We start from the raw sequence: 72,089 nt of genomic DNA on the forward strand, positions 1-72,089 counted from the left end.
AATATCCTTGAAGAAGTAATTAAGTTTATAGGGAAGAATAGGTGTGTGAAAAGGGCCTTGTTGTGGAAGATATTAGAAATTACCATCGATATTCACTATCAAAAGGAAAGGACACTAACTGAGTGAGCAGGACTGAGAACAAATAGTAATTACCGAGAAAGATGGAGAATATGTCATGGAATGTGTAAAGATAGATGGATGAAGGTAGCTGATCTCAGAAAGCACTACTTTCTAGAAGGGAAGAGATGGGTTTGTGTCTCTGATAATAGCAGCCAGTGATGAAACCATCACTCCCACCCACATTTCATTGGCCAAAACCAGTCATGTGGCCTTAGCTTCCAGGGGAAGTACAGATCCATCAAGGGCACAAATGATCACTGCTGTCTACCTCCGTGGTGATTAAATTCAGACCACTCTCCTTCCTACATGCAAAATACGCTCAGCTCTCTTTGACGGTAACATCCCCAAAGTCTACCCAGTCATGATATCATATTCAAACTCCATAATCCTGGTGTGAGGTTTCTTCATTAGGAGATGGCGAAATGGTTCACAGGGGTTTTTACAACAGGTATGAGTGTAGCTCCTCTTAATTTGGAAACCTATGAACCAAATGACAAGATATCTGTTTCCTACTCCAAACTATAATGGTGGCCTAAGGAGAAGGTAATGCAGAAGCACTCCAAGTGAGAAATGAGGGAGATACTCTGAACATAGTGGCCCAAAGCTATATATACAAGAGTTTGAGCAGAGTATGATTTCCTTCATAAGCTATTTATAAAAATTTATTAATAATGCATTCCTAATACATTGAAGTAAAAATCGATCAAGATTTCAGAGGTCAATATGACAAATGTAGCAAAGACTTTTAAAATTATTTATTCTCCAGGATTTAATCATTTTGCTTCTAATAGTTTATCTTGAGTAAATAAACAGAGGATGCAGAAATATTTACAGCCACAAGAATGTTCATTGCAGTCTTAATTATAACAAAAAAATTTTTAAAATGTGAAATTCCCATAGTATAAAAATAAAATTATTACAAATAAAATTATTTCAAATTTATAACTCTTAAGACTATTTAATGACATGCTCATGAAATAAGGTCAAGAAGAAAGGTGAGTTAAAATTATTCTTGTACCTTGAAGACATTATGTTAAATGAAATAAGTCAAACAAGAAGACAAATACTGGATGATCTCAGTTATATGTGGAATCTCAAAAAAACGAACAAAAGAACCAAGCTCACAGATATAGAGGACTGATTAGTGGTTGCCAGAGGGGGTCATTGAAATGGGTGAAGGTCAAATGGTGCCAACTTCTAGTTATAAAATAAATGTCATGGGGATGTAATATATAGCATGAAGACTATAGTTAATAAGACCACATCGCACATTTGAAAGCTGCTAAGAGATTAAATCTTAAAAGTTCTCAACACAAGAAAAAATTATAACTATGTATGGTGACAGATGCCAACTAAACTTATTTTGGTGATCATGTCATGATATATACAAATATCAAATCATTACATTATAATCTGAAACCAATATAATATTCTATATCAATTATACCTCAATTTAAAAAATTTTCCTTGTAGAATAAAATATACATTAGTATATATGTGAATGCTTGTGTACACACACACACACACACACACACACACACACAAAGATAAAAGATGTAAGGAAATATGCTACACAGTAACTAGTAGTCATTTCTTTATGGGTAATTTGTATATATTTTTTGTACATACTTCTGTATTTTTCAACTTTCCTCCAGTGAAAGTGTTATTTTTATGAAAAATCTATTAAATTATAAAAAAGTAAAGTTGTAACATCAGAAGAAAGCACATGTAGGATTAGAATTAACAGGATGGGGCAAATCCCCCCAAGTGTAGACTCAAATCCTGCACCAAGAGAAGGAGGGGTTTTGACTGAGCACAGAAAAAAATTCAAGCACAGGCCAGAGCTAGACATAAAAGGAAAATTTGTTAGGGAAGGAATAATGCTCCATAGACAGAGCATAGTCTCCTCTCAGAGTCAGAGAATGAGAGAGACAATGAGAGGGACTGAGAGGGATCATGAGTGTTCAGGGAATTTAGTTTATACATTGCTCTTGATTTCTATGAATTGCAGGGTGAAGACTTTGTTTACCTATTTCCCTTTGATAGTATGGGTATGCAGCATGAAAGGCATCGGTATGTGGTGCTAAAGGCATGTTAGCAATCCCAGCCTTTGTTCTACAGGTTCCCTGTAGTCTGGCCGCAGGGAATGAATGGTTGGTTTATTTTGTGTAGGATATGACTTAAAGACTCTTCATGGTGTGGGGAGATGATTCATTAGTAATCCCAGCAGGAATCTTCCTTTTTTTTTCTGTAGGTTTTCCCGCGTTGTAGGCTTTGAACAAAACTTGTTAATTTCTGTAGTTCTCATGCCACTTCTTTATATCAGAATGGGAAGAAATCTTATGACAATTTTAAAAAGACCCTACTTCATATAATACTTCACAGTACACAAACCCTTCACATACATTAACTCATTCAATCCTTACAATATGCCAGAGAAGGAATCTGGGGAGGTGTTTTTATTTCTATTTAATAGATGCCTAAAGTCATCTTCACAATGGTTGAATTATCCAAGTCTCCACATCGACAGGGCAGCAGAGCCAGAGTAGGACTTTTAGTCTAGAGATTTTTACACCATCTCCTTCTATCGCAGACATTTCTAAATCCACATTGTTATTTGCACTTTCTATTATATCCAAAGGATTGAATCCTAACTGAGAGCCTCTCACTGTGGGAGCCTCCTAGCACTCAGTCACGGGATCTCTTCTCTGTCTCTACTCACTCCATCCACAGTGTGTGTCTTCAACCCTTGAACTTTAGATTCATGTATCCAACTGCCTATTGACAGCTATACTTGGGCATATTTAATATACATATATGTTTTTAACTGCATAAAACGTATCTCTTAATATTCCCCTCCAAAGAAGTTCCTCCTTCGGTCTTCTCCATTGTACAAAATGAAGAGTCCAGTCTTTTAATTACTTAGACCTAAACTTTGGAGTCATTCCTGACTCCCCTCTTTCTTGTCCTTCCCACATCTGACCCCACGCCAAGTCCTATCTGGTCTCTCTTCAGCATCCAACCACTTGTTATCATCTTTACAGCCACAACCCTGCTTCAATCACCACCACCTCTCCCCTGAGTTAACATAATCTCTTACTTGCCTCCCTGCTTCCACCCTTTCCCCCTTCCATCTACTGTCATCACAGCAGTCACTGTTTTCTCATCAAAAATGTACATTAGGTCATATCACTCATGCTTAAAACCCTCCAGTGGTTTCCCATCTCCGCAAAGTAAAAGCCAAAGCCAGTACAGTGCCCTCTAAGCCCAGCATAACCTGGCCACCTGTACCCCTCCCCCGATCACTCCTCTCCCTAGTCCCCCAAACCCCTGACTTTGCTCACCTCTCTCCCTAGTTTTCTCAAGGGCAGCCATATTCCCCTAATATACCAACACTGGAACCCTCTGCCTCAGGGCTTTTGCACTTGCTCTTTACTGGGTCTTAAAAGCTGTTTTTCCAGATATCTGTAAGGAAAGAGCCTTTACGTTCTTCAGTTCTTCATATAAAAGTAACTTTAGTAGCAAGTACCTTCGTGTCACTCCTCTAAAATATCAATGCCCCCCACCGTCAGCTTTATATCTCCACCGTTTGCATCAGCGTACTCTTTAGAGCTTAATCTAAAACACTGTGTATTTCGTTCTTCATCTTCTCCTTTATTCTGTGTGTTCCTGGAGGGCAGGAATTTTTGTCAGTTTTTCCCCCTGCTGAAATCTCCATAAACCTTTGCTCATTGAATAGGGAGTGTCTCCAGGCAAAGACTCTTGGAGCAGTTACTGATTTGATGTCCAGTTTCCTAAATTCTTTTATCTTCTCTGATCCTTTCCTCATTTACAAATATTAAGCCAGTATTTCTGTGAGACAGTAGGAGTAATTCAATTGTCTTTTCAGTAGGAAGCTTTGTTTTGGGTCAGTGGCTGCGATTTTTTCTTCACTTAAAGACAGGAAATCATTCTCCTTAGTATCGACATTTCTGCTCAGCACAAGATAAAGTAGAGATTTGAATTAGTATATAATTAGAAACTTCTTGTTTGCAAGGAATCCCTAGATATTTATCATAGTGATCCCAAGAAAAAGTGTTCCTTTACTTTTTTAACTTATGTAATAATAAGAACACATGTGAACTTGAGCTGGCGATAAATGGGAAAGTCACCGAGAATCATGCGGTGCAGTTTCTCAGCATATTACCTCTGCGCATGTGCTCCATTTTCATCTTTTGGCTCACTTACAAACGTCCGTTGCTTACTCATAATTTCTGTTTCCTCTTCAGTTTGCAAGGGCCTTGGTCTACCTCTGGGCTTCCTTTCATGTCTGCTCCCATCCCCCACTTCTGACTGATTCAGCCTCTGTTTTTCAAAATTGGTCCTCTCTTGTTTCTAAGAGGAGACAGTCGTGGATTGTTCTGGTTAGTGCCCACCCCGTGACCAGTCTGGTGACTTAAGGGTTTGGAAACCAAACCATAAACCAAAATATGCTCCCAGGAGCTTCCAAGTAAGAGGGTAAAATGGAAGTCACCCCTCCCCCGACCCTGTGTCATAGCTGTACAAATGGGTTTTATTCAGATTATTGTTTAACTCTCACCTCTCTACTTTTGACCTTGAAAAATTATTCTGGGACACTAACATTGATTTATAATTCCAATCTTTGATCAAGCTATCTTCATACCAAATGTTAAACATGCAGCCTTAATGCTTGAGCTTAGCTTTGTTTCCGGAAACCCCTACCCAAAATTTTTAGTAGTCTGCCCTTCAGCTTCCTTCCAAGCTTGAGGGACAGACAGTCATCTCTGTTTTGAGGAATGTATTCAATGTACATTTATTTTTGTACTGTGAATTATTCAAGACCACAGTTTCTGAAATGACTTTCTTGGCATATTATTGTTTTCTGGAAAGGAAAGTTCTGTTAAAATTGTTTTAATTTGAATATAGAATAAATTTTTTAAGATTAGGCTTAGATTGAAAAAAATTCTGAGTATTGTTCAAATATATGCCAATACTTTTCAGAGTCAGGAAATATTGAAACTGTTCTCAATCAGATGGCATAGAAAAAATTCTGGTATATTCATATCCTCATCACACAGATGAAACAAATATGGAGAAATATGTAGGAGCAGAGCCCTACTAATTTGAATATCTGAGTATTAGTCACATGTCATTTTGATTCTGAACATCATCCGTGACTGGAAGATAAAATTAGTTCCTTTTTTTCTATGCTTTTATGATACTGTGTTTGATTCCTAATGTTCTGAAAAAATGCTAATGTGTGTTTTTCACAGTGCAAGCTAAAATATATTTCTTTTACGAAAACAACAGGCTAAACCCAACGGTAGAAATTATATTTACTTTGTAAATCAAATTTGTTGCTAACCTCTGCTTCTGTGGTCAGAGACCAAAACAATTTACTAACTGCAAGAGTTACTTCCTCATTCTTCAAGGGATGTTGATTTTTATGTCTGCTTATAACCACAATTTCCCTCAAATGCAAACACAGAGTTATATAACTTGACATTTATTATCAAATATTTTATGTCATAGTATAAAAACATAAATTGTTTTCTTAAAAAGCCCAAACTCTAAACTGCGTGATTTTCCAAGTCAGTAGTACCTTTATTTTATGGCGAAGATAAAACGAAGCCTCCTTGGAGAAGAGATTAGCTCTGGGCATTACCGACATGGCGACGCCAGAACAGCCTTCCCCCACACCTGTCGGTCCATGTCTCTTGCCCGGGAAATATTTCCTTTGCCCACAGGAGCCTAGGGCTCCTGTATAATCTTCACAACCTCTTCACTCACATGATTGTGGCCACTGCTCACCACTGCTTTCTCCGCCTTTTCCTTGTCAGAACGGCCACTGTAGATCTATGAAAAAGCCCTAGGTATTTGTCTGCTTGTTTGTCTTTATCTTCTTTAAACTACAGGCTACATGAGAGCAGGAGAGGTGTCTATCGTATTCCCTTTGGATACCCAACCTCAGTGCAATAAATATTTGTTGACTAATGAGGGGATAACTCAGCATCGACTAGTAAGCAAGCAGTATGCACTTCCAGTCTCTCTTTTGAAAAACTCACTTTATTAAAAATTGGTACTACATACACATTTAGTAATCTTGAATTCAGTCATGTAACAGTGAGATCCTAGGAGCTGTCCACCCACCATATCTGCATGTCTCTGCCCCACTGTTATCTTTGTTTGAATGATCTGGCAGTTTAAACAGGTGTTCATTTCTGTACCATGTTTCTGCCGCTCTTTCCCTTACTCTTCAAGGTGCAGCCACCCTGGTCTTTCAGTTCCTCAAATGAGCCATTCTCTTTCTTGCCTTGGGCCGTCTGTCCCATTTTTCCTCTGCTAGGAATGTTCTCCCTCTTGCCCTTCTTAATTTGGCTAACTGTTTTTTCAGATGCCGGCATCAATAACATTTCCTCGAAGCTGCTTTCTCCAATTCCCTGATATAATTCTCCCTCCTACCACTATGTGTTCTTGAATTCTGCATAGCACTTATCATTTTGTAATGATATATTTATCTGACATTTTTGTTTTGTTTGTTCAATATCTGTTTCCTCCATTTGGTTATAAGTTTAATAAGAACGGAGTTGAAAATTTAATGCCTATCCGCATAGTGAGTGTTCAATAAATATTTGTTGAAAGAATGAATAAATGACAGACTAGGTAGAGTATCTTCTTCCTTTCTCACAGCTCCATGTATGTTAAAAGGATTGAACTTCTCTGAGAGAGCAAAGGAATCTTTTTTCAGAAAGCAGTATATATACAATATATATAAAGCAATGAATAAGTTAGAGCAAAATTTAGAGTACCATTATATCAAGAGACATATAGTATTTCATTTTGCGTTACCTCATTTGCTATTAATCACTACTTAATCACTACTTTTGTGTTACCTCATCTGTTTTTTTGGAAAAAGCTTAAACCGATGCTTTATGGTTAGTGACCCTATATAGTACTTCTCATTTCCACAATGCTTTTGGCTTTAGTATCAAAATGTTCTTATACATAACATTTGTTAAACTTTAACTATCTGTAAATTAGGAAGGTAGTATGTATTTAAAATACGTTGTTTTATCCTTACTTCCAAATAAAATTGAGGCTACTTTCATGCTATTAAGACATTTCCCAGACATCAGACATCAGACAAAGCAATTAATATGAAGATAAAAAGAATGGTCGGGATTATTGTATTATTAATGTAATTTAATATATAAATATAATCTAACATAAATTTAGCAATATGTATTTTTCAGTTTCCTGATAGACATAACCAAAAATGAGTTCCAGAGAGCTCTTTACTTATTATAAAAGAAACATGTATTCAGTCAGGAAAAAAAAGAAACAGTATTCTTAACCTTTCATCCAGGCAGGAATTATATTCCAGGAGGAATTCTTTGCGTGGATCCATACAGAGGAGCAACTGATAACACAATGGGCGGTACCTTTAATTTTTTTTTTTTTTTTGTAGAAGATGTAAATATGTCCAGGAATTATCAGTTTTTTATATCAACTTTTGACAGTCGCTGAGAGGATAAGCCTCACTGAGAGGCTTTTCAGTAAGGAGTTAAGATATACATGTTGCTTTTTAATGAACTAATCTAAGAGAAAGGCAAAGTTTATTAAGAAAAGACACAAGTAGAGGTCCTTCTCAAATGTCACTTATAATAATAGATTCCTAACATGAAGCAGAAAAGGTTGTTCCCTTCTCTGCCTCCTACCCAACGTTCCACCCTGAGTTCCAGGGTTAGGTAGGGCATCATTCTAACCATTATTTTAGTTAGAATCACATTCTGAGAATTATTTGCAAAACATACCCTTACCTGCAAGATAAACTAACTTGTTATGTGGAGTTTTCTTTTTATTGTCCCTGTGAATTTAAAGAATGTCCCAAAGTATTTTAGTGTAGTTTATCCTAAGCCGAATCTTCTGACCATAGTTAGATAAGTTCAACTGCTTTCTAAATGTCCTCATTGAGTTTTATACAAATGCTTGAAAAATGAAAGAGAATTATTATCTTTTGTAAAAACTTTTCATAGAAGATAGTTGTCTTTTAGCTTTCTGTCATCTTTCACCATTCTGGTACCAAGAATTTGTGGAGCCAATCTGCATATGACATTCCCTGATTGGTTCAGATTGTCCAGCCACCCAATCAGAGTCAAGGAGGTGCAATGATATTCACTGATTTCTGGGAAATTTTACCACATAGATAAAAAACCTCACAGGATGGAAGTCCTATCTGCTGCCCCTATCTTGCTACCATAAAGAGCCAAGGCAAGAGGCTACACGGTGTAAAGATAGGTAAAGAGATGGCTTGATGGCAGTTTTTTTTTTTTTTAATAATAGGGCATAGATATATTTACACTGAGTATTCACCTCTCGTAGTTAGATTTATTGCTGTCACCATATATTTGACTACATTTACCCTGTCTACTTCTGCCATCTCTCCTACCCTCTGCCCTCTGTTAACCACTAGTCTATTGTCCATTTCCATGAGTGTCTGTGATGATGGTTTTTGAGTCATGAATTCAGCCAAGTTTGAAGAAATATTATTTTTGTTTAGATCAATTTGGATTCAATTTTCTGTTGTAGGCAACCAAGAACATCTAACTAGAACATCTTTCTATTCAGATGGTTAGAATACCTCTATTTACCTATAAACATATATACACATAAATTAAAAGGTCTAAAAGACACTCAAGTCTAAAAAAATTAAAATTAAAAACTCTGTCAGAATGTTACTTTTGCCTGTTCTCATTCCGCTAGAATGTTAAGATACTGGCTGGAAAAGAATTCAAAGGCTGGTTTCTATACCACAATCCTATACATGGAAAGAAAACCGGTTAAAATGATTTATGAATGCCAACATGATTCTGACATTAATTTGACCTCATGAGACTGGAAGGAAAATAAAACAGTAGTCTGTGGTCAGATGGTTATGCCTTTTCCTTTTGAAAAAGATTGAGAAACCTAGACTTGATGTCTGAAATCCATTCTACACCTTTGAAGGAAGAGAAATAACTTGTAACTTGGATTGGCAGCAGAATTATCTTTTGCATAGAATATTGATTCCATACAGAGTCCATTTTAAGGAAACTATATCCAAGATATTAATGAGAGTAAAGAATTGACAAGAATTGAGACGTCCTTCAGAATAGTCTCTAAAGGATTTTATAGCAAGAAAATCATCTGTTGAGTCTCCATGTCTCTTGAGGTTACTGAATAGAAATAACCATTCAGCTATAAATGTTTGTTCAAGTAAATTACTGAATGGGAAAAGTTCTTGGAGCTATGAATGAGGAGAAATTGTTATAAGTCTATAGAGCTGAGTAAAATAACTCAATTATAAGTTATATACATAGCTATTTATGCTTTGAAGTTGTTTTATTTTCTCTCAGGTTAATGAAAGTTACTTTTGAAAACGTCTCTAATAATGATTAAGATATAAAAGGAGCATGTTGTATCTTGAATAGTTGAGAAGCTCAAATGCCAATCAGGTTTTTTTTTTTTTATTGCAAATGTTTGAAGATTGAACTCTGACTAGCATTTGATGTTCCTTTTGATGAAGATGAGCTACTTTTAGATACTGCTTGATTCTATGCTCAAACAATGCCACTAGGGTCTGTTTCTAGGCCTTACTCTGTGGCTCACAGCAGATTCAGATTAATTTTGTTTTAAGTTCTTCTGAGGAAGAATCACTTCCTGTAACTTCTTCATAACTCTAGAGATTCACACACATCCTTCTCTGGCCTAGGTTGGGGGTGGGGGTGGGGAATGTGGCAGAATGAGCAACTGAGCCTTGGCCCAACATGTTTTCTCACATATCATCGAACAGCGGTAGTGTGCAAACTCATCTGTGTCTTGTGGACAGTCACAGAGCATCTTGATTTAGAAATATATACAACACATATTCATATTGACAACATTATCTAATCATTTAAAAAGTATTTTATGGGAAAACTAAAGATCTTACAGTTCAATTATTTTGTCAACAAAGTCTCTATCTCACACAATTCACTAATGGGGAGAGAGACTTATTTGTCAGTTTTAAGTTTATGATGTGAAACATTTGTTTCACAGCCAATTTTTACCTGTTTTTTTTTCTTTAATTTTTGATACCAAGGACAAAGTGAATAATATAGTTAAATTAGCTGATTCTGCCTGAGCCCAAAGAGAAGGGTTTTATTTTAGAAAAAATAATTTAATTCTGAATCTGTGTCTGAAGAAGTGTCACATTAAGGTTTTAGCTGCAAAACTGTTCTAAGAATGTAGAGGTATTCCCTATGGTTTTGATTGTGTTCATCTTGAAAAGTTTCAATTTAATCATAGAAAGGTTTGGGTCTTTTGAAAACATCAAAAAAAAATCAATTATCAGGGTTTCAATTTTCTCCGGGCAATTTTCACCACTTCAGCATGCCCAAGAGAGAAACGGCCGATAATTTTGTTATGCTGAAGAATTTGGCAAGCCAGCTAATGGTCTTACTGAAAGTAAAGAAATCCCTTTGGTGGCATATACAGGAAGTTATGTCTGAATCATTTGGAGCCATTGGAGAGAATCTTTTGTCCCTGAAGAGGTTTGTGGGGATTTTTGGGGGAAGAAAAGGTGTCTGAATATTCTTAAACCTTGGAAAGATTTGTCAAACTTGCTATTTCATTTAAACCTTTACCAAATGTGACTCATCTTCCATCAAATGGAACTTTCTTTAGGCAACTTCATCTTCAGAAAATCAGCACCAAAAGTCATCTTATGTTTCACTGCTGCAATGATGAAATCTGTCTCAAAAGAAAAATATTTGTATTTATTTTATAATCTTAGAGACTAAAACACTTAGAATGTTTTTTGGAAGAATTTTTTTTTGGGGGGTGTGCAATGGGGGTAAGCTTACTGGAGGATGGAGTAGTCTGAAAGCATGAGTCAAGGTAAAACACAAGAATAAATCAAAGCGAAATCATTGAATACTGGTAAATATAAAAAAAAAAATTGAGTCAGACTATGGAGAAAAATGAGTAAATTTAGTATCCAGAAATACTCTTAATGGAAAATTCTATTAGTTTGTCTCCCAACAGAAGTAGTTGAAGTAATAATCTCCAAAAGGTAGGGCCATTAGCTCTGCAGGCATTTAGAACTGGTCTGAACAAAGCACCTACAAGATTTATGTGGAGAATAATACTGTAGACAAGAGCTGAGAAGGCAAGTATAAATACTCTTGTGATGCTCTCTGACTTCCACCTAATCATGTATAGGCAGTTCAAAAATCCTGCTGCCTCTTTTCTGCCAATTTGAACGCAAATTTTCCTTGGCCAGAAAACTGATCATTAAGTATGAAAGCCTTTTTGTTGTTGTTGTTGGTTCCTCAGGTTCTCTATATATCATCTGACATTCTGCCAGATAAAGTTATAACTTTAAATAAAATGTAATAAACATTAATATTAGACATTTATAGGTACTATCTCATACTTTAAGATCACTATAATCAATATCCTGTTTTACGTAAGAGGCAGTGATGCTCAGATGCCAAGCTAGTGAATTTGATTTCAAATCTGTGCTACCTCTTTAGAAAGAGAGAGCATGGTTTAAATTCAAATAAACTTGCGTGTGAATCTGGCTTAGATTCCCATTTCTGCCCCAGAGCCTTCAACCAATTTGTCTCGTAACTTCCTTTATTCTTGCAATGAAATTATTTTAAATTCTAACTTGAGACCCTTGTCTAAGAGCTCCATCATTGTCTGAATGTGATGATATAGGTAGCCGGTTTCTCTCCTTAGCAGAAACTGATGCTGTTTAAGTGGATGAAATATATTAATCTTATACCTAAATGTGAATAAAATAGAACTTTAATTTTTTTCTATAATTTTTTTCATATTTAATTTCTATCATAAATGTAGTTTCTACCTCGTAATAAAAAATTTAATTTTGCCAATTCAGAATAACCCTAACCAAATCAGGATTAAAAAAAAAAACAAAAAACTTAGGAGTAAACTCATTCAATTTAGCCTTCTTCCCTTAAATTTCAGTTTGTTCAAGTGACATCTAATTTTAGGGAGGTGTCATGGATTAGGTAACCCCAGGTTATGTGCATTTCTCTCTTTTCTGAGAAAGGAAGTAGCAAGGTATAAAATGTTATAACAATGGCTAATCATTTTCAAAGGAGTAAGACTATCTATTAGGATGTAAGCCAGCTTTCTAGAAATGTGTATTTTTCAGTTAAGTTCCAAAATTGTATAACATTAGTTCCAAGGAAAACCTTGAATTAATGCCAGCAGAAGCCACCATGAATTTGCCAGTGGCTGCTATAGACTTGAGGCAAACTAGATCTTTTCTACTGGAGACTCTAACAAGCTATGGGCATTTGGTGCTTTCCTCATAATTAAAGCTGTTAGAGAATCAAAATTTTGTTTAGAAATGTCTCTGTACCAGTCAAAAAAAGATGTACATTAACATTAGAGATTTGACTGCTCATTTGCTCTAAGGTTGCTCTAAGATGAACAATTTTGGAAATATCTAAAGTTCATCCAAAGTGGCCATTGTGATTCTAAATTATTATTGGTGAAGTAGTTCTATTTTGTGAGATGTGTGCAAGAATTTAACAATGATGCTACGTAAAAGAAGCAGGTGTCTGTCTTGGCAGAAGTGCAAACTTGGACTGAGACTACCTCTGGAGAAATAATCATGGGCAGTATAATGTGTTGATCCTCATGTCTTGAGCCCTGAGCCAGTGATTTTCCATCTTTGACAACATACTTGATAATCTGTGGTCCTCAGCAGATAGAATTTGTGAGGACTTATCTCCCAAATTAACTCCCAGAGTTGTAAACACAGAAAAGAGGAAAAACAGACATCATAAAATTTTTGGATGGTAACTCAAAGTAAATTTCATCCAAGGGGGAACATTAGCTTACAAGATTTTTATTAATAGCTTTATTGAGGTATAATTGACCTACAGAAAATGCACATAATTAAAGTATAAAATGTGATAAGTTTTGATATGTGTATGTCCATAAACCAATTTATAATCAAGATAATAAAAATATCCATCAATTTCAGAAGTTTCCTCATGCACCGTGATAATACTTCTTCTTTGCTGCTTCCTTTTCTTCTCTACCCCTGAGTCTTCAAGCAACCTCTGATCTGTTTTCATCACTATAGATTAATGTGTCCTAAAATTTCGATAAAGAAAATATAGTATGTATTCTTTTTTCTCTGGATTCTTTCACTCAACATAATTATTTTGAGACTCATCCATGCTATTGTGTTTGTTAATAGTTCATTTGTTTTTATTGTTGATGTGTATCTTATCACATGGGTATACCACAAGCTGTTTATCCACTTACATGTACATGGATTTTGCTGTGCTTTCCAGGTTTTTGCTATTACAAATAAACTGCTATGCACATTCACATACAAATCTTCATGTTGATATATGCTTTGTTTTTCTTTGAGTAAATATCTAGGTGTAGTATAGCTACTTCGTATGGTAGGTATATCTTCAGCTTCTTAAGAAATTGCCAAACTTTTCCAAAGTGGTTGTACCATTTTATGTTTTCATCAGCACTGTATAGAGTTCTAATTCCTCCACATCCTCACCAGCGTTTGTATTGTCAATGCTTTTAATTTTAGTCATTTTCGTTAGATGCGTGGTGCTATCTCACTGGGATTTTAATTTGCATTTCTCTAATGACTAGTGATACTGAACAGCTTTTGCACTTATTTACCATCTGTATATTGTCTTAGATGAAGTGTCTGTTCAATTAAGTCTTTTGCTCATTTTTAAATTGGATTTTTGTGAAAATTCTTTATATAAGCTGAACACTAGTGTTTTTTCGATATTTGCAATTTTTTTTCTTTAGTCTATGATTTCTCTTTGCATTCTCTCAGTGTCTTTCAAAGAGCAGAATTTCTTTACTCTTTAAAAAATATTTTGTATTTTTGGAGAACTCTTTGCCCAACCTAAGGTCACAACAACATTGCCCTGTTTTCTTTTAGAAGTTGCATAGCTTTAAGATTTACATTTAAATTTATGTTCTCTTTCTAATTAATTTCTATATTTGGTGAGATGCATGGATTGAAGTTTATATTTTTGTGTATAATATACAATTATTTCAGTACATTTGTTGAAAAGATTGTCTTTTCTCCTTTGCACCTGTTTTAAAAATCAGTTTTCTCTATAGTTGTAGGTCTATTTTTGGACTCTCTGTTCTCTTCCATTAATGTATTTGTCTTTCTTTATGCAAACATGTATTATTTTGATTACTGTAGCTTTATAGTAGGTCTTAAAATGTGGTTATGTGAGTCCTACACCTTTGTGCTTTTTTCAAATTTGTTTGACTACTACAGATCCATTTACTTCTTTTAAACTTCGTATTTGTACCTTAAAATCAACTCATCAATTTTTACAACAACGCCTACTGGGATTTTGATAGGGATTGCATTAAATCTATAGATTAATTTGATAATTGGCATCTGAACAATATTGAGTCTTCCAATCTAAGGACATTATTTTTTCATGTATTTAGGAGTTCTATTACATACCTTATCAATGTTTTATGTATTTCATTATATAAGTCTTTCACATCTTTTGTTAGATTAGTCCTTATTTCACATATTTGATGCTATTGTAAATGGTATTACTTTTTTAAGTTTCTGATATTTTGTTGCTACTCTATAGAACTTCAACTGATTTTTGTATATTGATCTTATATCCTGAACCTTGCTAAACTCATTTATTAGTACTAGTAGCTTTTTAATTGATGCCACAGGATTTTCTATGTAGACAGTCATGTCATCTGTAAATGAACTTTTACTTTTTCCTCTCCAATTAGAATGTCATTTATTTATTTATTTATTTAGTCTTTTGTACTGGCTAGAACCTCCAGTAAAATGGTGGATAAAATTGGTGAGGATGGATCTCCTTGTCTTATTTCTAATCTCTGGGGGAAGGCATTCATTTTTCATGATTAAGAATGATGTTAGGTTTACCATAGATGTCTTTTTCCCCTTTATCAGTTCCCTTGCTTAGGATTTTTATCAGGAGTGGGAGGTGGTTTTGTTAAATGCTTTTTCTGCATTTATTTAGATTATCATGTGTCTTTTTCTTTTTACTATATTGATATGGTGAATTACATTAATTGGTTTTTGTATGTTAAACTATTGTTGCATTTATAGGATAACCTCTCCTTGGTCATGATGGACTTTTAATATATTTTTAGATTTAATTTGCTAAAATTTTTGTTTAATAATTTTGCATCTGTGTCATGACAGGTATTGTTCTGTAGTGTTCTTTTCTTATACTCTTTGTCTTATATTGGTATAGGATAATGCTTGCCTTGTTGAGTGAGCTGGAAAGTACTCCTTTAATTTTCTGCAATATTTTGTATATAATTGGTATTCTTCCTGTCTTAGATGTTTGGTAAATTTTACCAGTAAAAAGTCTGGGCCTGAAGTTTTTCTGTGGGAAAGTTTTTAGCTCAAAATTCAATTTCTTTCAGAGATATTAGGCTATTCATGTTCTCATTTCTTCTTGAACTTTGTATGTTTCAAGGAATTTTTCCATTTCATCTAAGCTGTCAAATTTATTGGCATAAATTTTTAAATAATATTTCTTTATTATCTTTTCAATATCTGTAAAATCTGGACTGTTATCATCTCTCATTGTAAATATTGGTAATTTGTGATTGCTTCCCTACCCCCCTCCCTAATCCCCCAACCAGTTTGGCTAGATATTTATCAATTTATTGGTTTTCTCAAAGAACTAGCTTTTCGTTTTAAAGGTTTTCTCTTTGAGTTTTGTGTTTTTATTTCATTGCTTTCTTATCTGATCTTTATTACTTCTTCCTCTGTTACTTGGATTTTTCTTTCTAATGCTATAAATTTTTCCTGTGTAATGCTTTAGATACATCTCATAAATTTGGAGATTTTTTTTTATTTTTACACAGTTTTAAATGTTTTGTAATTCTTCTTTGGATTTATTATTTGATTCATGGGTTATTTAGAAGTGTGTCACTTAGTTTCCAAACATTCAAAGATTTTCTAGAGATTTTTCCAGTAATTAATTTCTAATAATCCTATTTTGGTCAGCGATCATCATTTGCGTGACTTGAATTCTTTTAAATTTATTAAGACTTTTTTTCATAGCTCATAATGTGGTCTATCTTGGTAAATATTTCATGTACACTTAAAAAATGCATATCCTACTTTTGTTAGGTTGGATGTTCTATAAATATCAAGTCAAGTTGGTTGATTCTATTGTTGGTTATTTTTGTTTTTACAGATTTTCTATTTGTTCTATCACCTACTGAGAAAGGAATATTTAAATTTCCTACTATAGTGGATTTGTCTACTTCTGTAGTTCTATTAGTTTTTGCTTTATGTATTTTGTTATGAGGTACACTAATATTTAGATTTTTAATGACTTCTTGATGAACTAATCCCTTTAGCATTATGAAATAACTTTTAAAATTTTTCTGATAATACTCTTTGCTTTAAAATCTACTGTATCTAATACTAATATAGTTACTTCAACTTTTAATTAGAGTTAGCATGGTATGTCTTTTTCTATCCTTTTATTTCATATATATAATACAATTATTACATGCAGCGTGTAGTTGGGTTTTGCACTTTTAAAACTAATTTGACACTTTCTGCTTTTTAACTGGAATTTTTGACAGTAAACATTTAATACGATTATTGATATAATTAAGCTTAAGTCTTTCATATTGCCATTTGTTTTCTCTTTGTTCCAGCTCTTCTTTTTTTCTATTTTTTTTTCTTATGTGTTTGCTCGAAGAACTTCTTTTAACATTTCTTGTAGAGCAGGTCTGTTGGTGATGAGTTTTTTTTCAGCTTTATACATTTGAAAGAGTCTTTATCTCACCTTAGTTCTTAAAAGCTATTTTTGCTTGGTATAGAATTCTAGGCTGACAGATCTTTTGGTTCTTGTTTCTGTCAGTACATTAAAGATGTTGCTTCATTGTCTTCTCACTTGTGTTGTTTCCTTCAAGAAATCTACTGTCGTCCTTATCTTTGTTTCTCTGTACTTAGTATGATGTTTTCCACTAGTTCTTCTGATGATTTCCTATGCTTTTATAATATTTTCTCTATCATTGGTTAGAAAAATTTGATTATGATGTATTTTTCTTCATCGTTCTTATGACTGGGGTTCATTGAGCTTCTTGGATATGCAAATACATAGTTTTCATTAAATTTGGAAAATTATTAGCTATTATTTCTTCAAATGTTTTTCTGTCACTTCCTCTTCCAGAAACTTCTAGTACGTACATATTGGCATCTTCAACTTGCCCACAGCTCAGATCCTCTGTTATATTACTATTTTTACCTCTCTCTGTTTTCTTTTCAATAGTTTCAATTGCTATGTCTTCAAGTACACCAATGTTTTCTTCTGTAATTTCTAATTAATTTTTTAAAATAATTTTTATTGTGGCAAAAACACATAGCATAAAATTGTTTCCTACCTTAACCATTTAAACTGTACAGTTCAGTAGTATTAAGTATATTTACATTGTTGTGAAACGACTAATCTATTTTTTCCTTTTCCCCCAATCTACCTTTAATTCCATCCAATGTATTTTTAGCCCATCAAAAATTTTTCTTCACTAGAAGTTTGATTTAGGTCTTCTCTATATCATCTATATCTCTACTTAACTTTTGATCATATGAAAAATATTTATAATAACATTTTTAATATTTTTGTCTGCTGATTATAACACCTAGGTTGTTTTCAAATGATTGGCTTTGGTCCATATTATGCATTGTATATTGCTTCTTCGTATGCCTTGTAATCTTTGATTAGATACTGGACATTGTAGAGTTTTGTCCTTGTTTGGTGTTGGATATTTTTATAATCCTAAAAATATTCCTGAGCATTGTTCTGAAATGCAGTTAAGTTACTTAGAAAAAATTTTATTCTTTCATATCTTGTTTTTGAGATTTATTCAGTAGTCCTACTGCACCGTTTATTCTAAGATTAATTATTGCCCACTGCTGAGGCAAGACACTTTATCAAATAGTTTGTGAATTATGAGGTTTTTCAATCTGGCTAGTGAGAACAGGCACTATTCCCAGCCTTGGGTGAACACCAACTATTGCTACCTCTAATCCTGTCGGGTAGTTGTTTCCTAGTAGCAGTCTCCATTTCTCTGTTCTGTGAACACTAGCCTCCTTATTTTCCTCAGACTCTTAGCTCCATCTACTCAACCCAAGGAGTTTGCCAAACTCCTGCAGGGTTCCTTTTCTGTGCTATGGCATAGAAACTCTAAGGCCGTAAGCTGAGGCAGTTATAGGCTTCTCCTTATTTGTCCCATTTCTCAGAGATCAGTGTTCTTCACTGCCTGATGCCCTGTATCTTGAAATCTGTTGTTTTATACATTTTGTCTATTTACTTTGGTTGTCCCAGGATAGATAATACATCTTGTCCCTGTTACTCCATCTTGGTCATAAGCAGAAGTCATTGGACCTAGTTTTTGCCATTAACTTAGACTTATTGGAACTTTATTTGTTGATTATTCTATGTCGTCCTTCTTCTTGACAAATAATGTTTAAGAGAAGACAGAGTAAAATAAAGTTGAGCTTACATAGAAAATAAAATATTGCCAAGAATTTTAAGTAAAACAATTCTGATCAGAAAGTTTAAGACGTTAAAAAAGTAACATAAAATTTTCTTAGTAAAAAAATCAAATTTAGTGTTGGAAGCTTCAAAGAAATCATGTCTTAGACCTAGCATATGATTAATCTTTTCCTCATAAGCCAAGAACTTCCAGCAGAAGAGACACACACGGCCTTGAGGAAGCTCACAGAAGTTGTCTGGCTCAAGGATGCAGGTCCATGGCAGGAAGGTCAGAGCTGAATCTTAGTGGGTCCTCCAAACTGTGAAAAAGCTTCTTTTCAAATAAACCTGTTATGCTATAAACAAATGAACCTTATAAACTTCAAAAACAGGGGAGAATATTTCAATTCTGAAATAGCATCTCATTAAGAAAAATGGCTACAGTTTTTATTGTTCATTATCTGTTGTTAAGATATCATAAGTAGAAAGAATCTTTGGATTGGTTAATTTCTTAAGTAAGGGTTGATGGAGATGATATGAAGTTCTGAATTAAGAAGGAAATGTTAGGTGAATCCTAAGACATTGTAAGGATAAAATTGGAGGTAGTTTTTCTATTTCTCAATTTTGCGTGGTTGTTGGAGGTTTTGTTCTGGTTCTAACCTGAACATATGATAAGCAGTACATAATGTTAGCTACTATTACATAGTCAGACAATGAAAACTAGCTCAGAAGACAATAATCTGCACCCATGGTAATGCACGTTTGTGTGGCATGCCCCAAATGCTCTCTACTGTACTATTTTGAGTCAAGTTGACTATAAATTACAGTACCAGTAGTTTTCTGTGGCATTTCTTTATGTCGTATATTTTGTATTTGGCAAATAGATTTGATGACAGAAGTTGAGAAAAGTGAAATGAAGAAACCTCATGCAAGTTTTACATCAGCTAGAGGAGTATTCAAAGAAAGGGTTGTGGAAACAGGCATTTAGGTTTTGGTGGCAATCTATTGTGAAGTATTTTCTAAACTTAACTGCAACTGGGGAAAACTAACCAGAAATTAAACAAATGATGCTGGGAAAAACATATTTTAGAGGCATCTCATGGGGGAGATTTGAGAACAGGAGCTTGAGTACCGACTTATTACCAACTTATAATGCTGAGGAATGCATCTGCATGGGGACCGTGTTCTAATGATGTCAGCCATTGATGATGTGATTAGCACTCCCATTTCTAGATGCACATCCCTTCTGCTAAACAAGATATATTTACTTGATTCAATCATACTGTTTTGACCTTTAAACTCTTTACTTAAGATAGGATTGGATTATACTGGAAACAGGTAACCCCAGGTACTTTGCTGCTGAACACAAGAGAGACTTATTTGTCAATACAAAGTCAGCTGTGGTCCCAGGTGACTCTCCAGGGCCATTATTAACCGTATAGTGACTTAGCAATCAAGGCATAATCCTGTAACCTGTACCCTTTGGAGCATATGACCTTCTCAGTTACAGGTATGGGGAGGAGAGAGACTGCCTTAGCCTGGAAGTGCTGCATCTCACGCTTGCTTACATTTTAGTGGACAGAATTAGTCATATTGCTCTTCCCAATCTCAAGACAACTCAGAAGTAGAGTCCTCTTTGAGAAGGGGTGAGAAGAACTGGAAGCTGAACATTAACTACTCATCTTCTTGCCTCAAGTGTTGTTACATATACTGCGTGTGTCTGACGTAGCCCTCGCCTTGGCTTCACTACCATCCAATAATCTTTCTGGCTTCAGGATGAATTATTATTTACTTCATTTAGCTTTCTCATTAGACTGCAAACTCTGGATTACTTATTCTGTCTTGTTTCCCAAGCCCCTAACATACATAGTACCTAATATATAGTTAGTTAGACATTTGTAAGTTAAGAACTACTTTGGATAAAAACAGAGGCTCTGGAAATATCCTTGTTTTTGTCCATAATTTCTGTTTTACTGGCTTTAGAAACACTCAAAAGTTATAGACAGTCTGATTTCTTAGGGGGTAGACCAGAAGCTGCGAGACATTTACACACATGTAGGGCACAGGTTGCACGAACTGTCAATGGCTGTTCCAGTTTCCGATATTGGGATAGTGTCTCATTTATTCAAGGCACATCATTCCTTCAGATAATATTTCTAATTTTTAAAAAGATAGATTATTTAAAATTTTTAATTTTTTCCCCTGACTGTAAATGTCATACAAACATTATAGAAAAACTAGAAAGTACATCAAGTATAAAGTAGTCTTAATTCCAGTGTTCAAAAACCATTGTATTATCATTTTGACATATTTATTTTCAGAATTTTGTAAACATATATCTTTACAGAGTTGAATGGAATAGTAAAGTGAGTTCTTGTTTTCAATTGCTTAACATTTTGGCACAGCATTTCTACATTTCATTAGTCTGTTAAAGCATCATTTAAAATGACTGCATCATTTTCCTTAAACCATAATTTACTGAATCAACTCCTAAAAGTGGACATTTAGGTAGTTTCTAAAATCTTTTCATTACTTACAATGCTGCAATAAATATTTTAATGCATAAACATTCTTCAATACTTTGGAATACTTTCTTAGATGAGGTTCATAGAAGGAAAACAGATAAATTAAAAGGTAGGAGCATTTATGTAGTCATCTAAGCATAATTAGTCAGTAGTTTTAAACAGATACTTAGAGATCATGTAAACCATTTACTAGTTTCCCAGTCAGAAGTATGGAGTATGAGCTTTAGAGGGTTTTAAATACTTAGTCTTTTCATGTAGCAGTCAAAAAAAATATTTAAAAGTCATGTTTATATGGTCAGCACTATCTCATTGGGCGGGACAATAACATGCCCAGCATTTATTTCCACACTGCCTTATGTTGCAGGCTCTTAACATGTAGGAGAGGTACCTCTGAACTCATTTGGAATCCTTTAAGTGTCACAACTATTTTAACATATAGTTTTCTTCCACAAATATCCATATTTGCATTGGCTAAAGCACTAGCCGAAATAGTTTCTTTAATTGCTTTTACTTCCTTCCATATTGAATAAACATGGCAGATCATTCACAGAACAGAATCTCTAGTCACTGCCAAATCCAATATTCCACTATTTAATATATTCAAACTTTAATTTTTCTAACTAACAATTATCACTTTTTAAGCCCTCTACTTTCTCTTCAGTTTCCCCAACATTTGAAGATGGCTTGCTTTGAGGGTGGGGGGCATGGTTGGATCCATGTTTAAAAAATGTTTTTCTTCCTCAGGGCAGACTTTTGCTGATGAGGAAGAAACTACAAATCGTGAACAAGATACAGTATTGGACAGTCCAGACTCAAGCACCTCTCAGTGATTACCTCAGGTGCCATCCTTAAATACTCACTAATTCAAAATGACAATCTACTGTAGATGTCAAGACTTTCAGGGATTATGTGTGAATGCATAACTATGAACATTAAATCTATACATTTCAAGGATCCCCTGTGATTTTTGAAGACACATTAATAAATGGGACAGTTAAAATTATTCCTTTGTCTAGAGGAGGAAGATAAAGCCAGTGAGAACATAATTGTCTTGGCCAAGGTCATATAGTCCATAAGTAAGGCTGCTGGGATGAGATTCAGATTCAAGAAGAGAACACTTTAGAAACTGAATCTTCATTATACACATAAGCAGATGGGATGGAGCTGAGTAAGACATTATTTCTAAGAATCAATGAGATGTTATTATAGGTGGAAACAAGAGTAGACAAGAGAATAGGAAATTAAATTATCCTACAGAGTAATCCTTACAGAATAATGACCTGAATTCACTTATGAAGGGAAGAGAAAATGAACTGATATTTTTGCCATATGCTTGCTGAAGACATGCAGAGGAAATAGCAAGCTGATTTGAGTTGAAGGTGCATTGCAGGAGCTGGCAGCACAATTTCTTTTTCCATTAATTTTCACCCCTGCCCCCACCTGCACCCCACAAAGGATCTGCCAAAGTAGACATCAAAATAAGTGTATCTCAGTTAAGAATAGAATGTTATGTTTTACAACTGAGTAGAAAAGGAAAGAGGTTTCTAATACAATCTAATTTTTAATCTCCTGGGGAACTGTGTAATTATAAATAGTATACTAGATAGGAATTAAAGCTATTTATTATCTAGAATGTAATACACATATTTATCTGTTCCAAATGTGGGTATAATTAATTGGACAAACTTCTTTCTGTTTTTCTAATTCAAGGCTTATATTCAAATGCATTGTTACTGTGTAAAACATGCAAGAATACAAATTCTGTTTGGTTAAGCTTAACTACCTTTTGGAATCCAAAATTAACTCTGTTACTAGAACTAAAAATATTAATTTTATTATTACTAACATAAACCACAAATCTCAACTGGCAGCCTTCAGAGATTAGAGCCCCATGAATAGTCTATGAAAAATTTAAGAGTGTGTAGGGATGCAATGGGAGTAAGATTTTAATTCCATCTCTAACATGTGCAGCCTCTGGAGCTCAGTTTCTCCATCTGTGAAAAAGGGGGATACAATAACATTTATCCTTCCTACCTCCCAGGATAATGTAAGGATCAAATAAGGTAAGTTTCAGGTCCCTGAAACACTGTAGTGATGTAAGGTATTATCAATGTCAGTATGATCCTTACTGACTATAGGATAACTCTCTTTCTCTGTAAATTACTTGTGAGTTGGGAATGTGATCTGTTTACTTGAGCCAGTCAGGGTATGTGAGAGTTTAGATTCTGGCACATGGGAAAAAGACAAACCCTTTTCCCAAGAACTGCCCCAAATCCCAAACCGAAGCAGAGTTCCTAGTAGGATCTTTTATTTTTGTTTTGCTTGATCATTCTATATTTCGATGTGAAGATTAGGAGATAGTAAAGCGGGTTAATGACTTTTTAAAAGGTGGCACTGGCCATGTGGTTTGGCCTCAAATAAATATTATGATCTATTTCAGCTCACATATATCTCTTCCTATTCATTCATTCATTCATTCATTCATTCATGAATATTTATGAATTGTATCCCATGTGCCACATTTGACTTCCTTTTAGTTTTCTTCATTTGAGCACACTGCTGAGCTGTATGAAGATCACTGCATATGTTTTTTGTCTCCCATAAGAATGTGAGTTCCTTAAGGGCAGGAATTATGCCTTGCACTTTCATTCTGTTCTCTATTATAATGCTTAGCAACATGCTAGAAAAATCTGAAGAGCCATGAAATAGCTACTGAGTTGGTCTTAAAGGGCCACATAATATTTTATGGATTGATAGATTTTGACAAGTGTTTCAGGTTGGGTTCCTTCGCGGGTGGCCTCTGAGGTGAGATTGGCATGCTGAGAGTTGATCGAAGAGTGCTGTTGGAAGTAATGCCCATGGAAGGAAGGGGAAGGAAATAGCTGGGGCAGAAGAAGAAGGTGGGCCGCAATGCAGCCCGGATGAAGTCCTCAGCCCACCCCATGGAAAACTCTGAAGCTAGATGGCCTTACAGAGTTTTCCTGAGTTCAGGCAAGGAAGTCAAGCCTTTGTCACAGATATTGGCCACTTGGTCATTGGCGGCAGATTGCTTGGGGAAAGAAACGTGACCTTGGACAAGGTGACAAGGCAATTCTGAAAGAATTGGGCCGTCTTCTGGCAGTATTCCCAGCAACTGAGTGACTACGCGCTTCGGTCCTGAAGCAAAATCTGATCAGCACATCCCAGAGTCCGTTGCGTATTGTCATTATTTGAGGAGGAAAGAAGTGACTTTTAATACTGACACATATATACCTCATATTGTTCATGGAAAAGATAATTTTTAAGTCACTTACTAGTTTAAGATAAAATAAGAGTTCTCCTTAAACATATATTTTAATGAAACATTAGGAAAAAATAATTTAAATGAAATTTGTGTTAGTATGTATTAGTCAGTAGGTTTTGTTTCACGCGATTTAATCTAAGTCAAATTAGTTCAGGAACAAGAAATTTTATTGTCTCATGTAACCAAACTTCAGGAGAGACAAAGTTGCAACTAGACCTCAGGGATTCAGATGGTGGTAAATGGCTTTTTTGTCTCTGCTTCTCTCTCCATAATGTCTTTCTTCTCCCAGACTAGCTTTTTTCACATAGTTGGAACTATAGCTAACAGCAGTATCTAGGCTCATAGTTTCATCACTAGAAAGAGAATAAAGCTCAATTGTCAAGTTAAAAATTCCCTGGAAAAGATTGTTATTAGGTCAGGTGAATATATGAATACATGGACCAATCAGCTGTAGCCAGGAGGATAAAGTATGATGATTAGTTCAAACGAGTCTTTCTAGGGCAACCCTAACCAATAACTGTTGTCAAGTAAGAAATTGGAGTTCTTATGTGAATACATGACTGAAATGGAGAAGGGCATTGTGGGGCAGGTAGAGGAAGCAGTTAGAGGATAGAACAAAAGATGTCATATATGAGATTTCACTTTTTCTCTTAGTTTCAGTCTCAACAGATGAATTTTACGTTCCTTTTGACTTTGGCATATGGACCAGCATATTTTATCATGGAAATGGGTAATATAGCTATCAGTAATTTGTTCATAAATATTAGATTCTGTTCATTTTCCACTGAGATTAATCACCTGCCGACGTGTATGATTTTCTTGGTTCAGAGAAATTGTTTATTAATCATATTAACAAGAAAATTTTCGAAGGGTTTTAAATGAAGACATAGCAATTACTTACTTTTAATGGGGATATTTATTTGTATTAGCAAATATCACTTTATAGAAAACATTTTAACCTTTATCAAATAAACCTGCTCTGAGTGATTTATAATATAATTTTGTCGGCTATACATCTTTATTATATGAAGACCTATTCAAAAATATAAAAACTGTAAAAATAGTCCTTTTCAGTTCTAACAAAACATCTATGTCTTGAAAGAAAAATTCCAAAAAGGATCAGCTAAGGTTTTAACTCTTCCAGTGATGAGGTTACTGGTTCTATATCTACCTGTATTTATCTCCACCCCTAGAGCATTATTAGTTCAAGTCCATAGTGTTAATTCTATCCCAGGGTAGAACCAATCCCAGTGGTTGGTTCAGAAAGGAGTATGTGACATGATACATGAGGGAAAGAGTACTTCTGTGAAAAGTGTTCTCTTCCCCTTAAAAAAGGCTACAGAAGGTGACTTTTCTTTTGGACATTGTTGCATCTATATGCCATGTAAGCTCTGTTAATAACACCTGTCACTGGTCCAAGATGAAGCCAACACTGAGAAGTCTAGTAGAGAGATAAGAACCTAAGTTCCTATTGACATCATTGAGTCAGTAAATTAATCAACCTTGGAGCCTTCACTTCCATTGACTTAGGATAAATAATCCATCTTCTTATGGTTTAAACATTTGTGGCTGCAAATTTCTTAATAGATATAATTGCCAAGTGTAAGAGAGGAGCTTATTATTAAATCATCATAGGACTGTGTAATAAATTCAAATAAACCGAGGTGTCTATAATGTATAGGGGTGCCACATAGTAGGGGGTCATATGAGAAGATATCTCAGAGAAAAAGATACTTGACAGATTTTGAAGGACACTTCAACAAGGATGTGAAGAGAAGGAGGGCATTCCAGGAGGAGGGAACAACATATACAAAACAATAGAGGAATGAAATGGGTGTTCCTCTTAAAGTCGCTGAAGTTAGAGCAAATAAAGAAAAGGCTGGGGACGTACTATGTACTATGCACAGTGGGTGTAATGGATACTAAATTGGAATTAAATAGCTTTCAAGGACAGATGAATCTTCTCTCTGCATCTGGATTTAGGGTCACATGATTTCTTGGTGTTGTTTTGTTCTGACTAGGTGTTCCACTCTCTGGTTGACTTTTGCAAGCTAGTTTCTCTGGGCTCGTCTCAAGATAATTTCTTTAAAGCACCATTGTGATCTTACTATAGTTTCTCTGTTTCTTGGTTGGAATTTTCCTGGCCAGCCAATGTGCTAGCCTTCAGAGAGCTGCTTGCCCATGGTCCAATTCTTTGTGTCATTGGGAGGTCATTATGGTATAAACATGCCTACTTAGATTCACTATATCAGTTGGCTTGAGCAGTGGGATCAAATCTATAGTTTAGAATCATTTCCTGAAGCATGAAGCATGGATGGCAGGGGGTAAAATGGGAGGAAGTGAGATCAGATGGGAAGTTGCTTCAGTCTACGTAAAAAATAGTGCCTCGACTAAGACAGTGGGAGGTGGACAGGGAGGAAAATGGTACAGTAAATGTGGAATTAATTTATTCACTCACTGACTCATTCATTTATTCAACAAATATCTGCCAAGCCCTACCATGTATCTGTATTCTAGGTACAATGAACAAAGTAGACAAAAAAATTCCTATTCTCATGGAGCTTACAGTTAAAAGTAGAGATAGAAATTGATAAATAATTTGAATAAGATGGTGAAAGTGCTATTCGGTTATAATAGTTATCTATTAAATCACTTCAAAATTTACCTTTTATGATGCTCATGGATTCTGTGGGACAAGAAATCAGAAAGGATACCAGGAGCTTGGTTTTTCTTTGCTCCATATATCTAACGTCTGGAGCCTCAGCTGGAAAGATTCAACAGCTAAGGGCAGTTCAATAACTGGAGACCAAAAGCATGTGGATGCATCTTTACTCCCACTGGAGGTCATTACTGGCTGTCAACTGGCGATCTGAGCGGGTGCTGTTGGTGGAAGCATCTGCTCATGGCAGCCTCAGGATAGTTTGACTTCTTATGTGCAGCTCAGGGCTCCAAATGGTAGTGTTCCAAGAAAACCAGGAGGGAGCTGCCTGGTCTTTTCTAACTCAGCCTTGAAGTTATGTAGCAGATTCAGGGAAGAGACCTAGATGCCGCCTTTTGACAGGATGAGTGTCTAAGACTTTATAGACACATTTTGAAACCACCACAAGGGCTCTGTAGAAAATATGGGGATATAGAGGGCTAAAGGAGGAGGTGACTTTCTATTTTAAGTATTGAGGTCATCGAAGACACAAGTTCTGACAAAGACCTAAGGGAGGTTCAAGAAAGAAAACACATTGCAGGCAGAGGGAAAGCAAGGGCAAAGAAATTATTGGATGTATTGACTAACTAGATTGGTGGGGGTTGGTGGTGAATAAGAAGGAAGAAATCTAGGAAATTTCTAGGTTTCTAGCTTGAGTATCTAGATGAATAGTAGTTCCATTAACCAAGAATGAGAACACAGGGAGTAGAAGGGCAAAGACTGAATGCAGGCTTGGACATGCTTGCTTGAATGCTTATCAGACTTCATCCTGGTGTGTGTGTGTGCATGTGCATGCGTGCGTGCATGTGTGTGTGTGTGTGTGTGTGTGTGTGTGTGTTCATTCAGTAGCAGGCAGAACTTGGGAAGGAGATTGGAGCTAGAGATCTATCTGGGTTTTGGAATCGGAACCCTCAGGAAATGGCTAGTGAGGTGAAGTATGAAGCAAACATCTGTATTTAAGGTAAGAGCAAAGAGCTGGGCCTAAAACATCGAACAGTACTGGCTTGAGAAATAGGAGGAGAAACAAGAGAGAAACAATTTAAAGGTCAGAGAAAGTTTGAAGAAGACCTAGCAACCTTCAAATCTCTTCCTGACTGGTGCATAAAATTCTGTCATTCGAAACTTATTTCTTTAGTTTAAATGTTGTACTTTTTTAGAGTTTCTCTCTTAAGATATAAATATTTCCCAGTAGGACAGAAAATTTAGATACTGATACTTGAGTGATTGGAAAGCAAGATGAGAGCACTTCAGAAAGGGAAGAAGATAAAAGGTAAAAATAATGGAGAATTGCTCAAAGATACCTTTTGTCAATTTCCAATTGTTATTAATGTAATGAGCAATGGTGCCTAGACAGAATGTGTTGAGGTGTCCTCGACTTATCTTTAATTTTGAGGGTTATAATAGATAACATAGAATATTTTATGTTTCAATAAAGCAAATGATAGTGTGTGTGTTGGGGTGAGGACCAAGTTCTTTAAGCTTTGTGACAGCCTAGTCTTCCAGGTAATTAAGCGCAAATATGAGCTTATGGACCTGTAGCTACACCTAGTGGCCAAGTAGTGAAAAGAAAAATATTTTACTGTAATATTTTATCATGGTTCTTTAACTACATTACTTTTACATGTTAGTCAATATTATTTCTTGGATAGCTATGTATTATGATATACAGTTCCCTCTGTATAACTATTTTCAACTAATCTCTTAGTTTATCATCTATGTAAGTCATCGACACTCCAAACTGGAAGAATGCGATGGTATGAAAAAAAAAAGAGACTGTTGGAAAGTTGGAGAAAGTGAAATAAATGGGCAGGGACTCGTGCCTTTTACCTGCTTGACAACTCTTAAGTACCAACTTACAGTGTTTAAAACTTTCCAGCTTCTTCTACTTCAGCATTATGTATAGAATTGTCTCTTTGAGAAAATAAAGAACAAGAACAGTGACGATGATGATAATCATGGCCCAGGAAGAGATGTTTGAAGGAAAGAGATTCGAATATTTATCGAGTATCTGATATTCAAATATTTATTGAGTGGTTGGAAAATTAATTCACAAGAAAATAGAGCAGAGCCTGAAATAAGGAACTGATTAAATTATTTTTAACAAGTAACATATATACTTAAGCCACTACAACAGCAAAGAATGTCACTAGGTTTTCTGCATCTTTGTAAGTGGCATGTACTAGAAAGATTTTGTACATTTTCCCACATTAATATTCTGAAATCAGCTTAGATCTTATAATCGATGTTAAATCATAATTGCTTTCAGGCAGTGTGTCATCTTTATATGGGAGAATTTAGTTGCTGACATTATCATTTACTAGATTATAGAATTGACAAAGCCCAGGCATTGGCTTAATTTCTGAAAGGAAATTGAGGAAATTTAGTTAAAGGAAAAATAAAAAAACAAACTGATCATTTAAATCACTGGCATTCTCTCATTCGACTTGAAGTGTTAACGGGGTGAAAGTGTTCAGAAGGGGTTAGTTAGGCAGACTCACCACTGATGCAACTCTTGCACTGTTAGTTTGGAAGAAATTGAAAGGTGTTCGAAAGAGTGCAGACTCAAGTCTGAGAATCTCAAAAGGAAGTGGTATGAAATTGTATAGTATAATTGATACATGTCATATTTGTGTTAGCATACCTTATGATTTGTGTACATATAGTGTAGTAAGGTTTTCTTCCTGAAACATTGTTATTAAATTGACTGATCATCTTACAATCAGTGGCATCTAAGAATAGAATATGATTTAGAACAATAGTGTTATGTATTAGAACACCGTCTAATAAGCTAGGTCTCAGAAACCACTCAGCTTCCTACTATCTGTATTGTGAGACTTTTTCTTCCTCTCTAAGTAGCAGTTTCTTTACCTAAAATCGGAATATTGATAGAGAACTGACAAGAATATTGTGAAGATTGAATTAGATTATGCATGGAAAGTGCCTACCACAATGCCTGGTCACGTAGTAGGTGCTCAGCAAAATCAGTCTGGCCACAGGAAATGAATCAATGAAATGATTTGTTATATAATGCTGGCCACAGAGTAGATTCCTCTGGTTTGGTTCCATGTAGTCTAAACAGTGTTTCCCACCATTTAAAAATCTATGCCCCAAATTGGTAGTTACCAAATAGTCACAGGGGTGTAAAGTATAGCATAGGGAATATAGTCAATAATATTGTAGTAACTGTGCATAGTGCCAGGTGGGTACTAGACTTATCAGGGGAATCACTTCATAAGTTATATAAATGTCTAACCACTACACTGTACACCCAAAACTAATATAAAATAATATCGAATGTTAAGCATAATTGAAAAATGAATAGACAAATAAAAATAAAAATCTGTGCCCAATTCAGTCAAACAACTTTTTAAAAGTCCCTATATTATATTTTACTGAAATAATATGTATTTAAACATTTTTCCAAATATATAATAGTAATATAGTTCTTCAAGATACTGCCCTCTTCTATCCTCTCCCCATTCTGATCTGCCATCCTAGAGGGGTGGCCCCACCCAGCTGAGAATCATTGATCTAAAACATGATGTCAGACAAAGATCCAAGAAACATTTAGATGTTTATTTCAGGTTCATATTAGAAATATAGTAGTTCAATCACTTTTCGCCCACTGGCTCCATTGTTCATATGTTCGCCAAACACATTGGGTAAAAGAACTATGGAACTAGACATCATCCTACTTACCCTCCCTCAAAGAGTTAATCAAAATAAATGCAATAGGGCAATATTTATAAGGTGACTTAAGAATTTTCATGCACAATTTGAGTTCTATGTATTTGTCAGAAGGAGATATCAACTATCATGAAGCCAAAGAGTGGTGAAGAGATGGGTTACCAGGAAAAGCTGTGTGGCCAGGTTACATAATAAAATCACAAGGCCAAATTTTATATCAGTTCCTAGGGAGACACAATAAGAAAAGGATTCCATAGCCCCAGTGAATTTCCTTCATTCTAGCATATTGCCTCCTACAAATGTTCATAAAATGATATCATGACCTGGAGTCGACTGTCCTCTGATGACTTTTTCTGATTTTATGCTAGTAAGACTTTCACTCAAGCTTAAATCTTGCTGCCCACACAGATTTCAAGAATGGACCTGTAGGATTCTTTTAGCATCATCAACTTTTCAAAAGCCCGGGATCCCCCACAATGCACACCACACTAATGTTGTTGCCTTATTGCAGGCTCCGTGGAAACCAGAATCCCTTGTCTGCTTTGTTCAGCAACCTAAAATGTAATCCAGGAACCACTCTGCTGTAGAGGGAAGAAAGGGAAGGATTGCACTGCCGAGCGCAATGGTGAGGTGCTGGTCTCACTCAGCATTGTGCTCTGCCTCATGAATCTTTCAGCCTAGCGATAACCTGCAATATCTAAAGCAAGTAATAATACTAGTCAATGTCATTCATCTTTCATCTGCTTTAGTTCACTTTGCATGTCCTGGTTTAGCCAAGCTTAGTTCCCGCAAAGCACCACCAACTGTTTCCTGGGATGGGCTTTGAAAACTTCAGTGCTCATCTTGGGGAAAGAAGCAAATGATAAGGATCCAGCCACTAAAAAGCCAGGATTTTTTCATAGAAAGTGTGAAAGGGGGTTGTTGATATGTTCTCTTTCCCGAGCATCATGGAGTCAGTTCATCAACACAGTAGACTCTTATTTCTTTTAGCTTTACTTTTGTTGTGTTTATAAATAGCAAAATACTGTAGAAATGTATACCAGCAGCTTAGAATATTTTCAGCTTATTATTTAACATTAGTTATGAGTTAAGATCGTCCGGTACTAGAAAATCTTTTTTTTTTTTTTTAAATATAAGGTGTCTTAAATGTTTTCAAAAATATGGATGGGTCTTATTTACTATAAGGCAAACTAAAACTAGTTATGAACAATACATTATTTGATAGAAATGTCCTTATATTTCTCTTTCCAATTTAAACTATAAGTATGGCTGCCAGGAAAAAAAGAATCATTTCTCTCCTTGCTGGATAAAAATAGGTCAAGTAATTTAAGCCAGTCCATTGCAATTAAAATTCTGACATTGCCACGTTCCTTCTATTCTGGGGGGAAAAGACAAACAGAACACACGATCATAGGGGTTCATTGGCTGAGTCACTTGATGTGCTATCTATTGTTCTCTCGCTTCGACCTGCCTCGGAGCTCTGATTTTGATGATAGTGGTGCAGTACCAAAAGGATAAATATCATCTCTGAATTGGTGTGTAACGTCTCTTTTATGCTAGCGAAACAATACCATTGGAGAAGAGAACATCGCCAATGGCTTGGGTCCTAAATTCCTTGAATTCTAAATTTATTTATTTTTTTGGAGACAGTGTTATCTGCCAAGTTTGTCTTAAAGTAAATTTTACTGAATCAATTAGACAGCAATGTTCATTTTTGTTAAACATCCCGTGGTCCTTTTCACAAGAATAGAGCCTGTGGCTTGGTCACATTCCAACATAGATAATTGCCTTCTGCATTCCTGTATATCCCCCTCCACCTTTCCAACCCTGGTATCATCAAATACATTATTATTTGCACTTATCCCAAACCAACAGTTTTGTTGTGAAGATGTGGAGTGTCAGCTTTAACTGACAGGCTAAAGCATTGCCCATTATACTTTTAAAAAGAAAATCCCTTAGCCAATGCATATTTTAAAATATGACATACGTCTCAATTATGCACATTTAATCATAAGTTAAAGTCTTTGTTAAGAAAAATACTCGTATTTTCATAAAGGATGTTTATTTTGAATTTCCTTTGATAAACTATTTGTGGTTGAACTATATCTGTCCGTGTCAACAAAGAAAATGAAGTCTTCAGAAATGATAAAAACAAACAATGAAACGAAAAAATCCTCTTGAGCAAACAGCTTTCCTTTGACTTTCTAAGTAAATTCCACAAGGGGGCGAAAACACCTAATAGTCTGGGATTGCAAAGTTTGTATTTCAAAGCCGGCCACCCATAATAGATTAATGGATTAATATTTTGCTCTAAAGGATCTGGCCTTAATGTTGACATCAATTTATAGCTATCCCAGGCGTTTACAGTAGTAAAAGTCATGGAGATCATAAACTTCACAATAGATGTCAGCCTTCTGGTACTCATGCTCTAGCCTAGCACCCCATAAACAGAGGTGATTAGGTAACTGTTCTTCAAAGAGCCATCCATAGCTAGCTGTAACATCTTTATCAGCTCTAGCAAAGATACTGCCACCAGTCTCTTTTTTAGCAGCCACAAGGCAGAGGTACAAGGTTTTTTTTTTTTTTTTTTTTTTTTATTAATGTGTACTTATTTTTCTCGACATTTTTCTGATGTTGTACTATTGCTTATCATTGATCTCTTCTTGAAAATCAAGCATAAGGTATCTATTTGTGGGCACAGCTTAAAGAACAGAAGCTGTCTTGTACCATATTAGAACTTTTTGAAAAACAGCCAAGGCACAGAGGTCAAATTTCCCCATGTGCTATAAGCAACTTAGGAAGCAAGACCACAAAAGGTTTTGCAAATGTCTGCCAGTAGCCTGGTGATCTAGGTCACTGTACAGGTTTCATTAATCAGGTTGTTCAAACAAGGAGTTATTTTTCTCTGCTTAAGAAACCTGCAGACATATCACGTAGAATCTGCTCAATTGTTGGTCAAGAAAGAGTTTTAATGAAATAGAGATCATTCAAATGAATGGGAGAGGTTTGTATTTGTACTAAAGAGAAATGGTGCTTTTAACCCAGCTCCTCTGTTTGAGTTCTCTGCTCTGGCGGCGATGGGCTCAGGATCTAATAATAGTATGTGGCTCTGCATCGCCACATACGTGTTCCGGTGATAGAGCAGCAGGAGGAATTTAGTGACAGAGCAGGTGTTGTGGCTTATTCCCTGGCAGAATAAATGGCGAAGGGTGGTGGCAAGACAATTCTTTTGCTTCTTTCTTTATGCAAAAGAACAATGCCTCCAATAGCTTTCCTTTTTTTTCCTGGCACAAGTGAAAAAGAACTAGAATTGCGGTATTAATATGTATGCAAACATATTTTTTCACTTGAGCCTCTAGGAAAAAAAAAAAAGAAAAACTTACTGTGAAAATGCTTAGCCAGGAAGATTTACTGCTGATTGCAGATTTAGTATTGACATATTCTAGCTGAAGAAAACTTCAGCTTTAACTATTAATGTGGGAAATCTGGATCAGCTTTGAAAATGGGGTAAAAAGAGTTTTCAAAGACTGTGTTTTCGGAGAAATTATTTATCTATAATATTTAATAAGGCAGTGGTATAAAAAAATCCAGTGGCGTGTGTATCTTAATTTTAATGGCCTGCACTGGACATAGAATTATAGAATGTAGGTGATCTGAATTATACTGAAATCAGCCTCTACTCCAGACTCACTCTAATTTAATGCTTTTATATACCCTTCTCTCCTAATTGTTTAATTATAAAATATGAACTTGAAGATTAGACTCTTAAGTGAAATGCTCTTTTAGCATATTATTCTTGAGATTTTATTCAATCTCCATTTCTTTACTCATAGTAGGTGAAATACAAATGACTATTTTTTTTTTTGAATGTAGGTATGTTGCTCTTATAAGCTAGGAAAACATTAAAGAGAAAACAAAAAATTCCTTCTTCCAAATGGAATAATTTGAGACTTTAACAATATTACATTCTCCTTTGATTATATAAGGAAAAGCTTGACACCTCCTTAGCTGTAGTTATGTCTTTTTGATAACCCATTTAAGTAAAATTAAAATGATCTTATCCTCAAGTCCTTTGTACCCAATGCCTGTAATAGAAAATGCTCAGAATTCTGGAAAACAGGGCATGCTTGGGAGGGAACATCTTGTAAAGACTGCAATTTGACCTTTGGCTCAACCTGAGTAAATTTTAAATAGTATAGAACAAAATAAAAATCTTCAAGGTGAAATCCTGCCCCCTCTTCTTTAGAACTATAAACCAGTCAGAAGCTATTTCAGAGATTAAGCTAGAAGTGTGTGCTTCTCTTTAGTACTTTTGCTGAGAAGTAATGATACATCACCTGAGATAGATGTAATGATACATCACCTGAGATAGATTAAATATAAGGACATCTTCATCAATCTTACAGACTATTATTCCAAACTATCTTCATTGAAGTAGTTGAATCAGGTATATCCAGAAACAATTTTCCCCTCCCACCCTATGAAAAAAATATAATATTTAGTATTTACAAACCTTTCTAACTCTGGACTACACTTGAATATGATGGCAATTAAGGGGGGGAAATGCTCTTTGACAACTTTACAGGTTTTGATTAAACCACACCAAGAGGCATGTTACAATGATAACAATGAAGCATTATGCCAATTATGTTAAATCCTGCTCTCCGCTTAAGCTCATCATGACCTGTTTTAGTGTCCTGTAATTTACCCTTTGGAATGCTTACTCTCAATAAAGTGTTCGGCTCACAGAGAAAAAAAAGCCACCAAAGGGAACAGCCACCCCCAAATGACTTCTAGAAAACAAGTATTTCTTAACTTTTTATTGACATTGGCAAATTAAAATAGAATAAATTAACAAGTATTTTTTCAAAAAAATGTTTTGTACAAAAATACTGTCAAAATTTCCTAAAAAGCTTTCAACACAGTAGTATCTTTTCATGTACTGAATATAACTATTAGCACAGTGTCAAAAATGTTGAAGACAGAAACAAAATAAAAATCTGTGAAATGTTTGCCACTGACGACATTCCACACCCTATTATTGTCTGTACATACGGGGGAGGGGGACAGCCAACTTGAAAGTGAACAGTATGACTTTTCCTGATCCAGAACGGTTTGGCCCACATCTGTTTAATCTTCCAGTTTAGCATATTTAAAAAAATTAGTCTGTACTCAAATGCATAGTTACAAAAATGAAGCGAGATGGCAGAGTTTGTGCAGTAATATCTGCCCTTCAAAGTTCATGCAACCAACTAATGCAATTTTTCCTTTCACTGGTAAATTTGAATGCAATTCAGTCATTTGAAACCATCTACAAAATCCACAAGATTAAGCAGTTTGCCAAGATTAATATCTAACAGTTGAGCACTGGAGAAAGTGAGGAAATAAGGAGTAAAAACAAACAACAAAAAAGACCAAGTTAGCTAGATATTTCAACTACATAAGGGAGGTGAATGTCAAGGCTACAAAAACGAAACAAAAACAGAAAAAAAAGTGGCAGCAATTTTTTAAACCAATTTGTACAAGTTTATAGTTTACTTTGTTTCCAAGTTCTCAAACCTTTCAAGATCTGAAAAGTGAGATACTGTGTCTAAGGGAATGTTTTTTTAAATTCACACTGAAGAAGTTGGGGGGTTTGATTTCTTTCGTCAGGGTTTTGATCGAGTCAACAGCTCACTCTGCTGGGCTGCTGTTTGCACACGAAGTCCGTCATAAAATCAAACTCGTTTTGCCCCAGCCAGAGTTCAGGCAGCTCCTTGATGCGGTCCAAACCCATTTCTATCACTAAGGACATAAGCACCTCCTCGTCGATGAAATCAGTGTCTATGACATTGGGCGGCAGCATTGCAGCAGGGACGTGGGCCACGGAGGCGGGCATGTTGCTGCTGCCGCCGCCGCCGCTGCCACCGCCGCTGTTGCTGCTCGCGCCGCCTCCTGAGGTGCCGCCCGAGCCGCCGGGGGTGCTGCTACCGCCCGAGCCGCCGGGGGTGCTGCTGCCGCCGCTGTGCTTAGGGTTGCAATCTCGGAAGTGCTGGTTTGTCCCGTTCATCTGGTGGCCTGCAGCAGGGTGCAAATCCGGCATGTAGTGGTTGTGGGGGTAGGGGTGATGGTTGAAATACTGGTTGTTGAGCTTCTGCAGCTGCATGCTGGCCGGCAGGGAGCCTCCCTGGCTGGCCACCGGGGGGCCCATGAACTGGGAGTTGTTAAACCTAGCCGCGGGGGCCAGCGCGCTCGGGGGGTGCCCGCCGTTCACAGTTCCCGGCCCCATTGCGTGCCTGATGCCGCTGGTGGTATTCATGTTGCCCGCGCCGTAGTGTATGTGCTCGCCCATCAGGGCGTTGAAGGCGTGTTGGGGCTGCTGCTGCTGGTGGTGATGGGGGCTCGGGAACTGCCCCATGCCCATGCGGTGGGCAGGGTGGTGGTGCAGCCCGTTGGTGCCGTCGGGGAAGCGCCCGTGGTTCATGGCCATCATATGGTCTGCCATTTCCAGTCCTGAAAGTGAAAAGGGCAGACGATAAGACTCGTGCCACACGTGTCGCCCACCACAGTGCACCCCACTCTTTCTCGCCTCTGCCCCCCTGGTTCCCTGGACGCACGTCGGCTGAGAATCACCACCCCCTAGGATCCCGCTAGTAGCCCGTGCACCCAGACTCGCCACCACGGCGGACCTACCACCCACATCAGAGCCGGGTGCTGCACAAACAGCCCCTTCCCCTGCGACTGGGCGCGGGGAACCCGAGCCCACACCCCCCTCCGCTCCCTGAAGTCGCCTAATAAAGGAAGTGCCCCGTAGCCCTGCCGCTAACTTCAGGCATTAAATCAGCCCTCCTCATCCTGTTGTTGCACATCCTGTTGTTATTCCCCAGCTCCGCCTCACGCTCTTCCTCCGGGCAAACCCAGCCCTCGGAGGACAGGGCTGGCAGGAGCCCCAGCCAGCTTCGCCCGGCGCGCTTACCTTCCGTCTTTGCGATTTCTGCTCCGAAGACCGAGGGCGGGATCGTCGGGTCCAGGACCGACTCAGCAGTACATAGAGGGTCCTTCCTGGCGTGCAGGGCGCTCGCTGTCGCGATGTCGGCGCCGAGGACTTGCAGCGGCCGCAGGGGCAGAATCGGAGCCGTTCCCTTTTTTCCCCCCTGTCCGCTGCCCTCACAGCTCAGCAAGACCGCCCGGCAACTGCCAACAATGAGCTGTGTTTCTTAGGGCTTCGGCCACAGTTAATATAAGGGGTTCAGGAAGGGCGGAGCTAAAGCCTCCCGGGAGGGCGGTGAGAAAAAGCGGATTCCGGATCTTCGAGCACACCGGACTGGGTCGGCGAGCTGCGCGCCTGCCGCCAGCCGCACGTGCGCAGAGGCTGCGGCGGGCCCAGGCGCCGCCCCACTGCCCCCGACTCCGGTTTCCTCCCGGCCCACAAATGTGGGGCCACCCGGCCCCACCCCGGGGCAAGAAGAAAATCCTCCCTGGAATCCCAGCCCGCAGGTAGCGCCTTCCCTTAGAGGAGCGAGAAAAACTCACCGCCCTGCTCCAGCAGGATCCACGGCTCCCAGCTCTCCCACCCGGCTCACCTAGCGACCTGGGCTGCCTTCTACAGGAAAAGGGGCTTCACTCAGCGCCCGTAGCATCTATAGTGCCCTTGTGCCTCCCTGGCTTTGCAAAAACCTCCCTGGGCTGCGATGAACGGCTATATTTCTCCGAGTGGGGTTTTAAAGCTCTGGACAAATAATGCCCCCTCCCCCGAGCGCGCTTTCCTAGACTATACCTTTGTGTTTTTACGGGGGCAGTAGGTAAACTGATCTAGATATTAAGTGTGTAGACGCATCCTCCCCCCACCCCCCACTCCCTTCAAAGACAGAAGCTGGGGGGCGGGGAGCGGCAGCGGCTGCAGGTGGACCCAACGCGCTGGAGCGCCCTGCCACCTCCGCTCCGGTGTTCGCGGATCCAATCCGCACTTTCGGGCCTGCCCACCGCTCCCGGGGTACGTGTGCTAGGGCTAAGTTTGCTTTGCAGCTCTTGGTAGCTTTGGCATCCGAGCTGAGGCGTCTCTGCTCTGTAAACAAACTCAGCGATCCTCGTCCCCAGATCCACCTTTTTGCACATACACAGTTTCTTGCTTCTGTGTTGCCCTTGATCCGGGAGGTGGGGGTGTGTGCAAACTTGCACAGTCTCCCTCCGGGCTCTGCCTGACGGTTTGGGGTTGATTTAGAAGCGAACGGGTTTGTAATTAAGAAATTCGAGGGCAGAGTAAGGCTGCTGTTGCTGGAAAAGGAAAACAAATAGATAACACGGTAATCGCTTCGTAAATAAAGTCATTTTAGAGGTGGGCACGTAGCTGCACGTTCCGTATGGCAGGCACCGCGCGCACACACACACTGCTGGGACTCTTCTTTTTCAGTGAAATTCTTCGGTGGGGCAATAGGCGATCATAATAACCGTGCTTCCCAGAACGCGGCACAACTAGCCTGGTCATCCATTTGGCTCAATGACTTGCAAATAAAAGCCCTAATGTGGGTCTGGGCAACTACCCGGTCGGAGCTCTCTTGCTTTCTCACGTGGGGAATCTGAGTTGTTTCCCCAACACCATGATGAGGCCGCTCTGAGTTTTTATATTGCTCTTTATGTGGTAAAAGGGAGTTTAGCGCTCCGAATAAGGACTTCTGTTCAGAGTTGTTTCTTCATAACTCGATAGCCATTGAAGACTTCCCGCTGCGAAGAGCGAGTTCCCGCTTCCCCCTCCCCCTTTCCTCCCTTCTTGTTCACAGACCTTTAGGCCCTGTGTCTTGAGGACTGAAAATTCTGATACATTTTCCCTTTCAGAAATTTGCAAATGAGATTCAATCCTGTTTATTTTCATCTATTATCCCTCGTCTATATCTATCTGTACACACATATATATATGTACACACAGAGACACAGACACACACACGCACACACATATAAATGTGTGTGTGTGTGTGTGTGTGTGTATAGAGAGAGAGAGAGAGAGAGAGAGAGAGAGAGAGAGAGAGAGAGAGACTGTTACTGTCTTCTTTTTTCCTCTCTTTTTTTCCCCCAGGCTCTCCAGTATTTATAACAGTGTATGAAATAATTTTTAAACCTCAAAGATATTTACTTTTGGAGGCTTGTGCACAGAACTCATTGCATTGTTAGTTGCAACAATCTTATATTTTCTTGTCCACCCACCACCTTTACCTGTAGGTCATGGACTTTAAGTTACAGAATCAGAGCCTTAGAAGAGACCTGAAGGTGCCACTTCCTATAAAAAAATAGGCTCCAAATATTAGTTACTCCTGGACTCAAAAATTGCCAGATAGATTGTTTGCTACCCTTCCTTTTATGGTAGTGTCTTAAAACACAAGGACCAGTTCTTAAATGTCTAATCTAAATTCCTCTTGCGACCATTAAAGAAAGTTGCAGCTCCATCCAGCTCCATCCACATACTATTGGGAAATGCCTTGAAAGGTCACCTCCCCATCCCTCCCCCTCTGAAAGGGGGGGGGGGGAATTAGTTCTGGGACCAGCTGGTTAGACCATGGCATGCTTTGTTCATTTATGCATCCATCCAATGAATGTTTTCAAAGTGCCAGGCATTTTTCTTATGCCTGGAGAAACAACCAAGACAGGATCTCATGGTTGAAAAGAGGAGATGAACAAACAGGCCTTGAACACACTATAATAAATGCTACAACAGCATTAAACAAAAAGACTGCTGAGAGCATATAAGCAGGACACTTAACTTGCTTGGTCTTTGGGGCCTTGGGAAGGCTTTCCAGTGGAGGCGGTAAATAAGTTGAGGCCTGAAGATAAGTAAAAGTTAGGCCACCCACACCTCCCCGAGGGTGGGTGGGGGGTGGGGGACAGAGATGAGAGAAACAAGATTGGAGAGGTAAACTGGGGCTGGATCCTACTGGCTTTGGTTTCCAAGCTGAGAAATCTGGATTATATCCAGAAGACAATGAGAAGCAGCTGAAGGCCTGTGAACCAGTGAGATGATCAAATTTTTGTTTTAGGGAGATCAGGCCAATACTATAGAAAACTGAGGATTTAGCACAGAGGAAACAGGAAAAACCTATTGAGAAAGCAAGACTGGGAACAGGGAGTCCAGTTAGGGGGCAGCTATAGTCATCCGAGGGTTATCTTGTGAGCCTGGGTAAGGCAGTGGTCTATGTATGACCTTCGCACTGCTCGTTGGATGTATTAGTTTCCTAGGGCTTCCATAACAAAGTAACCCTAAACTCTGTTTACGCCACTCGGAAATTTATTTTCTCACACTTCTGACGGCTAGAAGTCCGAGATCAGGTATCAGCAGGGTTGGTTTCTTCAGAGGTCTTTCTCCTTGGCTTGCGAATGGCTGCTTCTTGCTGTGTCTTCACATGGTTTTTCCTGTTTCCTCTGTGCTGAATCCCTGGGTGTCTGTTTGTGACCCGCCCACATGGCCTTATTTTAATTTAATTACCTCTTAAGGCCTTATATCCAAATGCGGTTCCATTCTGAGATACTGAGGGGTCGGGATTTCGACATATGAATTTTGGGGAACAACCGTTCAGCTTGTAACACACCTTGTGTGTAGATTCTTTTTAGGTACAGTAATTCCTCCTTATCCGCGGTTCCACTTTCTATAGTTTCAGTTACCTGTGGTCAACCGTGGTCCAAAAATATTAAATGGAAATTCTAGAAGTAAACAATTTATTAGTTTTAAATTGTGTGTTGTTTTGAGTAGTGCAATGAAATCTAATGATACCTTGCTTGTGACGTGGCTCACCCCTTTGTCCAACATCTCCACACTGTCTAAGCTACTTGCCTGTTAGTCATTTAGTAGCTGAGTGGGTATTGTACTGCTTGTGTTCAAATAAACTTTATTTTACTTAATAATTGCCCCAAAGTGCAAGAGTAGTGATGCTAGCAATTTGAATATGCCAAAGAGAAGCCGTACAGCACTTCTTTTAAGGGAAAAGATGAAAATTCTTGACTTAATAAGGAAAGAAAAAATGTCATATGCTGAGGTTGCTAAGATATACAGTAAGAATACATCTTCTATCTGTGAAATTGTGATGAAGGAAAAATAAGTTTGTGTTACTTTTGCTTTCTTACCTTAAACTACAAAAATTACAGCCACAGTGCACAACAAGTGCTTAGTTAAGATGGAAAAAGCATTAAATTTGCAGGTGGAGACATGAACAGAAAACACGTTCCCATTGATAGCAACGTGTTGTGCCAGAAAGCACTGAGCCTATACAAGGACTTCAGCAAATGGTCTCCTGAAGTGGGTGACTCTAAACCATTTACTGCAAGCAAGGGATGGTCACACAGATCTAGGAATAGTTTTGGACTGAAAAATACAAAAATTATTGGAGAGGCTGCATCTGCTGATGAAGGAGCTGCTGTCACGTTTCCAACAGAGTTAAAGAAATTGATTAAGGAGAAAGGATACCATCCAAAGCAAGTCTTCAATTCCACTGAAACTGGACTTTTCTGGAGGAAGATGTCTAATAGAACTTGCATTCATAAAAGTGCAAAGGAGGCATCAGGGGATAAAACATGGATGGACAGGTTAAGCATGGTACTATGTGGTAAGACTGCAGGGCACATGATAAAGTCAGGCAAGTGTATAGAACAAAGAAGCCATGTACTAACAAAAACAAAACCCCAAATCATCTGTCTGTGTGCTGGCAACAAAGTCAGAAAGTGCCAGTAATGTCCATCTTACTTATGAAATAGTTGCACAAATACATCACAAGAAGAAGAAAGGTGAGTACAGTAGAATAAGATATTTCAAGAGACCACATTCACATAAATTTATTACAATATATTGTTCTATTTTATTATTGTTGTTGTTAAACTCTTACTGTGCCTAATTTATTAATTAAACTTTATCATAGATCTGTACATGTAGGAAAAAAGCATAGTATATGTAAGGTTCGGTGCTATCATGGTTTTGGGCATCTACTGGGGGTCCTGAGGATGCATCCCTCATGGATAGGAGGGACTACAGTAATTGACATTTTATTAGTCTACAACTTTAACAATAAACAAGACAACATTCACATTGGTTATGAAGTTGGATGAGGTATGTTGGAAGTCAGAAGAAAAATTCAGTGACCTTAACTAATCAGAGAAATGCTCCATCAAAAACAGGATTATATTCAATAAGAAAAACTTCAAAGGCCCCATGAGGACAATTACAAATTACATGGGTATTGGATGGGAAATTATTGGCTAGATATAACAAGTTTGGCCAAAAAAAAAAAATTGTGGGTCAAACTGAGCTATTGGTGGAAGGGGAGGCAGCAATGGAATGCTGTCATTAAAAAGGAAACAACTTGGAATTTACTAAGAGTGAGACTATCGCATGAATAGAGCAGAAGTAATCCTTTTGCTACACTTGGCTCTTCTCAGAGATTGTGGTTGGTGTGTAACTTTACATTTTAATAAAGAGTTACAGAAACTAAAGAAGGTTCATTTATAAAAAGGAAATATATTTTAAAGAGATGGGAAATGGGAATTATAATGGCTATTTAATCTGGAGAAGAAAAGGCTGACAGGTGACTTAATACATATGTCCTGGTGTACACATAGGGAAACTAATATGGTGGATCCTTTCCAGATGTTTTCCTTTTCCACTGAGACAAAGAAAAAAGGAAAGCATGTTTTAAAAGAGAGCTTTAGATCACTGGTTTTCAAATTGTGTACTGCAGAATTTGAGTGTTCTCAGCTTCAGTTTTACGTGCTTTACATATTAAGGATTTCTTGTTTGAATTGGTTTTAAAACATTGTTCTGATGTTAAACACTTATGAAAACTAAAGCTTTGGATAAAACAAAAATCATAAAATTCTAACTCTGCATGGGATTTTTAAAAGAATCTTATCCAAACCTCCTCAATTTTCTAGAAGAGAAATCTGAGGTCCTGAGAGGTTAAGTGACTTGCTCGTAAAGGACTTCCTAAACATCGGGATTTTAAAACACCAGAGCAGATTATCAGAGGTAACTAAGTCTTTATGAAGACTTTAGTGAAATAGGATAGAGATGTGGTAAATGGCTTAGAATAGTGTTTGCCAACTGGCGTTCTGTGTTACAGGTGGGCAGGTTGTAAAAGGCAGTAACAATATCTGTATCAATTTCTACTTTTTAAAGGTGAGAAATAAAATCATTTAAATGTATTTTTGCAGTTCAAAATGGAAGTTTGGGAGACTCTGAGTGCATACTGCGAGAGCCTGCTGAGCTGGTCATAGACATTTTGGCAGTATTCAATGAGCAGACACTTCAGTTACTCTCTTGCTAAATACCTTTGTTAGAAGGGTGGCTTTTACTGTTTTACAGCTTTAAGTTGTTTGAAATCTCATCCAGATATCGATTTTTTTCTTTTAAGATTGAGGACAAATGGCCCTGAATAGATCAATGAGAAATGTAATCATGATTATTATTTTGCGAATGACTTATGGTGATGTTCACCCCATCCAGTGATTGTATTCATACAATGAAAAATTTTTATATAGCACAAATATATAAACTCTATAAAATTATTATAATAATGTATATATAATTTATGTAATAATTTATAGCTACATATAATAATTGTGGATGTATGTTTGCAAATAATTGCCTGAAGCTATTTCTCTTATCTCATTAGTTACAAACAAAACACAAAAATTATTTGTAAAACTCCCAGTTGGCTTTTAAGTACAAAATGCAAGAACTATAAGCATCAAGAAATGAAAATATTCTGTGTCAATTCTGATATTGTAGTATCTAGTTATATTTCAATCTGTTTAAATATGCTTTTAGTACAAAATCTGAAAAAATATATTGTTAATTTTTAATTTGTCAACAAGTGATGCTTTCCTTTTGTAATTGATCCTAGAGAAATCATATAATAAAAGTTCACTACAAAAGAAAAAAAAGAATTTATTTTTATTTTTTGTGTAATAAATGTTATTAAAGTTTAGATTAAAATGAACTCTACAAAATAAACTTTAATAATATTTATCAAAATATTTTATGTGATCTCTTTTTTTAGGTATCATACAAATATTTTTTAAATGACCTAAAAATGCCTGAGTATTTCATGAAGGTAATAATTATGGGGACTCCTAGGACAAAAGTATTGAAAAATGCTTGTTTAAATCAGTGTTTCTCAAAAGTACCATAGGGACCCCTTTCAACAGAAAAGAATCACTAAGGTCTCAAATGCTTACCTAAATTATCGTTATTATATTTCTTAACTATGTAAAAATAGAACACAATATCTGACTTTTTTGTTTATAACACCTATACGACTGTAACACTAGAACATATTTATAAGCTGAATAAAAGTAAAGCTACAGAACTAGTAAAAAATTGAAATTAACAACATTTACATAACAGGTTTTGGCAAAATTAAGTCATCTCTTGCAGTGTGAATCTAGCAATGAGAATCACAGCATACTTTTTTTTTTTTTTAACTAAGTTTAGTCTGTTGGTGCTATTGCTTGCCATGTAAAGAAACTCTCTGAATCACTACAAAAACTTGTGTACGGTGCACTATGACTTCATTTGTTTTTCACATGGCGTGGATGTATTGGGTATATATCAAAGCCATCTTTTTTTTTTTCTTCTTACTACTGTTTAGTATTTAAAATAATGTGGCCCGGCATCACCATGGTTGTAAAAACAAATTCAAATATTGAAAGATAGTCATTTAGATAAGTCGCGATATGCCTGTAACAATACGTTAACAATTACCAACAGAGTGAACACATTCAAATCAGTTTCTTATAGAGAAAAAGAGAAACCCAAAGAATTATTTAAGGACTATGAAGGGTCTATGAACTCCAGTTGAATAAAAACTGGTTTTGGTGATATCCAGTCTTCATTATAAATACTTCGACCATATAATTATTTATTATAATAAATAATTTGGATCAATGGCTGAGGCAGGAGAAAGAATAGAGAGTTTAAACCACAGGGAAGTCTGAATGTTAGCCAATTCCTTTTAAAAATACAGGTTTCTCTCCTATATCAAATAAATATATAATTCCAAAGTTGTCTGCAAATTCAATCTTTTACTTGTTGGTTCTTTAGTTTCTTCTTCCATTCATTTAAATGCCTGTGCAATAACTGGATAAGAATGATTTGTATTAGTGTGCCAATTATTTGTATTTTGGATGTTTTCTGAAGTGCTCGTAGGTGCTTCAGTTCTTTTAAGTATTTTAAGCAATCTTATTCACACCACTAATTTGTAGTGAGCAAAGGATTTCTAAGCTAATTCGATGTGCAGCCCAGCTTCGGGAATCAGTATGTAGAGGCAACAGATGCATCCTCAGAACTCTGAGATAAGATTATATTCTGGGAATGAAAAGAAATGAAGGAGTATAAACATGTATATGTTTAGCATCTTTAGCAGGAAAACTCCAGCTTCTTAGGCCTCCTGGGTACCTTAGTAGCCGGTTAGTAGGCATAAGAATTCCAGGCGCCAGAAGGGCATACCTCCTGTTGTAAATTAAGAAACTCCTCGTTATCAGTCTCTTGAGGTCTGATGAGTGCGGGAGCCAGTTCAGCTCTGGATGGACGAACCACCCAAGCGGAAGACCAGGCCTTAGTCTCTGGTAGCATCAAGGAAGGACATAGGCGTACTGACTGATCCTTCTGCCTTCCTCCCTTCCCCTTATTTCTGTGCTAAACTACAGTGGGTCTGTTGAAACAATTTGAAATCCGGAATTGTCAGAATTCTACCTACTGATATATTATAATACCTTGCTTTTCTATGAAACTGCATTGTGGTTTTGCCCCAGACAAGTTATACGCCTCATTATTGACCTTATTATATCTAATGCCTTGTGATTTTTCCTTCATGGTCCTTCTCACAATGGGTAGTTACACATTTATTGTGTGACTCATTGATTACTGTCCTCATGATAGTAGGAACCACACTTCTATCTTATCTTTTTGTCACAGTATTGTATTCATGCAAAATAGTACCTGACTCAGACTCCATGATCCTGAAGCTAAAAATTCTAATTCCTTTCACCCTTACAGTTAAGCAATTGAGATCTAATTTTAAACCTTCTTTTTTAAAAAATGAAAATGTTTTCCAATCATCTGTTTGCCACTTTGTGGACCCTCTAAAAATTTTCTCTATAAGTGCATAATTTATGCTAAATAGTTTAGAAAGACCATTTATAAAATTAATTATTTTTTATGTTTTCAAATTTTTTCAGTCCTTTTCTTTACCACCTTCTCAATATTCCAAATCCTCACCAGTAATTTAATCTCTTCTCTAGGCCCCTGTTCCTGTATTTTTAATTGATTTTATTGATCCTTTATCATATGTCATCAGGAGGAAGAGAATTCTGAAAAAAAAAAATCAGTTCTCTACCTGGAGGTAGGGGTTAGTCATCTTCATCTCTTTCCATATTTACAAGGACTTTATAGCAGTGGACCCAAAAGAAGATGAACCCACATGCAATGTATTCCCATATTATTGGATGCCATACTGGATCATGACAATGCTTTTTATGAAATATTAATTTAGTATAAGTTCCAGAGCATTATAACACCAATAAATTGTTTTTTTTTTTTTTTATGGTCTTTGTCGCTTAACAGTGAGACCTTGAAAAGGACATAGAAGAAGCTAAAGTGGACACTAAAAAATTTCAGAGTTGAAGGCGCTGGATGAACGTGACTCTCTGAGATCTTAGGTGATTAGATAAAGGTGCAAGATCAGAATCCACAAAGTAGAACTTATTCAGCTATCTCTAAAAGACAATAGTTTTCTTTCTTGCATGTCACCCCATTTCCCTCACTGAAACCATCACAAACTTCTCCAGGCTAGGGACTATAACTTATTTTTCTTTGTGTCCTAAAACCTGGCACAGTGTGAATTCACAATGACATGATTTTCATGATACCCAAACCTATTCTATTTACATTATACTTGGCTGATAGAAGGATATTGATTCAGGGAGAAGAGATTTTGATAAATAAAATTATTTTGGGGAAATAAAAATAGGCTCAATAACAGATCAGAAACTGTTTTATCTCTTTAAATATAGACTTTAAATGAACCAGAGGGCAGAAACTATACAAAGAACAGATTGGTGGTTTTCAGAGACAGGAGTTGGGTGCAGTAGAGAGTAGGCAAAATGGGCAAAGGTGGTTAAATGATACAAATTTCCAGTTATAGATAAGTCATGGGGATATAATGTATAGCATGGTGACAGTAGTTAATAATACTGTATTTTATATTTGAAAGTTGCTAAGATAGTAGATCTTAAAAGTTGCCATCACAAGAAAAAGAATTGTATGTGTGGTGATGGATGTTAGCTAGACCTTGTGTGGTGACCATTTTCTATATATACAAATGTCCAATCAGAATGTTGTATACCTGAAACTAATATGTTGTTACATGTCACTTATATCTCAACAAAAAATCTTTGAGGAGTTTATTTAGCAGTGTGTGCACAAAGTGTGACTACTAAATAATGGGGAGGATTTTACAAGCCACATGCAGAAAAAATGTGCCTGCTTCTAGTCACACCTTGAATGCCGGTGGTGGAGTTTTTGAAGTGGACTCATGAGAATAATGGAATCATAGTAAATTACAGATGGGAGGGCCCATAAAAACCATCTATTCCAGTTCATTTTATTTAGAAATGATAGAAATTTAGGCCAAATGACTTGCCAAAGGACACAGTGGGCATAAAGCACAAGCCAGAAAGATTTGCACAAGGTTATCTATAATGGACCGTCTTGTAGCATTCGTGCCCTGTGGCATGTGCCTTGCTGACAAAGCCTGAAGGGATCAACTGTACACCAGCTGGCGACAGAGAAAACCTACATGTAACTGAAGACTTCCCTCACCACACAGACCAAAGACTGCCATCGTGAGACTTCTACGGTTATTCTTAGCTCTCTGGAATCTCTAGAAAGCCAAGTCTGTAGTAGAATTTGGGCTGGAGCATATGTGTGGCACGAAGTGTATGCTGAGGCAGATTAGAGAAGAGATCATGGATCCCCATTTAGACAAACGTTCAGGACTGATAATATCTTGATGTTCTGCTTTCAGATTATTTCATGAGAACTCTTTGTGATAGGCAGAAGCGCTGGTTTGAATACTGGGAGTGGGGGGACTATAGAAGGTAGACATCAGGGTCCATAACTGGAAAACTTGGGGACAACATTACAGTTCTGACCTAGGTGGAGCCTGCTCAGTAGACAAATAGACTCTAAAAAAGTGCCTAATATGGATTACACTGACAAGTTAAACAGGTGTTTCTGTTAACCTAATCGTGTCCTCATTAGTGCCAGAGAGACTGTTTGGTCACCTTTCTTTCCAAATTGCCTTATTAAAAGAACCTATTAGAAGGTTCTTTTAATTTTCAGAGCATAGAGGTGAGTAAGGCAGCCCTGGAATTTTGAAGTATAGACATAGCGTTCACCCTCTGAACGTGAGTGATACTGGGAATGACCACCCAAGAGTGAGGTTAGCTATCTAGACACTGTCTATATATTAACTATCACGGGATTGTCTATACATGTTTGGCCGGGATGAAGAGGGATCACCATATCTAATCAAGATGACCAGGTTACAAGTCTCAGGGAACCACTCTTATGAAAACAGAGTGATGAAACCACTTTGGAAAAGCCACTAAACAACATAAATGATTAGAATCACCTGTGAAAGCTGAAGTCTAACGAGCTGTCTGACGAAAGGGGTGTCAAGTGAAGGCAGATGATCAGCATGGCTTCTAGAAGGAATGGAATTTGAAAAGCAAGGAATCTCGCTGTGTTTATGTGCCCTAGACAAAAAAAAAAAAAAAAAAAAGCCACAGGTTTGGGTTTCTTGAGAAGTGTCTTCTGCTGTGTGGGAGGTTTTTCTCAGTGGCTTTACCATGGTTCCTATCAACTGTATCCATGATCATTCTTCTCCCTGCTCTGATTTCATGCCCTCCAAGGAAATTTCTGATAATAATTCAACTTGTGAGAATCAGGATAGGGTGATAAATGTAAAAATATATTCAATTTGGTGGACATAAGTGTTTCAGCCACTGAAAAAGCATGTCTCTTTTCTATTAAAAATTAGTAAATCCAAGGATGAATATGTATTTTATCTTAAATTTAGTGAAGACATGTCAGACTATAGAGTCTGCTAAGCACTTAAAAAATTGAGTTTCTGAACCTGAAAGCTAAAAATTATATTCTGCAACATGGCGACCCCCACCCAAGCATTGTCTCTTGTTAACTAACTAGACCCCCTCTACAGTATAGAGAGACAACTCATTTTCTATGAAGACTGCATCTTTGCTTCCGATACCTTTAATATTGTTTATCTTGTCTGGTAGATTTCATCAGAAATACCTGCCACATTAGCCACTATACTGGAAGCTTCTAGACTCCTACAGATCAGCCAAGGTAGTGAGATAAGCTTTCTAATGCCTTTCAATACTTCTGAAGTCTATAAGCCATAAGACTGCTTAGGCTATTTTAAATGTTCAGATGGCTTTACTTTTGACTTAAATAATTATTTTAACTAACATTGGTAACAGTGAGAATCTCAAGTTGATCAGAAACTCTAATTAGCAAGTATATATTATTTAATAAGAATAGAAAAATTAATTATTAGTTTCTTTTTCTGTTGGCTAGAAATCTTCCCAATACTCCTTCCCCAAAAACAGTCTCTAAGGGAGAAAAAATAAAATAAAAGAGGTCTTCCGTGATGGCTTTTGTTGTTATCAACTGCCACACTGAATTCTCTTCCTTAGATTACATTGAGCCTAATGACTTAGAGATAAACAGTGGCCCTAGGGAAGAAAGAAAATAAAAAGAGAGAGACTGCATATGCTAAGGGCCTATTCTATGCCGTATAGTATGCCATATATTGTCTAATTTAATTTCAGTGTCAGAGTCAGGTGATTTAACTATAGTTACTCAGCTGCCAAGTGGGAGAGCTGGGGTTTCAAATGAAGTCAGCCTGACTTCACAGTTGAAAGCTTTTATTATTGCCTATTACCTTTTAGACAGGGGGCCGAATATGACTCCAGACCAAAATTAAGTTTTGCAAAAGAAAACTCCAAAATCCAGAAAAACTATCCAAAAGTCTTTAGCCTTTCATCCGTCTCTCCTTCACTTTGAAGAAAGGACATAGTAGGCAGCATTATCCTGGACAGAAAGGGAGAAGATAGTCCTTCCTCTTTTTTCTCCCACCTCCTACCTTTTAACTTTGAATGAAAGAACAGCTTTTTCAAAGATACAATGAGACAGAAAAACCTTAACAGAAGAATAAATAGCAAAAGATAAACATCAAAGGAGGAAAATCAATGGATAATGGTTTCAGTAAACCCTGGGGGAAGCAAATTTTCTTAGAGCTTCCTGGTGGACAAGGCAAAGGGAGAAGTATGTTGTGTTCCATAGCTTTCATTGTTAAATAAGGAAAGGACTACTATTAGTTCATTAATATAAGCATTAATTAATTAATTACTCTTAGCTCTGAAAGGAGTTGTCCTGAAAGGGATATTGAATAACATAAGTGAAAAAGTACTAGAAAATAGTTTTACTTTAAAAAAATTAAGCTAAAATATTTTTTTTTGTCTACTATTAATGTCTCCTTGACAGACAACTCGAGAGGTAAATTTTTATGTTTTGTTTGTTTATTCAGTATGGCGCTGTAACTTTTGACATCTTAATCAAAGAAAGTCTTCACTGGAGAGTCTTCAATAAACTCCTTCCACGATTTCACTCCTAATATTTCTCCTATAAGATTTTAAATATGAGTCTCTTCCTTCCCGTCTAACCATATTTTTGATTGAAAATGTGAAGGACCATGCTGGCTCCTTGTGCTTGGTATAATATACACACCCATACATCTGCCACATACAGTACGCAGCACTGGATTTTCATGTTTTATGATTTAAAAAAACCTACAATCAATATATACTTGGAAAACAAAGCAATCATGAAAGATATCTAAATTTTATTCATTAAACCATATCTTTTACACCTGACCTATGACTCACTGATGTATTTTTCTCCTTAATAAAGCTCTTGTTTGTACTTTTATATCCAAGCATTCATGAGTATTTCTCTGTGCTTTGTTTCTTGCTGTACATGTCAGAAAGAGAAACTTTCTATAGGGCACTTAATTTGAACTTTAATCTATTTCTTCTTTTTTCACATTTATTAGAATCATAACTATTTTTAATTATTTACCCAGTTTTTTTCTTATTGATAATAGTTTTTCAGTTGCATTAATACTCATACATTCTCTGAGGACAGTTTCTGCATCCATTGATTTTATATATCTTTGACATTATACAGGTGTGTAATTTTTTTTGTTGTTGTTTGTATATAGAGTAAGCTTTACTGAAGTTTGCAGGAAAACCAAGGAGGAAATTATATTGTAACAGCACAATAAATTTACAGTTGATTTCTAATAAATTTTATATGATTGTAATGAAAGAAACTGATATAAACACATCATAGAGTAAAATTATTTTTAAAATTAACTTTCCATTATTAAAAAAATAACTTGCATTGAAAATATAAAAAAATATTTTTTAAAAAGGAAACAAAAATTGCCAGTTTTCCTAAGTTGACACTTTAGGATTTTTTTTTTCCCCAGTGCTTTTTAGAAGTACTTTCCAAGGACTCCAGAGGAGATTGAGGTGATAACAGATGACTCTCTATAGCAGCATTGCTTGCAAAACCATATACCTTGAACTTGTATTTGACTGGAATTGCTCTGTGGGTTGCTTCTAACTCCCTGGGCTGTGGGCAGCTGCCTTTCTTTATACATGCCAGTAAGATGAGTCCAACACCAAATTATCACATCTGGGTGGTCTTCAGTGTGGGAAAGAGCCTCAGCTGTTAGTTAAAAGGCTGTGAAAAAACCATTTTGACAAAACATACTATCTTCAAATATGGCACTTTGCTTTCTGCCCTAAGTATCCTTTCTTTTCCTCTGAAAACTTTATTTCCCCCGACCCCTTGCCTAAGAACTTTTATGTAAGGCTATTGGGGCATTCCTTTTCTAGATATCTACCAAATATGATTTATTTTTAATGGTATACCTTTTCAGAGGGAGGGGACGACTGATGATAGAGTCATATTTCTGGTGGGCAGAATTCGTTTTGCATCATTCTCTCAAGGTTCCCTAGCTTTGGTCTTCTCCTTTTTCTGGTTTACAGCTTTCAAGCTCCCTATCTCCCTTGGCGGTCTTGTGTTAGCTTGAAATCAGAGATTTCTGGCAAAAGGCAATATGTACTTTTCTCAAAGCCCAGCTGCTGGGGGGTGGAGACCAAGCTGTGAGGACCCTTGCTCTGTTGGTGTTCTTGCTTGGCTTGAAGAATTGTCTTCTATCTATTCCCAAGTGGAGACTGAGAGTGGGAAACTATTTTTCAAGATGCTTGTGCATATCAAATACGACTTCCTAGAGGCTCTTTCTAAGCTTCTTCTGCATTTCAAAGAGGGTTTATTTATCCCATTAGTTTAGTCGGCACATTTAAGGCAGAGGCTTTTTACAGGTGTGGATCTCTTTATAAAGGACTTTGTATATATTCCCCTGTGTTGAGCTGACAAAGAAATTCCCTCATTGGTTGCTATGCTATTTCAAAAGATGCTTTGTTGCTCTAAGGAGAAAAACAAACACTTTAGAAAGAGAAGTTTTCACAGAATATTTTAGACCTGGCGCGAGTAAATGAAACTAATATTTTTCTTCCCTCAGCGGATTCACCTTGCCAGTCAGTTATAACTATGATCATTTATTGACACTAACCTTGTTTGGTGCCATTGCCATAGTCTCCATAGTCTATGACTTCAGTCTCCTATTTCTCTAATCCATCTTACGTGCTACAGCTAAAGCAAACTTTCTAACATAAAAATCATATTATGTAACTCCTTGTTTCTCCACTTAAAATTCAGGGACTCACAAAAGGCTATGCCACCTTTTTAACATGGCAGAAAAATCCTTCAGGCTGTGGCTGCTGCCATCCTGCCCAAAGTAACCCTCTACCATTAGTGTACTTTCTAAGAGCAGTAGAGGACAGACATGCCTCAGTACTGGTTCCCAAGAACCAACGCTTTAGGCGCTTTGCTCCTCTTAATGACCCCACGAAGTAGATGTCCCCATTTCACATGGGGGAAAATAGAGGCTTAGGAAGGTTGAATAAGTTGTGAAAAGTCATCAACTTCTAAGTGGTGGAACCTAGAGCCCCTCCTAGGTGATCTGATGTCAAGGTCCCTGGGTTTAACCACTGAACTACACTGGCCTCTCCTGCTGAATCGCTAGTTGTTTCCACACATCCCATTCAGTCTTTCTCACGATGTATATGCTCTTTCACGTCCTGTGCCATTTGTTCAACTGGCTGGCTCCTTCTCCACTGTAATGTCTCCGTCCAGTTATTAACGTCTCTGGAAGCTTTCCCAGGCTCCCCACCGCAGGGTGAGAAAATGACATCTCTGCAGCCGTAGCTTCGAATTAGAAATTGCAGAGGGTGCTTTACATCTCTGTTTCTCTGACTAGACTGTAAGCTTTTTGAAGGCAAGGGGCTTTGTCTTTGTCTTCTCAATGTCTGCTTCAGTGCCTAACACATGACTAGCTGGTACTCAATAAATTCTTGTCAAATAGAACAAATGTAAGAGTGAGCCAATAAGCATTGGGGGAGTATAATACATACAAAGTTTGCTTATTCTCAATCGCCCTTTGAAAATCCATTCTCTAGTGCAAAAGTTCCCTGTCAAAGGTTTCTACATCCTTCAGGATCCTTGAGGATGGTAATGAACTCCTTGACCTATTTTCAATATTTCAAAAGTGACTAACAGAAACTGTTATATTAATTAAATTAATTAAGTTCATACAGACTAAATAAAATGTCAAGTTTCTTTGCTTTTGGCTAAAGTTATATCAATTTGGTGTGGTAACAGAAATTTTTCTTCTAGTAATCAGGAATTCCAATTGGCAGAAAAGGCTACATGTGATTAATAAAACAATAAGAAACTAAATCATCTGTTACTTAAATACTGCTTATTTAGTGTAAATGTTTTTCTGAAGATTGTACTCATAGAGCAAAATTCCTAACAAAAGTGATCTTTCATGGTACAAATATGGGGAAGTCTCTGCCTTCATTAATGGACTTATGTAGTCCACAAGCTTCTTATCTACACAGAATCTTCTTTTCAGAAAGCCAAGGAAATTATGATTGGGCAAATATAGCTTTTCTATTGAACATTTAAAAAAATCTTTTCCATTGACAATTGGATGTGAGAGTAATCTGGTTTCTTTATCTGCCACCCATTGATCATCAAATTTAATATAACTTATTGAGCTGAATTTATGTTCTTTTCAAAAATTTTATCATTACCATCTTCCAAAATAAGAGAAAGAAAAAAAATAAAAGATAAGAGAGCAAAGAAAACATATGAGTTTTTCTGTCTTTCCTAAGGCTTCTGGTCGGTCTATTTTGGTTATAAAAACAGCCAGCAGGCTTCTTTATTGAAATAAAACCCAAATCTCCAATTCGTCAGATTTTTACTGACTTGGTTTGGAATACACCACTATTATAAATTATTTCATCCCTGTCAGTCAAGGCTAAAGGTCTTTCATTAGTAGTTCTGGCTGTCACAATCTTTTCCATGGACTCATTTGGTCTTAAGATTTATTATAAAATTTATAGTGTGTAAACTTTGCCATAACCTTTGCAGTAGTAAACTCATCAAACCTTTTGTATTATCTCCTCAGTCTCTTGTATTAGTTGGCTGGCACACCTTCCTAGGATTGTAAATATTCTTCCATTTCTTGTTTACTATCATTTCCTGATAAGACTATTCTTTTCTTCATAACTGAACTTCCAAAGACAATAATCTAGCTTCATAAAAGTTAACAATCAGGCTCTCATAACTGCAGCACCACATTCTCTTCCATCTAAAGTACAGCCATTCTCTCTCCCCTTGCTCTAGTTCATCTTCCACTGAAAAGCTGGAGTTTTCAATTCAAAAGCGAAATTAGATCACGTTAGTCCCCTGATTAGAGATCTTTGGGGGCTCCTCATTGCTGACATTTCTCGTTCCAGATTCCTTGATATGGTGTTTAAGATCCTTAACAATTTGTCTCCAAGGCTAACTTTTCATCTTCAATTGTCACCAGAGTCACCGAGGTCCTTTCCCCTCCAAACACCTTGGATGCTTGCCTTTCTCCGACATGGCATGACCTTTCAGGCCTAGAATGGTCTTTCATTCCTGTTCAGTTCCAACTCATCCTCCAAAACTCTGCTCAGATGTTATCACTTCTGGGAGTGTTTACTCATTCTTACATTATAGCACGTATCATCTTTTGGTTTGTGTTAGAATTAGCTGTTTCTGAGGCTACCTCTTTCATTCCTGTAAGCTCTTTGAAAACAGGGTTCAGATTTTATTTATATTTGTATCCTCAGGGGTAATGGCTTCTAACCACTAGGAAGATCATAAAATGTATCAATCAATTTGGGACACTTTTGAGAGTGCACAGTGGCACTTTTAATAATTACATTGGGGCCACAGGTATAAATCAAATTTACTTAGGCCATATAGGCTATATTGTCACTCTACCGGTCACTCCAAGCCTTTTGATGTCCCTGCTTTCACCTGATTTTCAGTTTTATCTTTACCCCAATCTCCTTCCCTGCCAGCCACCCAATATGGATGCTTCACTTTAGCCTCACCAAACTGCCTCGAGTTCCATGATGGTTTCCGCCATTGCTGTTCCTCTTCCATGTTCACCTGGAAAATTATTCTTCACGTTTTAGGACTCTCCTGTGCATAATTTTCAGAGAAACTTCCCCTAATTTCCCCCAGATTGGATTAGGAGCTCATTCTGGGATGCGTGACAGCAATGAGCATGCCCTGCTTTGTATTACACCAATCTGCTCACTTTCTTGCCTTTAGCAGCTAGGGCGAGTTGTGTGTGAGGCAAAGGCTACATCTTAGTCATCTCTGATTTCCAATCACCCAGTACTATTTTAATAAATGTCAGTTGAATTAAGCATCGCTTTGGAATTGTTATAGCTTTTAGGTGGCAAATCCATTAAATTTTTTTTAACAACTGCCTTTACCATCTAACACATAGTTACATAGTTGGAATTGAAATTGTTTTTACATTTTAATAAATGTTACCTTACTATTTGTTGAAATTAATACATCTGATACTAAATACCAAATTATGATTTCATGTGAAATTTAACTTATCTTTGGGTCTTTTGCATCATTTTTATTAATAGCTCCTGGACCTATAATCTGCTAACTAGTATACTGACTTTGAAATTTTTTAAGGGATGTCCAGAATCAATTTTTTTTTAAGACTGTCAATTGCACAGAAAATATTTTGGAAATTTGGGGGGAAATTCTGTTTTATGTGACTTAACTAGAAAACAAAGCGAATCTCTCCTTACCTCATAATTATGCTGTATCTTCTTGGCTTTATTTCAGTCAATTTTCCTAAATCCTGAGCATTCAAGTGATTGATATTTCAGAAAGAGCTCTTGAATTGGGCTGAAAAGAAGAGTGATCTGTTTTTTATCAGAAGAATTTATAAATTGCGTATATGCACTTTTCTTAGGAAAAAAAATTCATTCTCTTCTCTCACTTCAATCCAAGGCCAAGAAATGATGCCTTTGGCATAGAAAAACAGTAAAAACGGGTCTGATGTGCTACCAGGCCTAGAAAAAGAGTATTTAGAGAGAGATTGATGAGCTTTTCCCATTTCCTCCTCACTGCCTATAGTTTCCCTCATCCATGGGAATATTCATTGGATGAGTGAGAATTACTGAAATCTGTCACAATCTTTGAGCACCTAGCACTGTCTGTCATACTGCGACCTGCTCACAAATATTGCATGAAAAACGAATGAAAGCATACTTGGTAATTTTTATAATGAATACATCTAGTTGAGTTTTTTTCTTTTTTGAAATTTATGAATCTTTGCCAAAAGATGAGGAGAGTAGGAGACAGGAGAAAAAATGTGTCAGGATAAAGCGCCCAAAGAGAAGGAAAAATTGACTTTAAAAGAAATTTCCAGAACTTTAGTTTATAATTGCTTTAGTGCAGTCCTTAGATTCGTCAAGATGTCGCTTCTGCTCCTGCCCCTCTGCACCTTGTTCTTTTGTTCAGTTTATTGAGGAAATACTTGAAAAATGCTTATTGCACCTAGGGTATTGCCGGAGGCACTGAGAAAAAAGATGAAAGATAGGCTCCCTGCCACTCCTCCACGTTCTGTTTGTCCAGACACCTGGCTAGTGATGTCCTCTATTACAGGCTTGCCTCGGTATAAGTGGCTCCAGTGCAGGTTGTCCTGACTGCCCTGGGTGTTTTATGAGCTCTTTTTCCCCTAACAATAGTGATAATCCCACAAGGCCCAATTAGTTGGGAGATTAGTATGTCTTAGGCGCTTAGGTGCACAAATATTCTTTCATTTAATCCTCACATCAACCCAGGTAAAGATTATTTTTAGATGAAGAAACTAAAGTGGAGAAAGGCTAAATGATTCGTGTAAAGTCACCCCCGTAGTACGAGTGCTGATGGCAGAGCCGGGATTGGTAGGGCTCTGGAGCCAGTTTCTCAGCTGTTACCTGCGTCTTCTCCTGCCAGCCTCTGGCAGAAAGTATTTAAAACCTTCCCCATTTCCCTGTTCCTGAATTTATAGCTCGTTTCTTATCGATAATCTCAAACAAAGACTCAAGAGAGCGAAGATCCCTTTCTGAGCACTGAGTAGGTGATATGCCTCCAGCAACCAAAAGGCTTTGAGAATACTGCTACTCGGGGGTGCACTGTGTTCTCGGGTCCCTTCGCTCTTCCTTCTGCTGTCCTGCTATAACTGCCTTAATGCAGGAGTTCTATTATACAACTGAATGCCCTGGTCACTGTCCTAAAGAGAGTCAAAAACATACTTCCCCCACTGCCACCCCCAGCAACTGGACAAGCATCTGTGACTGAATTATGGGGGCTGATAGTTACACTTCAATGGAAATCCATGAGAGTTCATATAGAAACAGACTTCTATTATACAACCTCAGATAGAAACGAGGTAATGTAGATTTTGGCTGAAAATTATTAGTTTTGACTGATTCTCAAACCCTCGGTTTATGCCAAAATTCATTTGCTTGCCCCTCGACCTACTTCACTTGCTTTTACAAGAACTTTGGATACCCTAAATTACTTTGGAAAATTTGGGGATATTCTGTGTTACTATGTGCAATGAGTTCCTAGGAACTTACTTCAAAGTGTAAATCAAACAAAGAACAAGTTTTACTTGGCCGTCAAGCAATCTCCTCAACCAGTGCACATCATAATGCCTGCTTGGTATTTTTCAAAGATCTAGACATCTGACCGCTTACGGTATTTAGGAAACAATCAACCAAACTGTGTTTATAATAGCAAGATCTGCTCATTCTCAAATAATGCTTCACACTGAAATTTTCAAAAAGATGCATTTAGCTTCCAGGTGATAGGTTCAAATGTCACCCAGATTAGTGACTACCATGGCATGTGTATCTTTGTAAAATGTACCAGTATTCTAACTCAAAATCTACTATGTAATTAGATACAATTTAAATATGGCCCCTACTATGGATCGCTTATTGATGGTGGCAGTAGAAATACTATTTATAGTGAGCTGAGGTAGACTGTAAATAAAACATTAATCTTAAAAAAGGAGAGGTGTTCAAATGCTATTAGATTAAATCATCTTAAAAGAAACACGTATGGACATACACTCATGTAATTGTTTCTTTTTGCTTTTCTAATTGCATGTACTGATAAAAAATATTTTACTCATTAAAATAGCAATAATTTCATGATTTTTATAATCTATACCATTTGGAGACTTTGTAATTTAATATTTTCTATATTTAAGGAAGCATCGTGATGGTTTTATTGAGTTTTATAAAGTTAACATTTACTCTTCCCACTAAGAATTTATAAAATGTTGTTTTTTCTCCTTAATTGGTTTTTATTTTTTCACGAAACAATCTGTTCTTTTATTTCCTTGATATGTTACTTTATTTATTTTAATTTTTTTAAAATTTATTTTTTATTACTTTATATGAGTCTTAGGTATACAGTACAATTGTTAGACATTTATATAATTTATGAAGGGATCCCCCTGATTACTCTAGCATTCATCTGGCACTACACACAGCCATTACAATAATATTGACTACATTCTCTATGTGAAACATCCCTTCTTAGCAGAAGTTTTCCAAGGTAGAAAGTAACTTTCTAGGTGAAGATTGGATTTAAACATTCCTCTTACTCATTCCTTTATTCATTAAGCTAATATTAACTGATCCCCTACTGTGAACATAATACTTGCTCAGTTAGGTGCTATAGGATGATACAAAATAATTTGACAAATAATCCTCACCTTCAGAGAGGTTACAGTCTAAGTACAGTCAATCAGGAAAGGTCACCTGGTGATTCATCAGTACCTGAGATGTCACAAGGCTATATATGCCTATATATCAAGTGAATGTCATTGATAGTATGTATATGCTCTGAGTTCCTGGGAAGGAGAAATTGCTGTGACAAGGAGAGGTTAGACAAGCTCCATGAGAGCTGGGATGGTACGCAATCTTGAAAGGTTAGAAGATCCTAGGAGGTTGTTAATAGGAATATTATGCATTACAGACCAGAGCCCAAGGTTTGACCATGAGCCCAGTGATGGGAGATAGCAAAGTGTAATTTTACATTTACATTTAATCAGAAATAGGGCTGCATCCCCCTCAGGGGTGGTAAAGGGCTTGGGTTTTGTAGTTTCTTCAGAACTCATCATTACTTGCAATGACCATTCCTGAAACGATAAATAGCAAAGAATCTGAACAATGCAATATCTGAATCTGGGGAAACATGAATGAGTGATAAGGACTGACTTGCTCCAGACAGTCTCTTCTGGAGAAGTGAGGGTCCCAAAAGACAGTGGACATTTCTTCCCTTTCCTCCCCCACCCCAGTGCTTTTCTTTTAAATAAAAGGGGGAGGACAAGATAAACAAGATACAAAATTTTGCCTTTTGCTTTTACTCTGATATGTGTAGTGTAATCTTCTGTCTATACATAAAGCTGTTCCCAAATTTGGAAACAGGCTCATTCTTTGACGTTTTCAGTGAAGGACATCCAATTCCAGTTGCATGCACTCTGGTTTCCATGGCTTTTTTCTGCTAGAAAGATTTTCTAACATCATCAAAACTGATTTTTTCCATCTTTCTTTCTCTTTCTAAGTTTGAAAATGTTTAAGTCCCTCAGTTAAGTCCTTTTTCTAGTCCAAATTGCTTTATCATTATAGTCATTTTCTTTGAGGGCTGTTCCTCAAACTTGTAATCAATAAAAAAAAAAATCCATTTCTTCTTAAATGCCCCCACATTCTCCATATCCCACTTTAAAATGTGAGGCTAAAGACAGTACAGAGTGTTCTAGGATAGCCTGTATCTGTACTGAGCATCAAGGAAAAGACTTCTTGTTTTCTTTTTACTAAATCAATTATGCTTTTAAGGTTAAAGCATGAGCACCAATAGTTTTTGTTGACTATGACCTCCAAATCATTTTCTTATTGACATCAAAAAATGAATCCTGCAATTGTGTGGTTTGTTTTTCTTCCCATGTGAATTATACTATAGAACCTCAATCTATTTATGTCCACCCACTTCTCCAACTCATCAAGATCATTTGCACTTCTATCCAGTTTTCCAAAGTGGAATGTACCACACCTGGTTTGATGTCATCTCCAGACTTAATAACCATGTTCTCTACCATCATCTAAGTCACTACTAAAAATAGCATTAGGTTAAGACCAATCACTTTGGAATCCCATGAGGTATGCCTCTCTGGGCTGACACTAGACCATTAATAATTACTTACTTAGAAAGACCTGCTAATCACTTATGAATTTGTCTAATGAGAAGATGATTTCAGGATAAAATTCTTTAATTGCCTGATGTCAAAGAAGACAAAACTTAAGGCTGTACAGTAGTCAAAATTATTTCATATCTTTGCCTTTTACTTGGTTTTACCAGACTTGTCATGCTTCTGAGGAACAGCATTTGATTAATGTTATAGGACTTTTTTAAAAGTCAAACTACCTTGATTTTATCCAGCATGCTACTGTGTGTGTATGTGTGCGCGCGCGCATCCGCATGTATGTGTGTGTATGAGAGTATGTGTTTAGAAAACTATAACATATTTCTGGATCTAAATGTTAAGGTTTTGAGTATAATTTTTTGAGTTTTCCAATTTTTCTTTTTAAAATACAAGTGTGTATTTCTCTCTTTGTTCATAGATACCTCACCTCAAGTCTGCAAAGATAATTGCTAGTGAGTCTGTGATGACTTCATTGAAATGCCATACCATGGTATTTGCCAGTAATTGTTTATTCATTCTGCCATTTGAGCTTGCAGGTCATGCATTAGCATATGCATTTGTGTATAATAATGATTTTCAATTTATTGAGTAGAGTCATCATCTGAAGCACTATAAAAACACAAGGATAAAAGCAATTCCTATCTCATGTTTGTCACTTTACTGAGATAGACATGACAATTAAGAAATAAAAACATAGAGGAAGGAAAGGTCAATCATACTGCCAAGACAAGGCTGGCAGCTAGCTGAATTTTTCTTTGGCACAACCTTTGGACCGTAGCCATTTTGATTTAGAGGAGACCCATTGTAGGAAAAGCCTTCCTGGAATGTGAGAATTTTGACAAGAGTTCTGAAAAAGAAAAGGGAACTAGCTAGGCTAGTTGGAGGGAGAACATAGATAGGTTCAAATAAAAACAAACAGATTGTTCTCAACCCTCTGTTCTGTGAAAGGGATTTTTGGTGGCTTCAAAAGGAATTCTGCGTATGAAGGGTATGTAGGGGAAGGGAGATCGTTTAAAGGAGTCAACCCTTGTTTTACCTGGCCGTCAAATTAAAGAACCTTCCAGCCACGTGAAACTGATTGCATAACTCACAACATCTTGGTTAGAAGGCTGTTCCTAGAGACCAGTGCTTCTGGTGCTAGGACTCTAAAAGGTTGTTTTCTACAAACCATCCACTTTGTTGGGCGTTGCAACTCAGACTCCAATGTTGATTGTGATTAATCTACACAGAGGTGGGAATGGAAATGATTCCCTCAGGGAAGGCCGGCTGGATTTCTGGTTGACTATCTGCATACTGTTAAGGATCGTATGTACCCATGAGGCAGGCCTAGCCTTGTGATTTCACTTCACCCCTTCCTCGAGTTAATCATCCACACCCTAGTGGCTAAAGACACAGTGTTATCTTTTCTTATAGCCTGGACTGGTATTCTTACCACTCTTGGGTGAGTCAATAAAAGAATAGCTGTCACCTCTGGGAGCCAGAGGTAGCAGTTTGAATGTACCTGTAGGGAGCAAGGGAATGAGTGGTGCCATCTACTTAACTCTTTTTCTCTTAGCTCATAGGACTAGTTTATTGTCTTTTCTAACAACCAAAAACCTGGCCCTTAGGAGATGAGATTCCAGGTGGCTAACCTACAAAGTGGAACATGAGAGGGGTGGGGGAAAGATGAAGAAAGCATGCCTTGATGAAGGTTGGGTTAGAATGCTGTGATGCCCAGGAAAGCATTCCTGTTTACTAGTGGGCTATCCATAGGAGTGGAGACATGGGAGCCAATGATGTGAGCAATTGAGAGGGGTGGCTGCGGGGGAGTTACCCAAACTTTGCCCATCATGACTTTCTTGTCTTTTCTCCTCTAATCCCCCTGTATGGCTACTACTAAGCCTATAATAATGACAATATTAAGTGTCAAAGTATTCTGCCTTGTATCAAAGATCTCTGAATGAAGCTACTGTTTATTGTATTCTTTGTTGGGTGAAAGGTTAAAAAAAGTGCCTGTATTATTTTAAAATCCAGTTCATTCAGGTTTGAATATAGAGCAGAGCAAAATACAATGAAGAGCATTGTACATTAATAGTCTCGTTTTCTTAAAGATAGCGAGAGAATATAGCTCTGTAGTCTTGCCATAAGTTAAAAGCAGACCTTCCAAAGCCTTGACCGATATCATTCTTAGGCTGTTTGTAGTACTAAAGCCTTTGGACACTGGTGTATGGTGAGGTTGGAAGCCTGGCTGACACAGAGATAATTACCAAACTTTGGTTGCTGAATTACAAATCTTACTTACCTAACAGGCGCACAATAGCAGCTTCCATAATAGAGTAATATATTCCACATTGGGTGCCAGGGAGGGCAAAGGGAATGTCTTATCCTGTGGTAGATCAACCCACCTCTTTGATACCGGCTGGAAACAGAAGTTGAAACTTGCCACTGATTGCATAAGTGAATCCTTCCATACAATTTGTCTAATTACAAATTTTTAAGTATAGTGATCATTAGCTTCTGGGTGGAGAATCTGGCATTTTATTTGAATAGAATCCTGGTAACGTTCGGTCCCAAGATATACTTACTCTGCTTTCAAAAAATACGATTAGGTGCTACTTGAGTTTTTTATGCACAGTGCAAGTTGGGGAGAATAATGTCACATGATACATGCTGAAATGGAATTTTTTGCAATTCGCCGTAAGGCTGTTTGTTAAGGTGTGTTAATACCCTTACTGCATGTTTGAATGCACCAACTGGGGGCACGTGGAACTGGTATGGTGAGAGTTCCTGCCCAGCCCTGGGAGGAGCTGGTCTTGGCAGGAGCTCTGGGTAGATGTGAAGCTGGAAAGGACTCTCTCTAATTATTCAGAGCCACTTTCTATACTGCTAGGGTACTGGGAAGCTTTATTTGCAAATTCCCGCTTGGCTTAGGTTTATCACTGAACAGGTCTCTGCCCATTTATTTTTGGGGAAGCTGCGGCTAGCTGTTTCTGATTTTAAATTCCCATGTATTACACCTCACTTGCCCACCAATGACAAGGCCTATGGTATTCGAAATGAGTAAAATTTCAGAATATTGGATGACTCTTCTTAAGAAGTGCCTTTTAACCCAACTTAAAAATTATTTTTGACTGACGTTTAAAAATGAGGAATCGATTTCATGTACCAAGAGTAACAATCTTTGGAAAGACCAGAATGGTACTTCCTAGCTGTACCTCCCTGGGCAAGTTTGTCACATCTTTCTGAACCTCAGTTTATTTTGGGGATAAATACACTTATTTCCTCTTAAAGGTTGTTGAGAGCAATAAATGAGATAATGTATGTAAAGAGACTAACACAGTTTACTAGCTTATATCAGTCACACTTCAAGCTAGGGCGTGTCCAGGTTGGCTTCTACTGGCTTGTGAGCCAATTGCTAAAAGTTCAGGAAGTTCTTATGCCTGTTGATATCACTTTGGTAGGTAGCTTGAAATCAGCTATGAAAGTACAAATTAGACCTTTTCTTCCCCCTGGAGAGTTGGTTGTTAAACATTTAAGAGCACATTATTGATAACAAGTGTTAATCCCTCTTCACCACAGCTTCGAATTATATTATAAACCTGCCAGCCTTTATAAACGGTCCATATAGACTTTAAAATGATCCTAGGAAGGGGATTTAAGGTAATCACAGCAAACTTCACTCATTTTCCATATTGTAACACAGATGCTATCAGGGTTCATTGAAACCACTGTCCCCATCCTGTGGTTCTGATGAATGTCCTGCTTTTTGAGGTTTTATGTTTGCTTTTTATAATTTTTTCCTTTCTTTTGTTATATCAGGTGAGCTGGTATGTCTGTCTTTAATAGCTCCTCCCCATTTACTATTTTCTATTTCTTGTTTGTTAGCTGATAAATAATGTATAAAGTAAAAGCAAACTGGCTCCCAATTTAAAAATGGGGAAAGAATTCAAATTGATATTTCTGTGAGGAAGATATACCAATGGAGAATAAGAATGTGAAAAAATGCTTGACATCATTAGTCATCAGGAAAATTAAAATCAAAATGAGATGCCATTTCACACCCATCAGAATGGCCACAATCCAAAAGTCCAATAATAACAAGTGTTGATAAGGATGTGGGGGAAATTTGAACCTTTGTATATTTGATTGGAATGCAAAATGGTGCAGCTGCGTTAGAAAAGTCTGGCAGTTTGCCAAATGATTAAACATAGACCCATAGACTCAAACCATATGACCCATCAATTTCACTCCTAGGCATACATTCAAGAGAAATAAAAACACATGTCTACACAGAAACTTATACAAGAATGTTTACAGCAACATTAATTTATAATAGGCAAAAACTGGGAATTGCTTAAATGTCCATCAACTGACAAATGAATAAGTAAAATGTGGTACATCTATACAACAGAACATATTTGGTCATAAAAGGGAATGAAGTACTAATACATGCTACAATATGAATAAACCTTGAAAATCTGCTAAGTGGAAAAAGCCAGTCACAAAGACCATATATTATATGATTCCATTCATATGAAAGCTTGGAACAGAGCAATCTGTAGAAACAGGTAGATTAGTGATTGCTTAGGGCGAGGGTAAGGACAGGAGCAGGGAAATAGAAGAGAGATAGCTAAAGGTTATGGGCTTCTTTCTGAGGTGATGAAAATGTTCTAAAATACGGTCGTGCATATCTATGAATATACCAAAAAACATTGAATTGTATACTTTAAATGGATAAATTGCATGCCGTGTGAATTATATCTCAATAAAACTGTTGAACTTTTCTTTAAAAATAATTATAAAGTAAGGTTTAATTCATACACTGCTAGCATGATCTAAACCTAAGAAAATATCTTAATTAACTTAAAAAAAAAAAAAAAAAAGCAACCTGGGCTTTGAGAGACAACCTGAAGGGCTCATCTAAAAGAGAAGAGTATGGAATTTTTACATCCATTTAGGCTGTTTAGGAACTCTTGTTTTTCTTTTTGGCAATATTCTGGAGAGTTACTTTCTTAAATAAGTGATGTCCATCTAACTGAATGAGATGTTTGCCATATCAGAGTTTTAGAGGACCTTTATTTATTTGTTTGTTTGTTTCTTTGCTTGTTTATAGCTGCTATTTGGGAGCTGACCCCATGGAGTGGGATGCGCCCCAGTAGGTATGTGTGCTTGTTGAGACCACCCTGCTGCTTGGGAGTTAATCAGATAGTGCTCTGTTGTGGTCTGATATTAGCCTTTGGACGTGTTTGTTCTGGAGCCCCTTGGAAGAGGCTCCTGTGCAGGCCAAGGTCAGTCACTACCCGTGACCCATGGGGGTTACCCGGTAGGAGCTACAGAGCTATTCGTGGTCGGTGGCTGCCTGTGCTGGGCCTGGAGGCCTGTGGGAGAGGCCGTGCTTGACACCCAGGCCAGATGCCACCAGTACTGGACCTGAGGCAGCTCAGCAAAAGGCCCAGGGCACACCAAGGTCTGAGGCTGCTTGCTGGCTGCCTGTAAGGCTCAGCAGCTGAAAGAGTCTCGGGCAGTGTGAGAGTTGGGTGAGGCACAGACCCGGGGAATCACCAGGGTGGGGTGACTGGTGTTCGCCAGGTTATTTCAGACTCAGATTTGGTGCCAGTGCTGAGCCTGTGGCCACTCACAAAAGTCTCATATTCACACCGAGGCCAGCTGCTACCTGCCTCGGGCCTAAAGATCCCTGAGATTTGTTCAAGCAATGCTGCAGCTTAGGCCAGCGCTGGTTGCCTGCCACCAAGTGCCTCTGGAGGCACGAAAGCCAAGGCCTGTCGACTGTGGCTTAGGGAGTTTTCTACTGTGGGTGGGGTAGGGCTGGTTGCCCAGCCATGAAGGTACCTCTGGCAATGCCAGAGTTGGGTGGGGCAGGGTCTCAGGCAGTCACTAGGGTGGAGTGAGCAGAGTTCTTTCAGGCCAATGCAGATTCAGATTTGGCCATGTGGGGAGGGCTCAACACAGGCAAGATGGTACCCACCTGCAGGATGCACAGGAGGACGGCTTAAGCAAGGAAAATGATGACCGTTTTTCTAGCCCTCACACTAAAGCCATGCAATTCAGCCTATCCTGATATATCTCTGGTGCCTCCCGAGCTCCTGTCCCTCCATCAGAGCCCAGGGTGAGTACCTGAAAGTGAGTGAGTCTGTGTATGAGCCCTTTAAAGAGGATGTCTGGGTTTTGAGCAGCCTTCCATCTTACCAAGGTGGTTGGGATCCCTGCTGATTTTCACAGCCAGAGTTTGTGGGGACTCCTTGGCACTGGAACCCTGGGCTGGGGAGACTTGGTGTAGGGCTGGGGCCCTTCACTCCTCTGAGGGGGTGGGGGAGGCTCTGTGGCCATGGTATCCCTTCTGATGCTTAACTGCCACATGTGTGTACAGGGCCAACCCGTTTTGTGTCTCCACCCCTCCTACCGGTCTTGATGTGGCCCCTCCTTATATCTTTAGTTATAGGAGTTCTTTTTGGTTAGTCTTCAGATAGTTCTTCAGGTTGATTGTTCTATAATTTAGTTATAATTTTAATGACATGAGAGGAGGCGAGCACAGCGTTTACCTGTTCTACCATCTTGACCAGAACTCTAGATGACCTTTTAGATGATCAATACCGAGAGGACTAAATAAGGCTCTCTCTTCATTTGTGTCTATGTTTAAGTTTAATATTTTTGGATGACAGTGGTACTGATATTCCAGTTCACAAAAATTAGTTTAATATATGGCCTCTGTAGAGACTGGGGGAGGGTCAAGTGAGGGATGGGAGTGGCAATATTGATAGCTATGCATCACCATTGGTAAAAAAAAAGGATAAATGATGAGTCCATGTATCCTAAAAATAGCAAACTATTCAACTGTGTGTGTGTGTGTGTGGGTGTGTGTCTGTGTGTGTGTATGTGTGTTTCCTTTTGAAAAGAAGCTTGTAAGATATTTTGGTACAAAGATTATAGAGGTGAAGATACTTGTGTAAACACCAACCTAGACACTTTCCATTTAATATAATGCTCTTACATTAAGCCAATACCCAGTAAAATGCTCTGCTTTTCATACTTTGCAAAATTGCTGTGAAAATGTTACCTTATGTCCTCTTTTAGAAAGATTCTACATATTTGAAGAGAAAAATATTTGTTATTTAAAATGTTTTATTAAGCATTCAAATGCCTAGTTGAAAAAAAAAATCCTTAGGGGTAAGCTGATCCCTAACAGAATGCTTACACTCCACTTGCAAGATTAAAATTTTAAAAAAATGCTATGCTGTGACTCTTCTGTAGTGAAATTCAATTTTTAGCTTTTATTAATGCTATTTTTACATTAATATTTGGTTTGTTCTTGCTCATGTTTTATTGCTAGTCATTTTTAGTTTAGTTTTGTTTACCACAGTGCTCAGGGATTAGATTTCAGGAAGAAAAACAAACAAAGAAAGTACTTCTGAAGTTCCATACCACATCAATTGCTTCAGCATTGTAAATACTGGGTAAGAAATATTAAGACTCCAATAGCTCAGTCCCAATCTTTTGGTAAGGTCTAAAAGCTGTGGAAAGAGAATTAGCCAGTAACCATCTCCCCTCCTCCCACGGTACCCAGTCCTTCATGCACCTGCCCAATTGTGCAATCCTTAGCTTAAGTGTGAGGATGTCATTTTCTAACTAGCACTGGGTCAATTATAAAGTACTTGGACATTGTGGGAGAGCATTTCTTTCTGACCTCCGTCAGCAGATGCTTGATCCCTAGAAACCTGGGGATTGATTGAGACAGTTGCCATTCTCAGTTAAACATTTGAGGAGAGGGAAAGGGCAGAAGGGTGGGCAGTCTTACTGTTCTTGGTGGTCAGATTCATGGATTAATTACCTCCTGGGGAAGAGGGAAAAAGGAGAGTGTGAAATGATTTGCGCGTCTGGGAAGTTACAGTTTCTAGTCTATCTACAATCTAAGTTGCAAAAATTAATATAGGTTTTTATCTTTATGAAAACCTACATGCTACATTTGTTCATCTTTTCTTCATTCAAATTATTAACTACTCGCAGATTTAAAAAACTTCCATGTGAAATCGTGCCTTTCTTTTCCACTGCTTCTAATGAGTTTCCAGGGTGTTTTAAGATGTTTCTATTTTTGCCATCTTCTTTAGGAAATATGGTGATTTTTACTGAATGTGGAACAAGTGTGTGTCATCAATTTCTGTAATGACATTGGAATATTCTTTCATTCTTACTGCAATTTAACAGTATATTTGCTTTCTCTTTTTAAACAAACAAAAAAAAACTCTGCTGAGCATCATGCATACATCTTCATTAAGATGCCTTTCATGACCTTCAATCTTTTCCCTGTAAGTTTAGAACTAATTCAGAACTCATTCAAGTGGGTATGTAATTTAAAGTGCTGTTTCTAACATGCATCACTTTGCACTTGTTCCCTCTGAGTTTCATCTGCCACTGTTTTGCCCAATTACAGAATTTGGATTCTGTTTCTCACGTCCATCTGTATAGACTTAAGGAACCAAAATAGTTTTGTTTAATCAGCAAATTTCATCACTTCATTATTTAGTCCATTTTCAAGGGTGTTAAATATCCTGGAGGACACTATTCTTATACTGATTGCTGACACTATTAACTCTATTCTACGTTGAGAGCTGGTCATTTATTCTTTCATTCCCTCTCTATCTTTTAACCCACTATTGACATTCCAGTACCTTTTGCCCAGTGTTTTTTTTATTCTTTTTGGAATAAAAAAAAAAAAAGGAAATTTAAAAATGTGTAATAGGTAATCCATCAAAAGCTCTCTTTTGCATAACTCGAGATCTCACCTGGGTGATGTTTGCCAGTGATGGTTCTTCCTTATCTTGATGAGGACAATGATGGTGCTGGTTCTATACGGGAAATAGACTTTGTGAGGTCTGTAAGGGAATTTATCTATTATTATTATTATTTAATTGTAAAGTAAACTAACACATAAGAGGTACATTATTTCCCCACGGCCATGGGGCATCTTAATGGCCCTAGACTACTACCCAAGTTTTCGGATCTTTCATCTGAAGTGCCCTCTAAGCTACCATTATGAGTTCTGTTTCTTTGAGTTGAATGTGTTAAAGATTCGAGTTATTTAAACAATTATGTACAGCTTCTTATATACTATTTATTTCAAAATCTTTTTAGGAGACATGCAGTTTTAAGTGTGGGGGGTGGGGGAGACGTATCCTTGCCCTCTTACATCATCTACCTGCCAAATCTTATCCTTTTGAAGTGAAGGACATTTTCATTTTGGATTAATATTAAGACTATATAAAAAAGCATTTTGCTCTCTGAGGTAAGCTTTTTTTCAGTGTTTCAACAAACCACTTATACTTTTATCATTTTTTTTTCCCTAAAAAAGTCTTCCTCATTTAAATTGTCACTGCTTGGGAGCCCTGCCTGGAATACATAATAACTGCTTGTAACACTTAAAATGAAAACAAATTTACCAAGGATGGTGGAACTACAACAAAGAGCAAGAAAAATATAAGTACATGGAAAATAGTCTCTCCTACGCATGTATTTTCAGCACTAAGTATTTTTATTGAAATCACTGTTTCCTATTCTCCTGTGTATCTCCTTTTCATCAGGATTTTTTTTGGGGGGGGGGGGGGGTGGGGGGAGAGGGAGTTAAAAATCCAAAGATCTGAGGAGAAAGAGATGAGTCTTCAGAATTGTTTTTTGATTTCTTGAGTTTAGAAGGGAACATTTGGTAAAGTAATACTGAATTTGAGCAGAACACTGATTGACAAGTAGCAGTTAGAACAAGCCTTCTCAGCTTTGGTACTATTGACATTTGGGGCCAGATACTTCTTTGTAGAATTGAGGGTTCGTCCTGTGTATTGTAAGATGTTTTGCAGCATCCTTGGCCTCTATGCCCTGGACACCAAAAAGTAGCAATTCCCCTCCCCAGTTATGACAACCAAAAATACCTACAGACATTTTCTAAAGTCTCCAGGTTTAGAACCCTGACTTAGAGGCAAGGTTCTTAAAAATGTACTATAGGATTCTGAGAGAGGCTTTGCCAAACCTCCCACTTCCACCTACGGAGAATCTCTCCCCACCCAGGGGCAGACTGGTCTTGATTCTTGGAAATAAGTTTTCCTCCAATGAGGCCTGCTTCCATACCCAGTCTTCGTTTGTGCTTTTTGTCCAGTGATTCTGAAAGATCAATTTATGCTTTTTTTCCAGAACTAGCTAGACTTGACAGAAACACTTTGAGAGCTTCTTTATTGGTTGAGAGAAACTCATGACATTTCCTAAAAATTCCATGCTCCTCTCTGGTTTTACCCTATTACTCCTCTCTTTTTTTCCACTCAGTGCGAAAGCTGCGATTCAATGAGAACCTTACTGCGAAGCAGCAGACCTCAGTGACCTTGGGTGAGCCAGTCCCTG

The 72,089-nt window shown here is 37.3% G+C and overlaps 1 protein-coding gene across 1 annotated transcript; it reads right to left on the reverse strand.

Annotated features, from left to right (window-relative positions):
- Positions 1-35,675: 35,675 nt before the first annotated feature.
- Positions 35,676-38,074, reverse strand: CITED2 (Cbp/p300 interacting transactivator with Glu/Asp rich carboxy-terminal domain 2). Its single transcript, XM_016132677.2, has 2 exons — positions 37,826-38,074; positions 35,676-37,362 (listed from the first exon to the last, which is right to left on the reverse strand). Exon 2 carries the CDS (start codon positions 37,352-37,354, stop codon positions 36,536-36,538), a length of 819 nt encoding a protein of 272 aa, XP_015988163.2. The 5' UTR covers positions 37,355-37,362; positions 37,826-38,074; the 3' UTR covers positions 35,676-36,535.
- Positions 38,075-72,089: the final 34,015 nt, after the last annotated feature.

This window comes from Rousettus aegyptiacus, unplaced genomic scaffold, assembly GCF_014176215.1.
Source record: "Rousettus aegyptiacus isolate mRouAeg1 unplaced genomic scaffold, mRouAeg1.p scaffold_m13_p_1, whole genome shotgun sequence".
NCBI classification, from domain to species: domain Eukaryota; kingdom Metazoa; phylum Chordata; class Mammalia; order Chiroptera; family Pteropodidae; genus Rousettus; species Rousettus aegyptiacus.

Coding starts and splice junctions, on each gene's coding strand:
- CITED2 (XM_016132677.2), bottom strand. CDS start 37,354: ATGGCAGACCATATGATGGCCATGAACCACGGGCGCTTCCCCGACGGC.